Consider the following 64,719-nt stretch of genomic DNA (forward strand, 5'->3'; position numbering starts at 1 on the left):
ATAGTTCTAATGTGTAATCTAATAAATAAATGTGTCCTACAGCAAGGGCAGTGCAGATACAATCCATCCCACCATGCAGCAAACTGCACCAAGTACTATTTTGTCAGTCAGGGAGACGAGGAGGCCCTGAAGCAGGTTGTTGCTAACATCGGGCCCATTTCAGTGGCCATTGATGCCACCCGTCCTCAGTTTATCCTGTACCGCAGTGGTGAGTATTTTCTTCTCTTCACATTTCAACCAAACTGATTAACTCATTTTTACTGGATCTCGTTAGTTCTGTGATGTTATAATGTTCTCTTGGTTCGGTCCACAGGAGTTTACAATGACCCAACCTGTACACAAAAAGTAAACCATGCGGTGCTGGCTGTGGGATACGGTGCGATTGGTGGACAGGACTTTTGGCTGGTGAAAAACAGGTACAATCAAAATGAGTGTAAAGATTTGTGATCATAAATTGGCTGGGTCTGGGTTTTTTTTTTTTTTATCCACTCAAATGCTTATAAAAACAGAAAATCTGTGTCAAAACATTTAGATCAACAAATGCAGATGCTAATTTTGGTTTTTCTATTTTATTTTGCTTTAACAGTTGGGGTACCCATTTTGGAGATAGTGGCTACATCCGTATGGCCAGAAACCAAAACAACATGTGTGGCATTGCCTCATACGCCTGCTTTCCCGTTATGTAACTGAAATGTATGAACACTTAAAAAATAGAAATGTACGGTTTTATGATTCATATTTTTTTATGTAAATGTGTGATGTGTGTTTTTACATTTCCATTGTCTTTTATGAAGCTTACTGAAATAAATAAATATGGAATTTTAAATGGTTTTCTTTGGCTTATATTGAAACTTCAACTTAGAAAGAAAATATGCTATTGATATTTACAAATGACAACTGGTAAGTGCAGCATCACAGGCTATAGACGTATATCATCTATAGGACGTTTACTGCCAGACTTCAAGTAGAGGTTGAGAAAATCTCTTAAGATGTTTATGATTTAGAATGTAAGACTAACATTTTAAAGACAATCTCTCAGATGTTTGTACACAGATACTTACCAGATGAAGTGATCTCTAAAATGTATACGTGCTATCTTTTTTTTTTTTAAAGAGCTGCACACAATTATGGTTGAGTTATTATTTTTTGTTTTTAAAACAAACATATCTCATATCTCTCGATCAGCCACATTCATTAGGTAACACAAGGAGCAACTGCAGGGGTTTTCAAACCTGTTCTGGAGGACCCCCAGCCCAACACATTTTGTAGGTTTCCCTCATCTAACACTTGACCTGATTCAACTCATAAGATCATTAGTGGAATGCAAGACTTGAATTGGATGTACAAAATTTTTGGCTGTGGCATAATTTTATGTTTTGTAAAGTTTGCTGCTTAAGCTGTTGTAGTGTTCATTCACATTGTTTCTAGATTGTGTAGAGTGATCATTTGCATTTTAAATAATTGCTTAAAGCTTTTAAATTTTGCAGAGATCTTCATGGAGGGAGGTTCAACTACAGTGAAGAAGTCTTCAGTACTGAAAATTGTGAAATTGTATCACCAGCAGTGCAGAGCTTGCTCAGGAATGGCAGCAGGTTGGTTTGAGAACACCTGCATGCACAGTGAGGCCAAGACTATTGGACAATGGCCTGGTGTCAAGAAGGGCATAAAAGAAGCCACTTTTCTCTAATAAAAACATAAAGGACAGACTCAAATCCTGCAGGAAGTAAAAGGCTTGGAAAGCAGAAGACTGGTGCAAAGTTGTTTTCTCTGATGAAGCTCCCGTTAGACTATTTTGTAAAGCTGGAAAATCGATTGTTCGGAGAAGAAATGGTAAACGTTACCATGAGTACCATGCTTTTCAATGCAGGGAGTGGGCTCTCTTATAATTCTGCCCAAATATAATGCCATGAATAAAGAATGGTATCAAAATGTCCTGCAATAGCAACTTCTTCCAATGATCCATAAGTAGTCTGGTGATGACCTGTGCATTTTCCAGCATGATGGAGCACCATGCCACAAAGCAAGAGTGATGAAGTGGCTCGAAGATCACCCCTGTTTTTTTTTGCCAATAAAAACCATTTCTCTTTTTCCTCTTGACAATAATCCATAGATACTCTATGGGGTTCAGGTCTGGTGAGTTTGTGGTGGCCTAGTGGTTAGAGAGTTTGACTCCTAACCCTGGGGTTGTGGGTTTGAATCTTGGGCTGGCAATACCACGACTGAGGTGCCCTTAAGCAAGGCACCGAACCCCCAAACTGCTCCCTGGGTGCCGCAACATAAAAATGGCTGCCCACTGCTCCAGGTGTGTGTTCACTGCTGTGTGTGCACTTTGGAAGGGTTAAATGCAGAGCATGAATTCTGAGTATGGGTCACCATACTTGGCTGAATGTCACTTCACTTTTACTTTCAGATGACAATGTACTCCAAATCATCACAGACTGTGGAAACTTGTGGAAACACTGGATTTCAAGCAACTTGGGTTTAGAGCTTTTCCACCCTTCTTCCAGACTCTAGGACCTTTGTTACCAAATGAAGTACAAAACTTGCTCTCATCTGAAAACAGAACTTTGGAGCACTGGGCAACAGTCCAGTTCTTCTTCTCCTTAGCCCAGGTAAGATATTGTCTGTGGTTCAGGAGTGGCTTTACAAAAGGAACACAACTGTAGCCAAATTACTTGACACGTCTGTATGCCTTGACCCCAGCCTCAGTCCATTCTTTGTGAAGTTCACTCAAATTCTTGAATCGATTTTGCTTGACAATCCTCATAAGGCTGCGGTTCTCTTGGTTGGTTGTGCATCTTTTTCTTCCACACTTTTTCCTTCCACTCAACTTTCTGTTAACATGCTTGGAAACAGCACTCTGTAAACAGCCAGCTTCGTTGGCAATTAATGTTTTTGGCTTCACCTCCTTGTGAAGGGGGTCAATGTCTTTTGGAGAACTGTCAGATCAACAGTCTTCCCTTGTGTAGCCTAGTGATCCAAACTGAAAGACCATTTGGAAGGCTCAGGAAACCTTTGCAGGTTTTTGTGTTGATTAGCTGATTGGCATGTCTCCATATTCTGATTTGTTGAAATAGTGAATTGGTGGGTTTTTGTTAAATGTGAGCCAAAATCATCACAATTAAAATAATTAAACTACTTCAGTCTGTGTGCATTGGATTTATTTAATACATGAGTTGCCCAATTTGAGTTGAATTACTGAAATTTTATGATAAAAAAAATAGGTTACAGAAAAGACAAAAATGAAAATTGAAGTAATTTTTTTGATCCACAGCATTGTCACACATGGAAAGGCAAAATGTCATGAAACCTTTCAGATGTTCATTCTAGCACAAAGAGATTTTAGAACTGATTTAAAAACACTTTCTTAAATGTTTAGTCTGCTTATCTGAACTATTAATAAGTGGACCTCAAGATGCCAGAAATGTATGGGAGAGCGGGGTCGAAAGTAACGTGGGCCGAAAGTAACAAAGCGATTTTCTCCGAGCCTCTTTCTGTATTTGCATTCCCAGCTATGACAGCATATTCAGCATGCAATCCTTGAGGGAGCTGAGAAATATCATGTGATTTCCTCATCATTTCCCGAAGTTAGGTCCTTAAAACTGTTTTCTAGTAGTCATGTGTCACAGTAATGATCAATCTACAGGTTATTTAGTGCTTTAACACATCCTAAAGTTTGCATTTTCTGATTTTTTAGGTATAAAATTAAATCTAGTTTAAATGTCAGGAGTTCCTGTCGGGATCCTGTCGGTGGGGACCTATAATTGTTACTTTTGTCCCACTACAGTTAAAAAAGTATTTATTTTGTTCCAGTTCATGCTATATTGTGACTTTCTGTATCTTGCATCATTTCTTACAAATGTTTATGTCATATTATACCAAAAGAATATGTCTGAGTGTGGGTCAGAAAGACAGACACAGGTCTGGTTTTATCCAGATGTTTTTGAGAGGGCATTTCTGGACACAGAGGAATATCTCTCTCTGGGCAGCTGCTAAATCACATTTATATTTAGGTTTTAGCCATATCTTAGCCTTTACACATCCACCTATGATTTTCCGGGTTTCCAGATGTTTTAATGCACATTTTCAATTTATGCATTAAAAAAACTGGATGGAAACATAAATAGGCCTACTGTTACATTATTTAGAGTTTTTTTTTTTACTATGCTAATGTAATTACATTTTTATATCGTACATTCTGTTGACATTTAAAAAAATGAAAATACATTGAAATTGACAATAAAAAATATAGTCAGGTTTTGAGACTTCAATTTAAAATTAAAATATGAAGATGTAATATTTTTTTTTTTTTTTTTTTTTTTTGCAAAGATAAAGGACAAGATGCAGTTGCAGTTACATATTAACAAGGTCACAATAAGGTATCCTTAAGAAAAGAAAAGAGTAACAGAAAAAAAAATCTAGCTTATATTGTTGTTACTTTCGTCCCAACGGCATTTCTACAAAATACCACCTGGTATTGATAGACCACACTTCTGAGTTACTGGCCAAAGCAGAAATGTGAAAATCTTTTAAAATGATGTTTTTCTGAAAAATGGTACTTTCGCCCCTGCTCTTCCCTATGGTTTTCTGTGTGGTGGATAGTGAATTCTCATTGTCTGTTTTGATCCAACAATAGGCCTAATAATTTGCTATTAATTAATTATTTTACTCATAGCAGGGAAAAGAGGAAGATAGCTCTTTCACATGACAGTGGTCAGAGATTGGCACGTGATGAAACAAAATAAAAGCAAAGCAACCAGGAACTCGTCATAACCTTCTTTACCGTCATGAGCGCACAGGTGAGACGAGACATTTCGTTTTTTTGTTGTTGATTACTTTTATATGTATCTTTTTAATGAAAGTCTTCTTTGTTGGTGTTCTCTCTCTCTCTCTCTCTTAAAAAACGTTTTCTGTTTTAATGAAGACACTGAATGATTTATAACTGCTTTTCTCTTATTATATTTAATGTAGCCTATAGTAGCCTACAGTTTGTATTGTCTAAAGATCCTGATCTTTCTGGTGATTCACTCATGTTGTGACACATGATATAGATTTGAATTTAAATCCTTGCATGTTTTTCGCGCTGTAGCTAGTGATGAAAAAAGAGGAAAGGCTGGTTTCTATGTGAACATCATGTACAGTAACAGATGTCTTTGACTCTTGCCTTGGGCTTCGCCTCTCTGCGTTTTCAGCTTCTCGTGGCATGTTTTATAAATGCTGTGATTGTTTGTGTTTTTAAATCATAAATATGCTCGGTGGGAACGGCTCTTTCGCAGCTCCCTGCAGCTTCAAACTCCTCGCTGAACAGTACCTGTTTCGGCCAGTAGATGTGAGCGTGCGTTTGCGTGTGTATATATGTGTACTTGTTTTTCTATTCTGGTGGGGACTTAAACCTGAATACACACAGACTCATGGGGACTCGTGTCACGGGGGGGACCTAAATTGAGGTCCCCACGGGTAAACAAGGAAATAAATTACACAGAATGAAGTTTCTTGAAAATCTAAAAATGCAGAAAGTTTCCTGTGAGGGTTAGGTTTAGGGGTAGGGTTGGTGTAGGGCGATAGAAAAAACGGTCTGTACAGTATAAAAAACATTACACCTATGGAGAGTCCCCACAAGGATAGCTGACCAGACATGTGTGTGTGTGTGTGTGTGTGTGTGTGTGTGTTTTAGAATTCTGATTCACTTAAATAATTTCTTAATATTGTGGATGATATCTGACCTATCAGCCAGATATCAACATAAATCAATGAGAATATTTTTTAAAATAAAATATTCACGCTTGAATACGTTTTAATATTATGGGCCTTTTTGCTCTTGTCAGGTCATGGTGCTCGGGAGCTTGCTCTTTGCTGTGTGTTGTAGCACAGCACTGGCACATTTCAACACAAATCTAGACCAGCACTGGGAGTTGTGGAAGAAGACACATACTAAGTTTTACTCCAGTAAGGTGAGAATATAAATTTCACAAGCATCATTCAGGATCAAAAGCTGATATTTTACCTTCTTCTTTTTTTTAAATCACATGTTTAGTTGGGAATAAAGACTTCCTTGTTTCCTGTCAAACTGGTTAAACTTGTTTCATGGACTTATTTGCTAAATAAATAATTTGTATTCATTTGAATCTTAAAAAGTTTTACCAGTGACGTCAATAGTTTTATATATTGCTGTTTTATATATAGGCTATATTAAACTGTAGAACTATCTGTTGTTTATACTGGCAGGTTGAAGAACTGGGCAGGAGGGAGTTATGGGAGAGAAATATTGAACTTATCACCCTTCACAACCTGGAGGCCTCCATGGGCCTGCATTCATATGACCTGGGCATGAACCACATGGGTGATATGGTGAGAACATGAGTCCAGTGTCCCCTTTTTCCCTTTTCCACTGCATTTCTTTGTCCATAATGTTTGTATGAATTAATGTGTTGTATTTTGTGTTAATAAATGAATAACTCCTGACATGCAAAACTTAATTTCCTTGTTTCTATTTGTAGCATGAAGTTCCTGTGAAATTTAAAGAATTATTTTTGCATGAGGGAACAGCATGCATCATACCTTTTATTTTATTTGATTGTTTATTTATTTATTTACAAAAGTTTATAGATGTTTAAGTTAAAATAATATCTAGAAATTACACACCCAAAATTTTGTCAGACACAGGATATATCAGATGCCTGGCAAAGCAAGTGACAATTTCATCCTCTAAAACTCAGATTTTCCTATTTGTCATGTTGATTCACAGACAACAGAGGAGATCCTGCAAACGTTAGCCACGATTCGTGTGCCTCCTGGCTTTAAGAGGCAAGCAGCAGAATTTGTGGGCTCTTCTGGAGCTGCTGTCCCAGACTCTCTGGACTGGAGAGAGAAGGGATATGTCACCAGTGTGAAGAACCAGGTATGATTATACCTGGTATGATATATTTTGAAAGAAAAAATAATAATAATAATTCTCATCTATATTTGTGTCTGTATAGATTTGTATTTCTTTTGATAGACCTAAGACAAAATTTTAAGAATTTCAGGTTTACATTATATTTCTGTGTTATATGTACCCACAAGGCAAAAATGTGCAAATATTCCACAGTTCTTGTGTTTCTGGCTTTGGTAGTGTTATGATGTTTGTCTCTTTTCTGTCAGGGTGCATGCGGCTCATGTTGGGCGTTCAGCTCTGTTGGGGCTCTTGAAGGTCAGCTGATGAAGACCACAGGAAAGCTGGTCGACCTCAGCCCTCAGAATCTGGTGGACTGTTCTTCTAGTTATGGCAACTATGGCTGCGATGGTGGTTTGATGAGTGCTGCCTTCCAGTACATTATTGATAATGGTGGAATAGACTCCGAGTCATCTTACCCTTATGAAGCAGTGGTAAGTTGTTTGTGAGGGTCCATGTGAAGGAGAACATTTTTTACAAAAACATGGTAGAAACATTCCATGTTAGAAATGAGGGGAACTGTCACAGCAAGATTTTATCGATATGCATAGATCATTATGAATATAACCTAATAAATAAATGTGTCCTACAGCAAGGGCAGTGCAGATACAATCCATCCCAGCATGCAGCAAACTGCACCAAGTACTATTTTGTCAGTCAGGGAGATGAGGAGGCCCTGAAGCAGGCTGTTGCTAACATCGGGCCCATTTCAGTGGCCATTGATGCCACCCGCCCTCAGTTTATCCTGTACCGCAGTGGTGAGTATTTCTTGTTCATCAAATTTCAGTCAAAGCAATTACAAAGTTTTCTGGCTGAAAATAAAAGTTGAAATTATTTTCTATTGACAACTATTATAATGTTATTTCACATTTGTCAGGAGTTTACAATGATCCATCCTGCACCACAAACATAAACCACGCAGTGCTGGCTGTGGGATACGGTGCAATTGGTGGACAGGAATTTTGGCTGATCAAAAACAGGTACAATCAAAATGATTGTGAAGTTTTGTGATCCTGAACTGACTGATTCTCATTTTATTTTGTAGGAATGTACCAACTCAAAGTTTTCTAAAAATAACACCACTATTTCAAACAAAACACTAATTGCTAATTGTTATATTTTGCTTTAACAGTTGGGGTACCCATTTTGGAGATGGTGGCTACATCCGTATGGCCAGAAACCAGAACAACATGTGTGGCATCGCCTCATACGCCCTTTATCCGGTTATGTAACTGAAAACATGTTGACTTCTATGGATATAAATAAGAAATGTATTATTTCATAATCTAACTTCTTAGCTGTAAATGTGTGTTCTATATACTTTTTTATTTTTATTTCCAATTGTCTTTTAAAGAAATCCAAATGTATTTTATTAATGCCTTAAAATATAAAATAAATATTTTTTTTTTTATAATAGTGTTTCTTATAAAGCATTACAAGGAAAATAGCTTTCACTGTATTCAATATGTTTACAAATGACTTGGTTTTATTCAGTGCAACATCACAACAAACAGATTCACATGAGGTATTAAAGGATTCTTCAAGATCAGCACACAATGTCCAGTTATGATTGACATTTAGATTGCTGTGATTTTTACACCTTTGGTTGATTAGCCACATTCATAAGGTAACACAAGGGAGAGAATGGCATAAAATGACAGATGTTCACACCAGCAGAAAGAGGTTTTAGTTTAGAGTGATAGGTACAAGAAAAAAAGAAAACATTTGCTACCTTTTCAGTCTGCTTATCTGAACCGTTAAGAAAAGGATCTATAGATGCCAAAAATGCCTTGAGAGAATGATTTTTGTCAGCCTATGTTCTGACACAAGTTTGTTGATGAAATCATATTTTTATTCGGGTGATTCATGACACAGCTAGAACATAATTGCATCATATTTGTAGAGACAAACGTAGGCTATTTAACTTTTTTTTCTCTCTATGCTCACTTTTACACAGTAACACTTTTTTGGTTCATTTTTTTTTTTTTTTTTAACTTTTTGGAGGGATAAGCAATCATAAGATCAGCAAGACCCTTCTCTTGCTCCGATTGTCATTCCCATTTGGTCTTTATATTGATAAATGTTCTTCAATCGCTCTCTCTCTCACACACACACACACACACACGCACATTCAGACAAACAGGGTTCTCTCTGCCTGCAGGTATAGGGCTGTGATTTAGTTGTGTTCACGGATTGATTCCAGCACATTTGGCTATAAAAACTTAGTAACGCACAGACGCTCCCTGAATGGATGGGATCTTTGGTACAGTTATATCTCAGCTACACGACACATCACACACAGTTGAGGTAGATGAAATTAGAGCTGTCGGGTAGAACAAAAATGGCCAAATGGGTTCCTCTCAGTGGGACGGCGAAATGGAAGTATGACTTAAAGTATGATTTACACACTGTAGTAACTCTTTCAGATATATCTGAAGAGAATAAATACTCCGGGAATATGGCGCGATTTATGTTATTCTCAGTAAGCAGGAGGACAAAATGTCCACTAGGAGGCGCCAAATACTAAATTACGCTGGACGCGTCTGCCATGATCTGCTAAACGTGATCTTCGGGACGCTACATGTCGTCGAGTGATCTCTAACCATCTACCGCGGTAAGTTTGCAAATTAGTATAACCTTAATTATTACATCTCTACAAAAAGAGAGGCCCGGCTTACCCCCAGTGCTGCAACAGGGTGAGCTGGAGAGTTGAGACGCACACAGGCTGACACCCTTTGCCCCTCGCGCAGCACGCCTACAATTGTCGCTCATTAAACTTTAATTCACATCCCCAAACTCCCATTCACACTCCCCTCCCGTTCCTCACCGTGATTCGGTAATGCTGCTAGCCTCTGATCTGCCACCCCTCCCCGTGAACGCCCTAAGCCCATGGGTCCGACCGAGTGCCGAGCGCAGGCCCCAGCAGCTGAGAGGACACAGATAAAAAGGGCCTCTTTGAAGTCGGCAAAAGTCGATGGCCTCTTTCATGGGCCCTCTTTCAACTGTGTGCTGTGAAGGCGCCTTACTACATGCCCTGCAAAGGTTAAACACAGGGGAACGAGAAAGAGCATTGAAAAAGGCCCACCCCGAGAGACCATGGCACAGCATGTACAATCATCGTACAGTAAATAATGAGGACTGCAGTGAGGAGATCACAGTATACAGACTAAATTTAGAATCATCCCAACTTTATAGCCACTTGTGTGCTGTTTAACGATCACGCTGAGTCTCGATTTGTTCGGTCAGGCTGTGGCCTAAAGGTTCTAGTCATGCAGTACACATGTGAACGATGAACATGGATGGGTAAGCTAGCTTGGCTATGGAGATATCTAACACAGCGTTCAGGAGATGAGAAACATCGGACATTCAGAAGGACAAATATTCATCTTTGGTATTGGGACTCCTATCAGAGATAGGGTCAATTTTCACACACAAACAACACTGTGAAATAAATACTGATGGCAACAAGCAAATAAATAAAATAAATAGCAAGAAGATTGGAAATAAATACATAAATAATTATAAATACCCAAAGTGGTTGCTCATGTTCAATTCAAGCTTTTTGCAAGTATTTTTCATCATGGTCTTCCAGATTTTGAGCTTTTTCCAGTACGAACAGCCATTGGCCAAATTGTGTGCTTGAAATCTTTACAAAAAAAAAAAAAGATTTCTCCATCTTCTGTGTGACAAATCATTTTAAATCAGATGGAAATTATGCAAGAGCGTCCTGGATTCCTCTTTTCAGCCATTCTGTCAGCAGAATCTCACCAACAAGTAAATGTCTGTTGCAAAAAGAGACAGCTGTTTTTGTTTCAAATTCCTCTTCATAATGTCTGAGAAGATGCGACTCCAGTTCTGTGCTGAAACTGTAGTTGTCCCACTGACAGCAGATGCCTTTTTTGGACAATGAGGACTGGCATTTTGTAACAAAGGCGTATAAAAAGAAAACAAGCTCTCAAAAAATATTCATATTTTGGTTTTAGCTTCTTTATCCAGTTGTTATTTTCCCTTTAAAACAATCTCTGAAAGATTTGTTTGCACCCTTCTTTGTTTCTTTGGTCATTCATTTATCATTTGTTGCAAAATCATCTCTCTCTCTCGAGCACCCTAAAAATATAATTTTGTCTGTCATGATCAACAAAGAAAAACCGGAAACATTTGCGCTGATTTTAGATGCTGTAACGAATTACAAAATTAATAGATTCGATATCTATTCAGTACCTTTTCATAACCCTCAGTGTGTTGATTTGTGAATGATTTCACAAGCCCTGTTGTGTTGGGCTCATCCTTTGAGATTTAAGCTAATATAATCAGCGCTAAAACTACAATCAAATCCTGTCTCGTCTAAACATTGCGAACATCAGACTTAATCTTTGGTTTCATATGCTGTTGATTTGTATACACCCTTGATTCAAAATCTCAAACTCTAGGAGCTACAGGTAAACCTGTGCTGTGGAGAGCATAAATGGCTAATTTCCCCATCATGCCGTGGAGCAGGTCACAGTTGGAGACGCGTTGCTGGACCCTGTTGAGCCGGTGGAGGATGGGCGGCCCTCTTCAGTCCAGCGGTTGATGTTTCTGCGGCGAGCGTTCATGAAGAAGTTGCTTACGGTGGAAAGCTCAAGGCCAAGCTGCTGAGAGATGGTGATCTGCAGGTCTTTGGTCGGTCTGTGGTTCTCTCTGAAAATGGCCATGAGAGTACGACGCTGCAGGTCTGTGAAGACTAGTCGGGTGCGCTTAGGCCCCTGGTTGCGCTCTAGCTTGGATTGCTCCTGTTCTTTACGCTTACAAGCTTAAAAAGAGACAGAGACAGAGAGAGAGAAAACATTAGTCTACATTAGCTGTTTATCTTTGTTACATTTACATTTATCAGACACTTTTATCCAAAGCGACTTATAGTGCATTCAGGCTATACATGTGTTTTATCAGTATGTGAATTTACTGGGAGTCAACCCCACAACCTTTTTTGCTGCTAACGCAATGCTCCACCACTGAGCCACCGGAATGCTTGTTATCTAATAGACTCTACACTTTGTTAATTGCAGAAAACAGAAAAAGTGTTTCATAAAGGTCTATTCAGTATAGATTTTCATCAAAATGTAAACAGCTGAAAAACAAGAAAGATGCGCAGATTGCCGGTTATGGTCAAAGGCTAAAATAATCTCCAGTTTTTAAAATCTGTAACATTTTAAAATGTGAAGTACTGAATATGAATTGCAACTAGTTTAATGATTAGTTTAACTAAGTCCTTCACTGTTTTAGAAAAATATGCTAATGATCAGGAAATTACAGTCGAAAGCAAAAAAAAATATTTATCTTAAACTTTAGAGACCTCAACATTTTCAATTGTTAAACATTGCATCTTAAATGCATCTAGTTTGAGAGATGATGAATAAGTCCTTTGCTATTAGAAGATCTTTGCTGCTATAGAAAAATAGGCAACAGCTCAGGAAATTACAGTCGAAACCAAAACAATTTAAAGATCTAAAACTCTTTCAAATAGAAAACCGTACGTAAATTGAAACTGAGCCATCCTGTGCTGTAGAAAAAGGACAGTTAGAGCTTATGTTGTCAATAATCTGGATTTACTTTATTCCGCGATAATTATCATATACTGCTATTAATGTTAAATAATATACTGCTTAATTAAATCCCGTACTGGCTGTAGACCAGACTATTGCCTGAAAACCAGAGAGAGTCTCTATCAGACAACTGCCAACTTGATAGATAGATAAATGCACTTTATTGATTCCTGAGTGGAAATTCAGGATAAGGGAGATTAAGTGATAAAGAGAAAGACTGTAAATGTGCTGAACAATAATGATCTATATCGAATACAACAGAAGATGAACAAACCAGAAGAAACAAAATGTTCAAGACAGACTGTTGCCCTCAAAATGCACGTTTTGATGTTTCAGGTCAACTCCCGATTCTCTAGATCGGCCCCACTGGCTTTCACCAATACAACGGCAACCATTAACTAAATGCTTCCTGATGTTGTAATCATGTGTAAAAGGTAGGAATTACCATGCTATAAATCCTGCGCTCCACACCTCACTCACCTCACTCACAGACATAAACATCCCCCCATAGAGTTCTTATGATTGTGGGAGCAGGCCCTAATCATGATGTATACCACTTGTCTCATGTAGCTGAAACGTGATCGAAAGCCTTTTTCATCAACCACCCCACCCCCCAATTGCCTATCACCCCCTTCTCCCCCCGAAGCCTACTCCACCCCCCTGCTGATTTTTTTTCGGGCCAGGGGCTGATAGAAATTATTGATTAAATCTGTGCTGTTCAGACGCCCCGACCTATAGAGGAGCTTTAACCCCTTTAGTGCTGGATGAAAGGGGAGCTTCTGTGTGCCAAACCACATTTATTGTCAATCTCTGCAGGATGGCAGAGATCTAAACTTAACTATGCAATTTTTATAAAAACAATTTGGGGCTGAAAATGTAAAAGTAACAGCATCTGTGAAAAAGCCTCTGCTATTTAAGCCGATTATAGTTCTGTGATTCCTTAAGACAAGCGCTTTAGGCTTCAGTGCTTGTGTGTGAAATCCCAATGCTGTCCGAATGCTGAGCTTTAGAGTAATGATCTCTACCCTGCCCTGCGACCGAATTTCTCTCTGTTCATCTCTCTCCCAATCAAAGCTCACAGAGAAACACATCCACACAAAAGACCTGAGGAAAAACTGAGTGAGGGAAAAAGAGAGAAACAATTCAGGATATGTAGGAAAACCGGGATATGAATTTTAAGCCGGTAAATGTAGCTTATAAAATATAAAAATATGCATTTAGTGTATAATAAATGCAGTGTCATCTCAGGCCCTGTTTGCAGTATGCATGAAACTGGGTAAAAAAAAAAAGTGCTGATGATTTTTAAAACGATGGGTATTTGTTGCATAAATCCTTGGTAAAAATCACTGCGTTAAGCTGAATCATCATTAAATTTGTCGGTCATTTGAACTCCTGCTGTCTGCGTGAAAGGATGCGTGTAGCTGCATGCATTCTAATGTTTGCTTACACCGTCTTATTCACAGGAGGTGTGTGCTGGAGCCTTCTGCGTTGCTTTCCCAAGAAAATCAATACTAGCTAGTAATTAAACAAAGGGCATGGTGAGAAAAGTCAACACTCATGGAAAGTGGGTTATATAGGGAAATACAGTGGTGTCCACTTATGCTTTTGTGCACAGAAGCTGTGGAAAAAAGGCTTTAAGAAAAATCCATCATATGGTGAATGGCCAACAGAATATTTACAATCTATATCAATTAAAATGTATGCAAAATATTTCAACTAATAATCTAAGCCTAAATTATGCATTATGCATATCCAAAAAACAAAACAAAACAAAAAATAGCTTGGACATTTTTATGGTCACAAAATCATGTTATCACAGTACCACTCATCATCCAAAATAAACATTTACTGTCAATCAAAATTTCCACTACGGCATGTTTAGTGACCACCACGAAAAACAACAGCAGGACACGGTACCACACAGGCCAACGGGGCATTGATTGAGTCCATGTATTTCGTTGCATGGAACACCCCGACGACTGAGGGCACAGTGGTCACCAATCAATATCTGTAGTGGTAATGCAAGCAGAATAATTCATTCTGAAGCTTATTTCATGCTTAGGTATTGATCGCTTGGGATTCGGAAAGATTTTGGGAGAATCTGGGTGTTTGTGTTTGTCTCCCACCCCACAATCCTCAGTGGCTGCTGCAGCATGCCAGCCGACATTTTGAAAACCGCCCCAATCCCTGCATCGCCAATACACCCCCTCCCACCCGCCTTCGTCCTTTCTCATGTTACTGTTTTTCTCTGGATCTCTTTGTGTGCTTTAGACAACAGTTTAAGTTTCAGCCTCTTTAATGTCAAAACATTGTAACACGGCAAGATTTTCTGGATTTAAGTGAAATATTACTTATTTCTTAATGGTATACACAATATTCATTTAGCACTATTGAAACATTTAAAGTGCCAATATTTTACTGTAAATTCAGCAGTTGTTGGTCAAAGATAATGTTGTATCTGAGGTACTTTTCATGTATTGTAACTGAATAAATGTATTGAATTTTGTTTTTGTGGTTAATCATATATGTACTGTACCATTTGGCATTTTTCTTAACAATACTCACATTTACATATTAATTTTGTAATATAGTTTACTTATTAATTTGGGGCATTTGATCTGTTTCGCAACAACAATCCATTTCAAATTCAGTTAAACAAGCTCAAGCGTTTTACCTTCCAGGCGTAACGAGGCCATCCTCTGAAATTCTGGCTCCTGTAGCCAGCGGGACATCCTTTTGAAGGTTTCGCGGCCAGACTTGAGTTTCCCCCAAGGTTTGGGGTTCCTCAGCAGGTCTGAGAGAGTACCCTGTGACCTGCACAGAACCCGCTCTGCGAAAATGGCCTGTGGGATGCTGTATCTCTTCAGTTCAGTGATGATTCTCTGAGCCACATCTTTGGTGTTGATCTCCTCTCCTCCACCGCCGTTCTGTGAGCTGGCCAGCATGCCCTCCCTTCCCAAACTGGTGTTGGAGGAGGAAGGGGAAGAAGAGGGGAGATCCCCGAGCTTGGAGACCTGTTGGCTTGGGAGGTGGTGCTGATAACTCTGGTTGTATATATGGTGGTGGTAGGTGGAAGTGTGCTGATGGGCATCCATTTTGTTTAGCTGGTGGCTGACCCCATGCTCGCCCCCCAGAGACGGCGGTGACATCTCCCTCCCAAAGTCTGGTGCTGTTCGACAGATGTTACCCCCATTGCTGCCCATATGGACCTCATGGCCACCTGGAAGCATCTGGCTACTGTGTCCATTCTGACTTCCCAGGCTACCATAGCCATGCATGGTGGTCTCCAGGCCTGCACTGCTCAACGGTGGAGACAGACCCTGTCCCAAACCAAAGTCTTTTGCGTATGCCGTATAGTAATTTCCTCCCAGGCCTCGATCTTCTCGCATGAGTGTGAAGCTACCGATAACATTGCTCACGGGCAGGCAGGGATGATGATGATGGTGGTGGTGAAATTTGTCATCAAAAGGCTGGAGGGGTGTCAGTGTGGTGTAGGTGCTTCCACAGCTGGTTGGTGGGTCCCTACTGTACCCCAGAGTTGCCATGCTGTGGTCATACGCAGGGCTCTGGTGGTCAGACTCCAGGCCCATAGTGTGGCCTCCCAGAGTGGGACGAGGGAAAGCAGCCGTGAGATCCCGAGAGTGCAGCATGGCTCTGCTGTCCTGACTGTGTGCCAGCTCTACGTGGCTGTGCACAGACATCTCACCCATATTACCATCCATGTCTGCACCGTCCTTACTCCACTTCTTCCTTAAATTCCAGCTGATGGGTTTTTCTAACAGTCTAGAGTGTGGTTTCTGTAATTTGATCTAAAAACAGTTCCTGATGCTGTTTATATCTCAAAATCTGATTTCAGATTTTTCTTGGAGACATTTCATCACAGTGGCACCATCTTGGGTCATGCAAGCAAATGTGTTCCATAAATGTTTCTTAATGTATCCATGTGAGTCTTGCTTTTGCCTTGGTGACCAAACCTGAAAAAAAGAAAGGAGGACCAAGATTACTTTTTAATTATTGATGACTTATTCAGCTTTATTGATTAATCACCAATATTATAATACTTGAACCACTACGATGATTAGGTCCGTTAATAATAACTTTTTTCTATTGATAGCACTTATTTTGTTTATTTAATGAAATTCATTCAGTTTTAAACAATCATTGAGGTTTAAAGACAGGTTGAGAAGAATTAAGTAAGAATCGCTTACCTCAGAGAGTAGCTTATCCGACTGGATGGAGAGAAGCGAAACAGCCTCTCCAAAACACAATCAAAAGCCGATCATAGGATTGGTTATTCTATACACCCTTAGAAATCCCGAGTTTGCGATAACACAACAGCCGGTTTTATGTAACAACGACTTATGTGTGTAATCAGCAAATATCAGTGTTCAAAAAAAGCAATGGCTCGCTCCGGTCCTTCACTCCCGTTATCCGCTAGATTCTCGCTGGACCACAACTGCCGAGGATGCAACACATATGACGCGTAAAGCCGTACGATTTAGACTTCGCTATTCTGAAACCGTGTCAGAAATGAGCGCCGATGTACGTCTAAGCATTGCGCTTCGTCGCTGTCATTATCTCTGTGGTTTTGCCCTTCTGTATCCTCATCGATCTCGGCCCCAACTCTTTCTCTCCTCTCTCTCTCTTCCCCCAGCCCCCCTCTCTGTACGTCACACTCTTAAAATCTGACAGATGTGGGGTGAATTTTCAGCCCTGGTTAACTCCTTCCCTCCTGCGCTCCTCAAGAAGCTATTGTCTTAGGTGGGGCTCGGGACGGTTTTTTGAATTATACAGTTTCAGAAGAGTTGACTTCAAAAAAAAAAAAAAAGAATTCATTACTAACATTTTCAGGGCGCAATCTGTGGAGGTTCTCGCATAACCCGAAATGTCTTAGTGTCCCAGTCACAGTTTTCCAAACGTCAAATGGTAGGCTATCTTAAAGCTATCTCAAACAAAACAAGTTATTTCATCATATTTATTGTAATATGTACATTTTTACTAATGTGATGAATAATGACACACACACACACACATATATATAACCTATATATATCTCGCCTTGTGGTACTGTTGCTATATGGTTATCTCCTCACGCCAACTCGATTTTGCATTTCTGTTAGGTAAAATTTATCTTAGTATAGGTAGAAGGTAGAATCTTAGTATAACATTTGATGTAATAGTGTATCTATATTTAGTTCTACTTTTTATAGCCCTTCGAGAATTATGTTAAGGTTTATTTTTGGTGATAACAAATAAGCTAGTACATTTGGAATTTAAAAAATAAAAGAAAAACATGGTGTAATTAGAAGGCCAAAGCCTTTATGTACTATTAACTATAGTTTTATTTTCCCAAGCTATGGGTAATTAACTGAAGCAACAAAGCGTATAGTGACAAGGAGTGGTTCTTATCAGCTGTCAGCCTATAGCCTACAGTGTAGTGGTGGACAATTAACATAAGAGTTTTCCCCTCAATCACAGAAGTGCTAAACAAGATCATTGCACTTGATCTATCAAGTGATCAACCTATGACCCTCTTTCTAAGAGTAGCCTACACGCGACCTTTCCTAAACCGCGCGATCTAATAAGAAACAAAATTACACTTCTGTCATGTTTCCATTTAAAATAAAAATAAAGACATGTACGCTCCAGGTTTTTGTGTGTCGGAGAGAGAGGTGGAAGTTTATGCGGGTAGGTGTTTGAAACTTGGAATATTAATCATATCAGTATGTCAGTTTAATTTTTAGAGATGAGCATAAACATTTTTTTCCAGTGCGATGTGGGACCGCTGTCTTCCCGCAGCAGATGCTGCACTATCGATCCGCGCTGAGCAGGGCCGAGTGAGGGAGGGGAGGAGGGGTGTGTGTATGTGTGCGTGCAGAGTGTGTGGCTGGAGGTAAAATGGTCAGCTCTTACCGCAAAAAAAGGTCTGTTTGAGGGTCGAGGTGAAAGTTCAATCGCTGCGGCTGGAGAGTTCGATAGAAGATATGAAAACAATCCGTTTCGGAGTACATTGATAAGCCTGTACACCCTTTCTTATCTGTCATTCTTATGAATAAAACACAATAATTTTATTTTAACCTTTTAATAATTGTCTTGTGAATTTTAAAGCCATCTAAAAATCTAGCATATGGATTGAATGGGAAAATTTTAATCCACATAAATTCAAGTGAATCGCGATAAAAAAAATAAAAAAAATAATATATTATATATATATATATATATATATATATATATATGTGTGTGTGTGTGTGTGTGTGTGTGTGTGTGTGTGTGTGTGTGTGTAATTTTTTTTTTTACAAGTATAGCCTAATATAGATAAATAACAATGATCATCATGAATTGTTTTCTAATCACGTCTCCTTTCGGATATCGGATATATACTATTGTTAATATTATTTCAAAATAATTTCACACCTCTCTTAAGATTTCTGCACGAATTAGGGAGAGCTTATATGAGAGCTACAAGTTCGGCACCATGTAAGGCATTGCGGAATATTCTTGACCAATTCTCTTTTTTTGTCTGGGACACGTATCAATGATCAAACATTGTTCAAAACAAACCGTGGAAATCAAAACAGCGGCCAGCGAGTTAGTAAATTATTTATAGCTGTCTGTTGAGTTCTTTGAGCCTTTGGCCGAGCCACGTCCTCCTCCCGAGCGGCCTGCAGGTTAACACGTACATGAGGCTAAACGAGCAGAGCAGACAGATACGAACAGTGTGTTTTCTTAGAAGGTTATTGAAGAGTTTAACTCCTTCACATCATAATGTCACTATCTTGTCTTTGTTAAATAGCTCATATCACTCAGCACATAAAACCAATTAAATGTAGGCTATTTTAAGTAGTGGCCTAAATGTGTAAAACTGATTGAATATGGACATTCGACATTTCTACTTCTACAACGAAAACATTCTGACTGTGCAAATTTTTGTATATATTGTAGGCCTATGGAGATCAAAGTTAGCAGACCACATCTCTAAAAGTAGAAACATATTTATTTATGTTCTCATCACAGATGACGTTTCGAGCCTAAAAGCTCTTCATCAGAATAATATATATTTATATACAGAATATGTTATATACTGTAGGCCTACATAAAAACATTTTCATGGAATGTAAGGAGTAACTTTAAAATTCAATGCAATACACAGTAATATGTATTATGAGGTATAGCCAGATTTGTTTTCCTATGCTTGGTATTTTTTGGCCTCCTGATAAATCTCAAAGACATAAATATTATTGATCACATTTGTTTGTGTGGTTCTTGAAACCTTTGTGCCAGAAAATTTATTTCGTGCATTTATTTTGTGACGAGACATAAAAAGCGTAAAACATTTCTGTTTAAACACAGGCTTCATTCAGCATAAGTAATATAGAAACATTTAATAGAAAATTACTGTAATAATAATCCGTTTTTACTCGTAGCCTTATAACAGTTACGATTTTTTTTTATTACATAATATTGTTTTAAAAATGACTTTTGTATAGTCTCTAATTTCCCTTAATCTATCTGTTCTTGTTCATCCAGGTTTATCTGTTTGTTTTTGATCGCAGCGCGTTATCATATAGAGCCTGACAGAAATATTACAATTAAATACTTTATTCAAGACAATAAGCAATATAACAAAATAAAAAGAACTAACGGAAATCTACCAATGCAATGAAAAAAAAAGCAAACATGAAAAGCTTAAATTGTGATAGAAATATTTTACTGTTAACCTACAATTATGTCACTTTTTTCCCATTTAACCCATTTGACAAGTGCAAGGATGTTACTAAATCTGTGAGCTACATTATTTACATTCAGCAATATTTGTTTTCATGCGTTTTTGTCTCTTGTGTTAGTGTTAATATTGTATATAAGTCTTAATATTTTGGCTTCGGAAACGAAAGCACACATTTAAATCAATTAAAAATGATAGGCTACCTCCTACAAACTTAACCGTTCATTTAAATGCAAAATATAAAAGGGCTAGAACAAATTAATTTCATCCAAATATAATAGGACGCATGGTGAATAACAAAAAGAAGTAGATCGATAAAAAAAAGTCAATAACACAATTAACATGACCGAACCTCACTGAGAGCAGGCATACGACACATGAAAATAAAACAATACAACTTTTTTCGCCTGACTGTAATGGTACACTGTAACTTTACAATTATAAAAAATTAAAACGGAGGATTATGTAATAACAATTCTAAAAGTTTTGAATTACATATCTATAAAGTGTGTGTGTGTGTGTGTGTGTGTGTGTGTGTGTGTGTGTGTGTATATATATATATATATATATATATATATATATATATATATATATATATATATATATTTAAAATTACATTATAAAGATATTTAATTTTCTGGGATAGCTAGCTGCATCAGAAAAGCTACAGAAATTACTTAAATAGTCTAACTTCAGTGTGTTCATGAACGTCAAGATCCGTTTTTCTTTTGTCAGATTTTGCGTTGTAAAGTTCAAACTTAAGTTAAGTGTAAAGCCTTTTTTTTTTTTTTTACTGTAAATGTTTTTAATTAAAATACATCTTACATTACACACGATCCTATAGCCTAAGACAATCTTCATACCGTACCGCTGTCAATGTCCACTGGATGTATTATTTTGTTTAAAATTATATCTGATTCTGTTTATACACATCTCAATTCTTTTGTCCCGCACGTTTCAATACAATTCAATCGGGAGATTGAATTATTCACTAGAATGTACAATTGTAGGCTACATTTACAAATATAAAAGGCCTACTACAGGCCTACATAGTTAGGTAGCCTATTTTAATTATGTAAAGGTATTTAAGGTTTTATATATGTATATATAAAAAATAGAAATGGTTTTCAGACAAATCCTGAGAGAGATTTATAATTCTCACAAATATGAAGACAATAGGGTAGTCTGGCGAATTACTATTAAGGTCATGCTCATATTCATCTTTTTGTAACGTTTCACCAGTCACATTCGCAAACTCAGCCACAATGTTAAAGGATAATCTTTTCTATGATTTTACGATTTAACCTCTGAGCCACAGCAAGTGTTCAACCGCATTGAAATGGGCGCGCGCCCGTGTATTTGGTTCTGTTTATCGATTGGGAAACGTGGGCGTGCTGCCAACATGCAGGATGGCAATCTATTATTACCATTGTGAATTATTAGCAATCGGAGTCGAACAACAGGCCATATATATAATACAGCATGTTTATTATGAATTGCTAAAAGATTTCTAATGTTTTACATGCTAATGCATAGCGTTTAGATTTGACTGAACCTAATTAAATCACGCAGTAAAACAAGTGTAGCATTTTAGCCTTTAGTTTAGCCAAATTTTAACGACATATCTTCAAAGCAACAAGATGTTTCGATCCAGATGATTCCTTTTAAAACTGGTTGAATCATATTTAAATAACTTCACAACATTTACATTTAATTTTACAATTCTTATAACAAATCTAGGGTTATATTTTTGTTACTAAAATTATTTTAAATGCAAGGCCTTCCCCAAATCAAAAGCAGCAGCTCTCACTTCTAACGCTAAAAAATCGTCTGCATCACAACACTGAACATACAAAGGCCTTGACATGATTCTGCCTACATTTCCATTGCACGGTCTTTCCACAAAATAACAACAGCAACAGCAGAGCACTTCAAAAACCCACATGAATTGCACAATATAAATACACATCTATGCAAACACAATGATCTGCTTTTTGTCCATGCAGAACAGTCACACCTCCTCAGCTTGTGAGTGCGTGTGAAGTGAACCTTCACATTCTTTATGTGTTATTAAGAGTGTGTGTTCTGTATATCCAGTCTAAAAGATGCTGGGTGGGTGGAGGGTCTGAGATTGCCTTGCAGTCGGTTAACATCCTTTTCCTTGCCCCTCTCTCTTTCATTTCTTTCCTTCTTCCCATCTCTCTTCTTCGTTCCTCTCTGTCGTGGCTAACATCCACGTCCTTCTATCCCATCTTCAATTTTATCATAAGACAATGTCCTCCTGTCTCTAGAAATCCCCAATTTTGCAGGTTCCCTCTGTATCCTGCATCGGTCTATTTCCACACAATTTGTCCTGTATTCATTTTGCTTTCCTGCCCGGTGATGTGCCGTCTTCCCTGTCTCAGTGTGCGTGTGGCTAGATGCGGTTTCTGTTCCTGCTCTTTTTAATCAGCATGTTAATAAGAAAGGTAACTAATCAATACGTTCAATGGCCTGGCGATTGATACCATCTCAGCCTCCCTCCCCTCTCCCTTTGATGCACGCACACACACACACACACACACACACACACACACACACTAGGAGCAGGAAGGCTAAATAGTAATCAGAAATAAACACTGAGGGAATAATTACTTTAGTTTAAGTTCAGTCATTTAACAGTGATCTGTCCGATACTGGTATCTTGTGGAGAAGATTTTATTTTTAAATACAAGAAGAAATGGATATTTCAGAGGGAATTCAAGCATATGCTCTATTAAGTGTTCAGGATCCGCAAAACATAGGGATGCTTTTTTCACTTGTATCAAAGCACTTGGTGATACACTCATATTCCAACTTCAACACCAAGAGTAAAAATATCTCTTAGTGAGCATGTGTGTTCTTCACCCCAGGGTAAGGTCTTCTACTACAAATGGCCAAATCCAACAGGGTGGAAAGTGAAAAATGGCAGAGGATAAAGAGAATTCCCTTAGAGAAGAAAGTGTTTCGGGGGGAAAACATTAAACACACATGCAAACACAGAATGGCCTTTAAAGCTGACATTCTGCCGACCTGCAGTCATGCTTTTACTTTATGGTAGTTTCTTTGCAGTGTGTACATAGCAAAGTCCTCTTTATGTTTGCCTTTGGTTGACTTTAACTGTTTGCACATTGAGCTGCCAGATTAGTGATACTAGATTGTACATTCTTCTAAAGTGTTTTTACCCCTTGCATTTTAAAATGTAACTTGCAAGCCTTTTTTTAGATAAAGGGTAAAATGCAAGGGCTCTGTAAAGTGAATTTTCTGTGTCAAATGCAAGTTAGCTAAATCAATAGCACTTGCAGCATTAACTTATAAATAAGATGCATCTGTAGTTTTCTTAAAAAAACTACGGATATTGTAAAGCACTTACAACAGATGTGAATGGGGCAGTTTTGGAGGATTTGAAGTGAGAATTTTAAAGCTTATATTTTATAAAAGCACTCAAATTGATTCTACTATATAAATGTATTTTTAATGTATTATTATCTTTTTACAGTCATCATAAGAAAAGTAAAAAAAAGGGGGGGTGGGGGGGTTTAAACGCTTCTGTATAACAAAAAAGAAGATAAAAAGGTGAAGTAAAAGACATAATTTTCATTTTTTTTGTGTGACACCTATCCATTTTTAGATGTACTAGGCAAACGTTCTTATATTAAAATATACAGTATCATTTACAGTATCAATAAGCTTTACCCATCAAATGTGGCTTATTTACATGCTTGGAATTATTAATGACTAATTGAAAAAGCCTAAGTGCCATGTTCCAGAAATCTCTGATATGACAGAAGCCCTATCATATTTCTGGCACTGATGCGAGGTTGTGTTTCAGCTCACGGCTCTCTCCGAATGTGGCGTGTGTGTGAGCGTCCCTAGGGGGGTTTAGAGTGACCACTGCCCCCTGACCCCCCCTTCACACTGTCACCCCACAAACCTCCATCAGAATACACCAGTCACCTAGCAACAGAGGCCTGGTAGTCAGAGGTCAAAGACCAGGGGCTATCGCAGATATTACACACACTCCAAGAAACGTTAATATAGATTCCCAGAATTACAGTCATCCATTTTAAGAATAATGTCATGGTATCATTTTATACTGTATACTATACATTAAGCATTGTAAGGTAAAGCATTGTAAATGGACTGTCATGCTTGCACATGCACAGGAAACACTGAAGTATAATAAGCCTCAGCATTAAAAAAAAATGCTCTGGATAAAAGAAAGTGTGCCCAAAGTGTGCCTTTTGACAGTGAAGACTCTTTGTTTTCCAGTGAATGACAACAAAGGGCAAAGATGACCATTCCATTTCATCCAATCAAGAAAAGGTCACTGACCTCTGGCCCCAGCTGACCACAAGGGGAGGATGGGCACAATCCAATCACCTTAAACAGTCTGAGGCAGCACGTCCAGAGTGGAAGGAGGTAATGAAAAGAGGGGGGTGGAGAAAGGGACCAAAGAATGGATGAGTGCAGATGCAGCATTAATCTGAGCCTTGATCAGGGACGACTGCAGCACCGTGAATGAAAGGATGAAGAAGACCAGAAGGATGAAAGGCACATCCACCTCGACTCCATCTGTGCTGAAATTCACTTACTGCACCTTCAGCCTAACATCACCCGAGAGGAGTTTAATCATCATTTCCGACACAGGAGGCACAACAATATGAAACTTATGGCCTTGATGACCTAATCTACTTGTTAAGTCGTGACATAAGGAACAGTGTTACCATGTCCAAGCCTCAATGTTTCTCAGTTGAGAATACTAGCTCAACAACCATGTATCATATATTTAAGCTACGCTTTAAAAAACTCACAGTGTACACTGCAGTCCACAGGCTCACGGCGTCCTGGACAATATTTTAATGAGTATTACAGTACACCTTGGGTGTATTAGCACCATTTTTTGGTTGTTTTTGCCAGTAATAAAGCGCTTGGATGCCATAACTACTAAAGTCCTGTTCACGCCAAGAATGATAACTGTAGACCTTAGTCAGGGCATCATATTTATTTTTTGACAGGATTGAAAACAAGGCTGTGAGGGATAGAAGAACAGTGCATTCAATGGATTCTGAAGCCGTTTAACAAATAAATCTGATGTGACGAATTTCATCAATCCAATCTGATGACACATCGTTCTAAAAAAAACATTCAGTAGATTAAAAAAAATCCATATAACAGTTCTGAAAGCTGTGAAATTTAGATGATCTAGAACCTTTATATAATGCATGCCATTGTAAATACTGTAAGTCTAGCTTCATTTTCATCCATGTTAAATTATGCTAAATAATGATAACTTTTAATAATCATTCAAAATCTATTAGTACAGGGAAGTCTACACCACAGTAAAAATGACAAAGAGGAACATTATTGAAGTAACTTTCAAGAGCAGTTTTTTTACACCTAATAAATTATAAAAAAAAACATTGACAGCCAATGAGAATTTGTAAGAGAATTCAAAGTGGCAATGACCTGTAGTGTGCAATATGTATATAAACAGATTGTCCAGTGGTGTGTGGACAATAATAAAGTTATCATTCTTGGTGTAAACAGACCTTAATGTTTCCTTCTAAAAGATGACGCTAATAAATGCTTCACAGACAGCTGCTCACAAACATGCTTGAGATTAGGCAACTGTCACTCCATTAAAAAAGAAAAGGCTGTTCTGTACACACACACACACACACATACACACAGATGGCTGGTCAGCACGTGCCTGAAGGAGAGCAGAGCAGTGACCCTCAGCTGGACACTATGGCCAGGTCAGTGACACTCAATCCATCCTTTAAGGCCAGCTGCTACTAGTTCTGTGCTAATGGCACCTCCCCAAACACACACACACACAAACACCCTTAGGCCCCCTCAATCTGCCTACACTGACCAGTGAAAAGGCACGGATGGGATGGGGTGGGGTGGGGTGGAGGACAGCTGGACACTCGCCACTCTCCTGCCTCCTCAGGGGGTGTCCTAGTGTGTGTGGGTACATGTGAGCGAGAGAAAAGCTTAATAGCCTGGTGTGGATGAGAGCAATTGGAACCAAGAAGAAAAAAAGAAGCGAGTCTGGCACACATATAGACCCCACAGAGAGACAATTAGCAAGTTAGCAATGACCCATTTTAGTTGGCCACCTGATTTCTCCCTTAGATTTCATTTTCTCGCAAGCACTGTGACAGAATCTATCACCTGACGGCAAACCTGTGTGATTTAGCACTGTGGCTACTTTGGCTAAAGTACCCCAGCAACCGTAGGTCCAATGATCCACAGCTCCAGGCTTTCCAGTACCATGGGCCAGGCTGAGCTAGACGGTCAATAAATCAATAGGTCACTCTCACACACACAAACACACACGCACATGCACACACACGTCACTGCAGGGCTGAGAGGCCACATGAAACTACCATTGATTGAAGGGGGTAGGGAGAGTTTTGACGGTCAGAGCTGTGCATGTGTGTTAGGTTATGGGGCTCACCTCAATTCCTAACACTGCAATAGGGAGTTCAAAACAGCCTCAGTAATGCTTACACACTTAAACACACACACACACACACACACACACACAGCAGAGGCGAAAGATCTTGGTGTGCCTATACTCTTTTGTCAGCTTTTGTCAGAACACACATTCTAAGTGAATGAAAGCCTTTGAGCTCTATCTCAGACTGTTCTTATATAACTAGGAATAGACAATATATTGATAACTGGTTAATTTCAGCTTTTTTTATCTGTATTGTTGATATTGGATATTTAATTATTAATGCAAATTTCTCCTATTTTTACATTTAGATCTTTAAAAGCGATAATAATTTATTAACATTGTTAAAAGTAATCTTTAGTTAATCTGGAAATGAACATACATTTTTCATACTGTACATTATAATATTTTGATGCATAAATGTAGCATTAAAAGTGAATAATTTTAGTCTTTACTGTTTTATTTTTCATTTATTTTAACAAAATATTGTATAATTTAAATTTTGGCTGTTTATTAGTAACATAAAATTTTAAAGATTATCAGAATTGGTCAGGAATAACAATGCATCCCCAATTTAGCAATTTTTAGAGATGTAGATTTCTTCCAAAGCTCCACTGTGCCTTTTAAAAATAAACATTCTTTATTGGCATCAACGGTTCTAAAAAGAACATTGAATATCCATGGAACCTTCCTAAATGCACAATTTATATATTTATATATATATATATATATATATATATATATATATATATAAATATATAAATTGTGCACTATATATATATAGTGGAAAACATGTTCTTTAAATTATTAAAACGTTCTTTACACTAAGGAAAAAAAAAATGAACCCAAAAAATGTCTTCTGTGACATTGCTGTGGAGTGTATAATTACTTTTTTTTTTTTACTCCTTGAAAGCAATCCATATTCGAATAGATTGTGTCTAAAACGATTCCTGTGTTAAGTTGGCTGGCTTCTAGTGTTAAGTTGTCTGCTGATCCGCTCTTTGTTGCAGTGTTTTGCTCACTCATGCACTCATTGAAAAAAGCCTTAGACTGTTCTTCTCCAGCTCTCTTTTATGACCTCATCAAGTCAGCGGCTGCAGCATTGAGCATGTTTACTTGACCTGCAAATTGGGGTCAACATAAAGTAAAGACCTGTACACTTGTGCAAAGAACACAAGCAAATAGTGGCCATTAAGACATTGGATATTGTGTACACCAGCAAAATCTTACGCTGTACTCTTTTTGGGGAGAAAAATCCAAATTGCACTGTAAACATTTTTTTTAAATACAACAAAATACATTACAAAATTATATAACATTTAACCTTTTTGAGTGACACTTAAACCAGCACAAGCTGGCAGGGACTAGCACAAGGTGGCAGGGAGTAGAAGACAGGTGTAAATAAACGCCGGGGGTCTGTCCTTGCTCGGGGAGTTGCCATGGCAACGGCTGACAGAGCATCCTATCGATCGCACTGTCCAGTCTGAATTGTGCAGCCCCTGAACCCACGTTTTTTTCTCTGTGTGGTGATGGGTGTGGATCAATACCTGATATTGTGTGCCTCTTTTGCCTTGCATCTCTCATGGCCTCCATAATAGTGGTAATGATAGTGAGAGGGAAGGAAAAAGAAAAGGAAGAAGCCTGAATAAATGGTAAAAAGACAGCTGGATCTATTTCGTCACAAATGCAAAGAAAAAAAAAAAATGTCCTTCTTGGACCGAGAGGCACGCTCTTAAAAAACAATAGACAGCCATCATGACACTTTGTCTGTATTATTCACAAGTACTGTGCAGCACTCCAGAATTGCTAAACACTGTACTGTGACACACACAGAATTCGGTTTCGCCATAATGGAAAATGTCAAATCTGATTTTTCCACACATCTCCCTGTCTGCATATGCGAACAGCCACACAGCATTTACCTAATGTGAGGCCATTTAGTCCAGCCTTTGCTTTGACTGTTATACAAATCAGAATGGCCAGGAAGACCAGGCTGCACCGGTTCAGCAAGAGCTTGTGAAGGAGAGCGAGGCACGGAGAAGGACCTGCGGGAGCTCGTTTAAATCTGGCCTGAGGGATCCCTCCAGCTAGGGGTCATGGTTGGAGTCGCAGAACACTGGATTTAAAGGTGGGGCTCCTTAAGGTGCCTCTGTTGCCCCGAGGCTCAGCCATCACAATTCCTGCAGTGCTGGAAATGAAAGCCAGACTAGGACAAAGGCCCTTTCCTTGCTTATAGCTACTGCTCAGAAAAATTACTTAAATGATTGAGATGTCGGTTACATCTTTCTTTTTGCCTCCGTCCTCCCCAGCAACACCCTAGTGTGAGTTTAAGAAGAATTACTGAATGGTTTAACTTCTTGAGTAAACATATATATAAAAAAATTATTGTATTAATTATATATAGACTAAAATAGCATACAAATGCTACCACTAAAAGCTTTAAAATTTGATTTGAAAAATTGCATTGCATTGCATTGCATTGCCTACATCGAAGACATTACTCCAGTTCTATTTGTGTTAAAGGAAATATTTTAGAGTATACTGACTCACTCCATATGTTTGCTAGAATGTTGTCCACTGATATCATTTTTTTTAACATGCATAAACTTCGGTCATCCCGGGCTGAGGAGTCCTTGATCTCTAGAGACTCGACTGAAGTCGCTCAAGCTGTTTTTGTGTTTCAATCAGTGCTGCATGGATTTGGCTGTTCGCCTGCAGTACTGAGCTCTTTGCAGCGGTACAAATGTAAATCTTTGCTCCGCGGGGATGGAGTGTGAGGGCGAGCGGAGTGGCTGCCCTCGCATCCCTGCGAGATGAAAACCCATCCACTCGGAGAGGCACAGCGGCTACCAGGGCAGAAGTCAGGCGCGGTGGGGCCAGGCATGTGGGAGAGAGAAGTGATGGAGGGAAAGTTTTCTCTGCCTCCAGCACTCTGCATACGTTGTGAGAGTGAGAGCCTGCAGTGAACTTGGCAGCACACTTCAAAACTTTATGGAGCAGACATGCACACTGCATTCTAATACAAACTGTGTCTTGATTCGGAATTCTTGAGATTCGTCAGACGCTATGCCTTTTTTAATTCTTGGCTCGCCGATATAAGATTTTGCTCGCCTACATTTGTTTAAAGAGTGATTTCTCATTGGGTCTGCTTTTCTCTCAAAGCGCTCAGATGTATTGCTGAATTAATCATAGTTGATGTCGATCACATTTGGGTAAACGTTAGGTGCCAACGTTTTACATAACCACTTAGTGGGTTATGTTTAACATTTAAAAGGCATTTCATCCACAAATGAAAATTCTATTATTTACTCATTCTCATGTAGTTCCAAACTTCGATGACTTTTTTCTACTGTGGACAAAAGGATATATATATATATATATATATATATATATATATATATATATATCTGTCCATACAGTGAAAGTCAGTTGGATCTAATAATGTTTGAAAGTCAACATGAGGTGGAATATATGCCAGAATTTTGTTTTAATAGCCTATATATATATATATATATATATATATATATATATAATATATATATATTTATATATATATATATATATTTGTGTGTGTGTGTGTGTTGATCTACTTGAACATCTAGCCTGCAGATTAAATCCTGCTGTTTCTAGTCAAATATAAGACAGATAGCACTGGTCATGGATCCATTGGTGGGCAGTTTCAGTATTCAATTCGAGGTCCATGTTAGCGAGCCACTCTGTCCTGTCCAGGAGCTCCATTCACTTCACACTCAATAGTTATTTATCATCCAACATATTAGCCATTGCAGTGTCGATATGAAGTCCAGTGCTGAAATTAGTCAGTGCCAAGTCTGTAACTACAGCCCAAGGTCAGACACACACTCCGCTGACAGGAGTGATGGTCCGCAGCTCACAGGCACATACATCCAGCCCAAGGGCAAGTGTACGGTACTGATATTTCAGAGGGAACACACGTGTAAAACACTCTGTCATGTTGAGGGATGCCAAGTATGAATTCAGCTTGGTTGTGACGCGTTTTATCTCATGGATACCAATCGATAGGGTAAAAGTGGTAAAAAAATCCTATACATTTTTGTTTTTGCTTTGCTAGTTTGGTCATAGATAAAGGTGCAATTTTAGTTCACATTTGATTTCTCTCAGCTTTCACAAAATGGTACAAGTATGAACACTTTGGTTACTAATATGAACTTTTCATGTACAAATATGTACCATTTTTGGGTAAATAAATAATTAAATCTTATCAAAACTATCACTATCTGGAAGGTTGTGTGTATTCATTTGAATTTAAAATGAATATTTGATATTCAAACTGAAATTATCCTCTGTGTTTTATTGCATTATGAATGTTTTGTTTTCCTTCTTTAAAAAATAAATATATTAAATTGCACTAAAAGTTTAGCTAAGCTGCTAAGCTGAAGATTTGCTAATCAGCAGCAAAACATTTTCTACCCTTCTGGCAAGGTCAGGGGAACACAGTCCCCTGCTAAATGTCCTAAGTCGCCCTCTCAGAAGTCCTGAGGGGTGATATTAAACACACACACACCCACACACACACACACAGACAGACAGATACACAGTCTGACAGCAGCTAACTTGGTTCGATTGCTTAGTCCAAACTCCACTCCACTACCCTCCCCCTGTAGGTCTCATTTTATATTGTACTTTTAGGTCCAAACTGAGATGTCTGCTTCATCCATGCGAGTACAAACATGACTACTAACAGCTGCTGTTTTCCAGGACGCTAAATGGACCAAACTCTGATGTCAAAAACAAAAGCTCTTGTGTGAATGGGCAAAGAGGAATCTGTGGTTTCTGATCAGTGACAACTCTAGTCCCAAAGACAGCCAAGTATGAAAGCCTGATATTTGGAATATGCAATTTGGGAGATTTTTAACAAAAATAACATTAAAAATTGTGTTTCAAAAAGCTGATTTATCTTCAAGAAGCTTGTTGCAGGTGCAAAATACAGGAAGATTCAGGCCACTATTCACAACTTTACATCAGACAAATATTACTAATACTTTAATAGATTAATTTTTTATATATTTAGACAATTCAACAAATTCTCCGTTTCACTGGGAAGATGTTATGTTGCTTAGCTGTAAAGAACAGCATCAGGACACAAAGCCAAATCTAGTTTTCTGTTCAAATTAATCTAATATCTGTACTTCTCTAGACATACATTCTAAAATTAATTATTTATTATATCACTCAGGTTCAAGTACATACATATAACTGTCTGCTTTACTAAATCAGGGCTGCATGTTATTTCATTGGAATCAGGGTTTTAATATACTCTGGCACAGTACATGCTGCCATCTAGTGGACTGGTTACATTTGTACATGGTACTGCAGCTGCAGTGACTACGGTTTTGTCATGCTACTTAACATTTCTAGGCATAAATTGATCTAATAGAAAACTAACATAAATAACAAAATACAAAATTAATTTGTGCACTCCTCAAGTTATCACACGCCAATGAACCATAAAACTTGTTAACAATGCATTTCTTCAACTGAATGAATCAAAAAAATAAATAAACAGCACGTGTTAGTATGTTGCTGTGTGACTGTACAAGTCAATGTTATTTAGGTACACTGACTTTGCGTTTCTTCGGGGCAGATGGCTGGGGATCTTGGCTCAGAGGGAACTCTAACTGAGAGATCTGCAGACAGAGGAAGTGTATTTAAGTAAATTAATTATTCAGAACAAAAAACCTGTTTTTATTTGTTAACTTCACATTTTTTCCTGGCTCTGATTGCATGATAGAGTCATCAGAATGTTACATGTAACTAATCAGTTTTTTTTTTTTTTTTTTTTACTGTTCACAAAATTCCAGTGATCAGACTGGTAAAATATGTGATAAAAGTCCAGCCAGATACAGATATGGGCCATGGGCTGTGTATTTCCCACCTGAGGTTCAAAGATGCGTCCGCTCCTGGTCTTCCTTGCGTTCACCTTAAGATCAGCAGTTTTCTTTACCAGACTGTCCATCTAAAATACACATAACATAACTAAATACAACTTTATCTCATACACAGGCCACTAGAGCAGACTGATAACTTACCTGTGTGTGTGGTAAATTGTATAATGCTACCTTTTCATTTGTTATGTCAAGATCCTCCTTGCTGCTTCTGTGAGCCCGTTGGGAGTGTTCCTGAGTTTCTGTAAATGTGGCAGACAATGAGCAAAAGTTGCTGGGAGTTGGTTGCATTTTTCTTGATTGATTTATGCTGATCTCATTAAACTGGCAAAGTCTAATATTCACCTGAGTATTCAATGCCAGCATCAGTGATGACTTTCTCCTTTGTCATACACTCCTGCGAACAAAAAAGTCCATAATTTGAGATGAATTCTCACATTTTGCAATGGTAAGGTAGAAAAGGAAATGAGGACATATCAGCTAATTATTAAGAAGACCCCACCTGCTGAACAGAGGTCTCAGACATCATTCCATCTTCAAACATTTTCAAAGACCATTTTGTACTCACACATACTTCCTCCTCCTCATCAAACTTTTCATGCACATAAAAAAAAGCATTTGATCACTGCTTAACATCATTGATTTTATTTTTATTTTTTTCTACCAGATGGATCACTAGACGTCTAACTTCTTTATCTCACCGGCTCAAGTCTCTTGCGCTCAGTGGTGACGTTCATTCGGAGACTATGAAAAGGTGTGACCACCTCTCCCATGGTCAGATTTACTGGTTCCTTCTCAAATATCAAAGTCTCATTGTCATCGTCCTTGAAGCCAGGTGGCTGATACTCCTGAGGGGTCACTGAAACACAAATACACAGTGACACTGAATAACACAATATTGATACCAGAGGTGACCAAACGATTTATGCTAAAACACAGAAACCAAACTAGATTAAGAGATGTTGGCCAAAGGTAAATGTTGCATTATATTCGACTATATTATATAGAATTTAAATTTTCAATCAAATTAACTTATATTCTCTACGTCGCAATCTAAAAATGAAACAAAAATGTTATAAAGATAAATTAGAAGTGAAGATATGTGTCAAGGGCATTTTCTCCCATTTTTCCTTCCTCTTGTGATATGATATGCCAGGCCAAATTAAAGGTCATCACTGGCCAAATTTGGGCCAAAGGCTCTAGTTTGTGCATCTCTGATGAACTTTATGTTGTGTGAAGATCAGCAAAGTATCCAGTGCTTTTAATAATCCAAAAAAATATTGAGTTCCACAATTACTTATCACATACTAAAAAGAAATAAATGACAAACAATGTACATGGACAACTTCGTGTACATGGTAGTGTCTGTAGCAGATAGCAAGGTAGATTTACCTTCATCATAGTAGAAGAGTTTCATGTTGAGGCAGACGTTGTCAGGCAGCGGGCCAAGATTTTGCATCAGCATGTAAAGCTTGCGCACTAGCAGCATACTGGATTTCTGGGTGTTGTCACAGGCCATTTTAGTCAGACTCTGTCCATTTTTGCTAGAAACACAGGCAATTATTTTCAAAAGCACAACATTAATATGGTCAGTATGCAGTCACGTGGTAGCATATAATTTTATGGAAGCTATATATGTTGGGGTAAATACAGTAAGTTAGTGTTTTGTAAACCATCAACTAGTTTTGATAACAGCTCAGACAAAAATGTCACCTCTCAAAGTCCATCTGAGGTCCATTCTCTGTGTAATTGATTTTAAACTGGTAGCATTCAGTCACTTTCTGCAGCACAAGAGAAGATAGAAAGGTGAAAATGGAAATTCAAGTCTTTCATAAACAAGGTTGTCATGCACTGATTTCATTTGTAATGTATTATATTAAAAGAGAGATTAAGTAACATTAAAGGATGACATTCAGCCAAAGAGACAACATCTGATCACCTGTGGATTGTCTGGATCACAGTAAACCTACAAGTAAAACAGTAACATTTATATATATATATATATATATATATATATATATATATATATATATATATAAAGACATATATAATATATAGCATATAAACTGTCATAATACATCATACAATGTACAATTTTAAACTGATTACTGTTTGTTTTCAAATCCATTAGTTAATACTCACTGATAGAAGAACCATTCGTAGCTGATAAAGCAAAGCAGATGCAAAAGGTCAAAAGGTTACTATGAGTGATGATCAGTATATGTCTTGTTACTAAACATAAATGAAAACTACAAAAATACAGAAGAGTACAAAATCACAAACTTACATATCTTCTTTGAAGTGCATCAAAACAGCCCTGCAACCTGAAACAGTGGAGGTGAGATACTCTCCATGCAGCTCAAACCAGATGTTCTCCAAACAGATTATACTCCCAAATGATGTATTAATATGTAGCTACTTTAAATTTTTATATACATTTGTCATGGAGGGAATGTGAAAACATGACTGTGTGTCAACTGTCCACTTACCACTGCACAATCTGCTGAGCACCAGGGCAGCTATGCTCTCGCAGTATAAGGACTTTCAGCTCTTAGAAAAGAAAAAATAAATAAATAATAAAATACACAAATAATAAAGATAGTAAAGATTTCTGTAACCTGTTTCACTTAATGTATCATTTTTACCTCCAACATATTTGCGACCATAGGCCTTTTCTGGGAAAAGACCCCTGAGGTAAGTGATGCTTGAGACAGCAATGGCTAAAAGTTTCTTCACAAGCACCAGTGACTGCTGTTCGGTGGACACTACATCAGGCAGCATCTGACAGCTCTACACACACACACACACACACACAATTGGTAAACATGATATTATTAGGTTAACAACGAATTAAAAGACTAGCAAAAGCCTAACGTTAGACAAGCCCAAGTTAATTAAGCGTCACACAGTAATGTTAGTATTTGCGCTAACGTTACATGTGAGAAAACAAACGTTTATCTTTAACTGTTGAGGTTACCTGAAAAGGGCGAAGTTTCTGTTCACATGCCATGATGATTGTAACAGATCACCAGTAAAAAGCCCAAAAAAATAGCATCTAAAAAGATAATGTGCAATTGTCAATTTTTGCCTTTGGAATCAGAACAAAAGTTCTGTTGCTCAACAGCACATAACAGTGTAAAAAAAAAAACGTCTTACCAGATAAAGTTGACAATAAAGAACTTAAAAAATGTGTTAAAGAACAACAAATATCTACTAGTATTTAATGATATAAAACTGATGATAACAAGTAACGTTATACTGGCCGATTTTATCGCAACCGACTTTTTTAAACTGTAATTCCACCGACCGTGCGCGAGACTCCCGCCATAAACTCCCCAGTCCGTGACGTCATGCCAAAAAGAAGAGCCGCAGAAACAAAATGCGACTTCTATTATTATTTTGTGACTAATTACGTGTAAGTACTACATAAAGCAAGCATAGGCCATTGCAAAGATATTCAATACAGGAATAAAAACTATATATATATGCTATTTTTAGAAAAGCGCTTACTACGTTTTTTAGCGTTTTTAGTGATCAATTCGTTTTACATATACCGTTTATTTGTTTATTTTTTCCTTATACATTTTGTAAATTGTTAATGATTGTCAACTGATAATTGTTAATTAAAAACCGTAAAACAAAATGGAGTCCGACACTTGTCATCAACGCACTGGTAAAAGTATTAAATGTCATTCTTTCCTGAAGCAAGAGAAACCTGAAAAATATAATACATTTGGGGTAGGAGATTACAAATTAAACGCCAGTGCATGACTGATGCATTTTAAATTAAGTCTACTAAGACCCAGGCCTTATAATTACTATTTTAGTTAACAGCAATTACAAGGTCTTTCCTTGTATGATACATATTAAAAACCTTTCATTTATTGAGAACTTTTATACATTTTATTATATTTTATTATCTACTGTAGATTTTAATATTACATAAAAGTTTAAATTGTCCCATATCATGTGTGTTTATTGTTGTGTGAGCTCGCAAAATCATTGTAGCATACCATTGGATACTTGTTTATTTTGATACGACTATTTGAAATCTACCGGCTGATTCTCCTGTCTCTCAAACATCAAACCAGATTCCTATTGGCTCTTCCGCTGCGTGACCGTCCTCCAAAATGACGTCACTGCAGCGAACGCCATTTTGATACTGAACACAGTGGGTGGAACAGTTCGGACACGAATAGACGGCAAAATTTACACTTAAACACGCTGATTACTTGGTCAGCAAACGCCGAACAGCCATGTCATCGGATAACCAGGACACGGAGACGCAGTCGGAGCAGATGGACGAGACTCAGGTGGGCATTAGAATAGGGCTGCGCCTCGTTCGTTTCAGTCTCTAGCGGTGTCTGTCAGTTTCGTCCACTATCATGTCATTACAAATAAATGCCGTAATATTAAAATTACTGATTGCTTATTGCTCATCGACAGCTTTAACACAGCAATCTTTCAGAATTTTGCAATTTTGATTTCTGAGCTGTCACCTGCATGAGTTGAACGAGGTGATAGACATGCATTTCACAAGCACGAGCCTCCTTTTGATTGGTTAGTAAGCTCAGACGTCATGAAATAACAGTGTTTGATTGGTTTATTCTGTTACTCGTTTTGTAACACTTACTTAAACCTGATGTTCATGTTTACATCATGTTTCCGCATAATGTAGTCAAGTGGCCTTTTATTGTGGCCAGCCTAAGGCACACCTGTGCAATAAGAGAGAAATAGGCCTTTTGTGTACATAGAAAAAGTCTTAGATCTTTGAGTTCAGCTCATGAAAAATGGTGGCAAAAACAAGTGTTGTTTATAATTTTGTTCAGTGTAAATATAATTGGCAATGTATTGCGTCCCCAAAAATTATCGAGGTCACGTACATATATTGTGTAATAAGTCGATTTATATTGATTATTGCCACAGGCCTATTGATTAGTTCATCTCCCGAGTCTTTGGGTCTGAGTCGTTTGCTGTTTTCTCATCTCACCAGTCAGATCAATATCTTGTAATGTTATACTTAGGAATTATTAAAGTGATTTTTCCCATCATACGGATAAAGTTTAAAGTAGTGCTGCACGATTATGACTAAAATCATGTCAATTATTCCTTTGAAATTGTGATTTTTAATAACTATTAAATTCATTATGTTTATACCTTTGTTTGAAGCAACTACATGCCATATTTTTATATGAAAGTGAACAAGATGAAAAGACTAACTGAATATATATTTATTGCTATAGTATTAAGCTTCAAATGTCAAGTAAACATTAGTGATCGACCGATATTGGTTTTTTATAACCGATACCGATACCGATTATTTGTATGTTTATGTACCCGATAACCGATATGCAGAACCGATATTTATTTACTGTTATACTTCTGTTTCTGACAATTATTACAACACAAATGAGCTGAAAAAAACATTTTATTTATAACAATCACTCCCCCCTTGCATACAAAAAAAAAAAAACATTATATTTATACACAAATAAATAGAGGGGTCTGAGTCCAAAAAATTTAAGCGCACTGTTACTAAGTGTCTTTGTTTTAAAATAAAAGCTTTGATGAGGTAAAAAAATAAAGCACAAAAATGATTCTAACATATTGGTGGGGGCGGGAGGGCTATTTAGGAGTGCATAGCTATTTACTCCCAGTTAAGCAGAACTAGGTTTTAGTGTAGAAAACAGAGTCTTTCAGCATTCTGCCCTGTAAGCCTGCTTCCTTCAAAAATGTCATGCAGTGGCCGTGCTTGAGGCTTCCTGATCATCAACCCAGTCAGGTGCTGAGCAATATGAACAAACTTTTTTTCCCGAGACTATATAAAGTTAAACAGCACTTGTCAGTTGGCATTTTATGATCTAGATTCAATCTAACGTTAGATCATGAAATGCCAACTGACAAAGTGCTGTTTGACTATAATTTAATCAACCGCGATCGCGCATGGAGATAATAAATAATTAATTTCCACAAAGCGGTATATGTAGCCTATATGTGTATTAGCGAAATAATTGTTATGTAGTAAATGATAATATAATCTAGGGTGTTTAAACAAGATAATCTTGTCAAAAGTTTCATTCAGTGGCATTGCTTGAGGCTTCCTGATCATCAACCCAGTCAGGTGCTGAGCAATATGAACGAACTTTTTTTCCCGAGACTATATAAAGATAAACAGCACTTGTCAGTTGGCATTTTATGATCTAAATTTAATCTAACGTTAAATCATGAAATGCCAACTGACAAAGTGCTGTTTGACTATAACTTAATCAACCGCGATCGCGCATGGAGATAATAAATAATTAATTTCCACAAAGCGGTAGGCTATATTTATATGTGTATTAGCGAAATAATTGTTATGTAGTAAATGATAATATAATCTAGGGTGTTTAAACAAGATAATCTTGTCAAAAGTTTCATTCAGTCGCCGTGCTTAAGCCTCCAGATCATCCGTCAGTTGCTAAGCGATATGAACAAACTTTCTCTTCTAGACTAATGGTGAGCAAATACAACAGATAGAGAATTAAATTCAACGCTTTTATTTTCAACATGCACTCATTCATGTCTGTTTTATTTAATTCATGTAAAGATACGTCTTTATTGGGGCAGGACATGATGAATTACACTACGTGACTCAATGAGTTCGTCTCAATTGTTTAGAAACAAGCTGCATAAATTAACTATATCAGGAATTTATGTCTCAGATCTCATTTGTGCATGTCTGTTATGTTAAATAAAGTTGATTAATTAAAGCAAACCAAGTAGAACATATATTTACCTGTGCACTGAGTTGTTGACTGATCTCCTCAGACACCCGGGCTGCAATGGCGGAAATCTCAAAACGGCCACAAGATGGCGCCGCAAATCGGCGAATCCGATATTACAAAACCGATACCCGATTATGGAAAAATGCTTAAATATCGGGAAAAATATCGGTAAACAGATACATCGGTCGATCACTAGTAAACATTGGATTAGTTTCTTCTTTAAATAAAAAGGTAAAAATATGCATGGTATTATAATGTTATACTAAAACTAAAATTAAGACAATGGAAAAGCCCTTAAGATAATATGTAGAAAGAAAAAAAGGATCTTGAACATGCAAAATAACATAAGTGGACTTTGAACAAATAATTGCTTCTTTGAACGATTATGTAATTGTGGCATCCAAAATTGTGATCGCAATTAGAAATTCGAATAATTGTGCAGCCCTAGTTTAAAGCTTTAACCAAATCTTTATGACCACATTCGTTATGGATGACCACAAAAGTTGTAAGAATTTTTTAAAAAAAAAGCTCAAATAAAATTTAAAGTAAAAATAAAAGACCAAAAAAAATATGTTACTGTAAAAGTAAAGGAACAAACTAAATGGTTGTTTGTAAGGAAGGTTGGGAATTAACAACTAATTTCTGTAATTTCCATTGCTTCTCTCACATCACATCACAAAAGAACGAACAACAGAGACCTGAAGACTCGGGAAATTAACTAATAATTTCTCTTTCCAGTACAGACTTCAGAGCCTGTAGTATATGGGGCTGGCACATTATAAACAAACGACTCGAGGGATGAACTAATCATTTCTGTTTCCTGTACAGAACCTACTAGATGTTGCGCGTGTGCAGGCAACCCAAAAGAATGAATCCCTTGCTGAGACAACTCGCCTTTCACAACATCGGTATCGGCCGATAAAAGCTTAAAATGACCATCATCGGTATCGGCTGATATGAATATTTCTGCCGATGAGCCAAACCGATATTCTCCAAGTGAAATAATTGACCTGTTTTTCAGATGTGAATGTCTGTCTACATTTGTAAAATAATACATTTATGGTAGAATCAGTACAGAAGAGATACATGGATTTCTCTTCAGTAAAATTAAAGTTTAAATATATCAGGCGAAAAATGTGTATATATATATATCGGTATCGGCATCGGCCAAAATTATTTTGAAAATATCAGCATATCGAATATCGGCCAAAATCCAATATCGTGCATCTCTATTAGCCATTGGTTAATATTAGACATAATTTAGTCACCCAGAGTGAAGATTTAGTCTTTGATTTACTCGGAATGTAGAGGGTTCATAAAAAGAGCGCTGCACGTTTCAAAGTCAAAACGTGGCATGGGTGTTTTATATGAGTGGATCTCTGAAAGGAATAAGAAAAGTTTTTTTTCTATGCCTGATAATGTAGCATTTATGAGTGCAGCACTGCTTTGTTTACCTATTCAAGAAGCCCATCTGCTGTTTTTGTTCAGACCAATGCGAAAATCTACACATTGTTGTAATGTAGCACTCATGTATAGTTGTAAATGTGAACAAGTGGTTCGGTAAGAAGCTAATGTGCCTTCTAAAAATCTAAACAATTAAGACGGTAAGATATTTATATTTACATTTGTCTTTTCCTAAAATTGGAATAAAGGATTAAATGTGATGTGTATATAATTTTTGTTTTGTGTAAACCTGTATCTGAACTGCAAATCTTTACGGTTTAATATGTTACCAAACAGTACTCTACCCCACTTTTACGGCATTCATTTTATTTGTGCATTTCTTAAAAAGAGTTTAAAAATCCTGCAGATATCCTTTAAATTGTGAAATAAAACTCCTCCCTTGATATTTGTATTTTGAAAATGTTTTGTTTTAGGTTTTGTCTCCTATCCAATGCTCTCCATTAAAAATGTATTTATTTATTTTATTTGGGTTAGATAAATTCATTTCAGGCTACCAAAACCTGAAGAGTGCCTGCTCGAAGGGCTACCAGAGATTCTGAAATTTTGAAAGCCCCGATTTGTCTTTCTGTAACCTTCTGTAATTTTATGTTTTGCTGTCCTATGTTATAGCTAGACCTGAAGACTAGTTTGGCTGTTTTACTGTTCAAAACAATCAAAACAAATTTTTCACCACAACAAAACAGAAATCTGAAGATGTTTACAAATTGTCTAAACTTGAATGTTGAATAGTTTAAGTTGTGAGAGGATTTCCAGACATGCTGTTTGTTTATTTTAGATTGCATTCAGATTGATACACATTAGTTTCAATATTTGGTTTCAATATGAATATGAAGTCAGAGACAATGGTGAAGTCAGAAAAAAACACCTGGGAATTTAATCCCAAGTTAAACTGGCTGTACCTTGCACAGAAATGTACCACACATTTTCTGGTAATTGCAGGAAGAACAATCACACGATGAAAGGGGTTTTGTTTTATTGTTGTCTTATTACATTTTGGGTGTTTTTCATTTTGGGAGATTTATCATTCCGAGCTTTGAGTGTTGATTTTTAGTTTGTTCCTTTTTCCTCTTTATAGTCTTAGTAGTAAGACTAAATGAAAGCAGACCACTTTTCAATAACAAAAACTAATACAAAAATGTCTCTCATACCCCTTTTAAAAAATAGTTTTAATCTGCATGGATGTAGTAATTGATATTAACGTGACGGTAAACACTTTTATATTGTTACAAAAAATCAACAAATAAATGCTGTTCTTTTGAACTTTCTATTAATCAAAAAATCCTGAAATGCAGGTTTATAAGTATCAGCTGTTTCGAACATTGATAATGAATGCTTCTTGAGCACAAAATCAACATGTCGTCCATGGAAGACTGGAGTAATTGGCTGCTGAAAATTCAGCTTTAACATCACAAGTATAGATTACATTTTAAAATATATTTCTATAGAAAACAATTATTTACATTGTAATAATATTTCAGAATAATAATGTTAACTGTATTTTTTACCAATTTTATTTTTACCTTGATAAGCATAAGAGACTTATTTCGAAATCATATATATATTAAAAAAAAACTTAATAACCCCAACCTTTTGTATGTCAATGTACATATAAGAATTAATATATAACTAATATATAATAACATTGCAATAAATGTTTTTCAGGAATCCCAGGACACAAACTCAAACCCAGTGCGGACAGAGGAGGCCAAATTGAAAGCGAAGTATCCCAGCTTGGGCCAAAAGCCAGGTGGCTCCGACTTCCTGATGAAGAGACTGCAGAAAGGGGTAAGTTAAAAAAAAATTAACCACTGAAGAAAAGCACGTTTTAAAGCCATTCATTAATATAGATTTTTAAAGTTCCAGGTGCTTACACATTTTTTTATTTTTTTATTTTTTGTCTCCAGCAAAAGTATTTTGACTCAGGAGATTACAACATGGCCAAGGCAAAGATGAAGAACAAACAGTTGCCTGCCGCAGCTGGTCCAGACAAGAACATCGTCACCGGGGATCACATTCCAACCCCACAAGACCTTCCGCAGAGAAAGTCCTCATTGGTTACAAGTAAACTGGCTGGCTAACGTCAGCCATAGGTTTTGAATAAACCCTCTTACCAAACTTCCAAAACCTCCCCAGCCCCACCAGACCAGCTTCATCAGGACTGGTTATCAGTTTATTTTGTTTTGTTTCTTTTAATTTGGGTGTAGAGTCTTGCCGTCATTTTCATTTCACTTCAGTAGGTCTAAGCATCCCAGCTCTGTTAACCTCTTCAGAGTAGGGATAAACTAAACCCTTGCTACTCCAGGCCCTGGTGGAGCATGATGCACTTTACTCCGTGTACCCCGTATATTAGTGATATTATGAACAAACCCCTGAAGACTTCATAAAATGCTTTTCAAAAGATGCTTTTAAAATGTGAACAATTATTTAAGATTGTTTTAAAAGGTTTTGTTTTCTATATAGACAATACTTGACAAGCCATTGGACCCAGATTACATTGGCAGCCCTCTTTTCCTTCATAATGACAAATTAATGAATGTTTTATATATAAAAAAAATCGTAATCAGTGAACAGAATAGTCAGATCAATTTTGGTAAAGAGTGGCTGGTAGCTGTGTAGCCTTCATTCACACTTCTACCTCTCGCTCTCTAAATATGGCTCAGTTGAACCAACGGCTGCTTACGACTGGATTGCTTTACTATTCTCAGCCTTCACCTTCCGTGGTAGGCTCTGAGCAAGCGGTTCCAATCTTTCTGATTAGATTATTGTAATCGCAGCTTTTGGGTGTAAACAGACAATGTTGTAATTCACAGATAATAGCCAAGAGCTGAAATGGTCTTTGAATGTGAAATGAGAATGAAAGGGGCTTTAGAAAATGAAATTTTCATTGCACAAAGAATACTTTAAAAGATAAAGTATGTTCATAGAAAGTGGTGGCTATGTGTGTTATATCTTAAGGGCATCTGGATATATTCAGCTTGTGATTACACTAACAGCAGTGTATGCATTAATGGCATTAGTGTGCAATTTATTTTGTGATATACAACACATATGTAATGTGATGCACATGATCCCTTTGACCATCTGAGATAATGATGACATAATCACCTTGTCTTGTCTTATGAGGTGCGGAAGGAAATTTGCAGAATTGAGCAGCACCTTTGGTTCTATATTTGTAAAATATTTTAGACCTAAATAGTAAAATTCTCTACTTAAACTTGGACAAAGTTAAATGTTTAAATGTATAAAAAGTATTTGAAAATATTACCCATAGATTGCTTTGACATGCAGCTTATTTTTCGGGTGTTTTATACCAATATCAGGGGGGGAATATTATATCCTTTGACCCATTTATCCTCTGTGGTCTTCAAAAAGATACTCTTTTCTCATCATTTAGAAAAGTGTCCTTCAGAGGTCATGCATCTAGCTGCAGCATCTTTGTACACTCCCTACAAAGTCCAAGTATGAGGGTAGATACCTTTACAGAGCAAATGTAGACTGAAAGGCAGTCAATCCAAGTGTCTAAATCAGGATGTGCATAGTCTAATCAAGTTGTCCTTTCTAAAACCACATAGACTCGCTAACATGTGGCCTGAAGTTTTAAAAGAAACCATTTAGCCATGTGAAGTTAACAAAAACATGTATATTGATGCATGTTATTCTTAGTAACAAAAATAGATAAATTATTGTACTGTCACTCTGTAAGTCTCACTAAAAGGTGAATTACATCAAAGGGATTGAATGTGTTTTTTCATGTATGGTTGAGGTGCTGTTGGCAGTTGGCAATACATCAGGGAAAAATGATGGTCTTGCACTTCGTATTTGTCACTTGATGGTATGTGTGGATGTACAATGTTTCCTTTGAGGAATGCGTTATTGCACAATGCTAGAAGATAATCTTATTTTGTGCTGCAGCCAAATTGTAAATAGTCAAATTGTTAATCTGGTGTCATATTTCGTCTCGCATTATCGGTCTCAGTTGTCTTTCCAATATTTACTACGTTTGTGGTTTACCTTTTATTTGTTAATTTTGTTTGTCTGAATCTCTCTCTGCTTTTTGATGCAACATATTGACAAGAATATCATCAGTTCTATTGTGAGAAATGTAAATATGGAGGTTAAGGATGCTTGTATCGTAATTAAAGAAAGATTTTTTAATCGATTGGATTAAATTCAGACAGTACTGGACTGAAATCCTTCCACTACTGACTTTGTGATATTCAACTACATATTAACTCTAAATCTACAACTTAAGGCGCTCTCTGTTAGACACACAAAGATGTATTATTTGCTTGCTTCATGAGGCTTTTATTGTTTAATTATCTTATATTTTTTGCCCCATTTAAATATTCTTTATTGTTTAAGATGTTCCACTTGAATTAATTTGTGTTTGAAAGTGGATTTCCAGAAGTTTCCAGAATCCTCTAGTCTCTCACAGTTATATTTAGGGAAGGATGTCGAATCGAGAAGTAAAGACAGATGTTTAAAAAGAAAACTGAATCTATGTCTGAAATTCAAATAAAGTTTTACATTAATAGCAAAAACTCTTGAGTGGTACTTTTTTCTAACTAAATGTAAATAACGTCCATGTGTTCTTTTGTGGTATTAAAACATTTATATCATAATTTGAGTAAATCGATTGAACAGTCGCATAAAAATATATTTGTGTGGCATATTTATGGCATAATGGCATCATAAAAAAAGTAAATATTAAAAAAAAAGTAATGCATTCATTATATCACTCATAATAAACAGTATATTTCTTTTAAGCTAGTATTGTCTGAATATAGCCTATTTCTTGTCAAATATCTAGCGTGCCGCGGAACCGGTGTTTACTAGTTTCCAAAGTGCCAATTAATCTTGTTTGCTAAATTAAATGGGTCTCTTTGAAAAATAAAAACTGAATCGTAATAGATCTGAAGCTGTGGCTGCTCGTGATTTGCCTGTGTGGCTAAATTATTTACTGCAAATTCTGTTCTTCAACAAGTTCTCACTAGGGGGAGCGCCACTATTTGGAAAAAAGGCGGACCAACCAAGGAAAGAAAGCATAAGCACAAGAATAGGCCATTGATCTCTGGTCGCTTTAAACAGAATTGGAGGTTAATGCTTTGAAACATTTTGACATTGCTTCTGCTGATGCACCCAGTTTCGTTTTACGAAGAGAATGTAAATTTTCGCATTGTCACAGATTTGGGCTTTACACGAATGTGGAGCGCACTTTACGTGCGGAAACCGATGTACCTAACATTTCGAAAGCGAAGTACATGTTTTCGTCAATGATTGGTCAACAGACGGAAAACACGCCCACCCACCCCACCCCCCCTTTCGACTGTGTGTATATATATGACATCGAAACTTCCCACCAAGGAGCTTCGCCTTGTTAAAGTAAAATGTGGTTAATTTGCGTTAAGTTTCAATTTTAACTTTGAAGGACGTCGTTTCCTACCATACATATTTGATCATTTGGATTAAAGGCATTAAAGTGAATTAGCAACAATGTTTCCTGGGAGTAAAGTTTCACACGACAGCGGTTTGTGGCAATGCATCGGAATAAGAGCTCTTAACGGCGACAGCAGATCGGGCGGATTGCTTCACAAGACACTGGTATTGCAAGAACTGAAGCACCAGAACCGGTTCACAGGGAACACACTCCAGGGCTCGGTACCATCCTCGCCTGAGCCGGATTGCGAGAAAATACCACATGATTACAACACGTCTACCTACGACGCCCTGGAAATGGACACACGAGAGATTATTGACATTTTCTTAAAAAACTTTACTGGATTCCCTCATTCTAAAAGTGGGAATAAACAGGTTCTGGCAACAATGAATCGGGTTGTGGAAAGTCTTGCAGTGAAGCACGAACTGGTTTACAAAGGTAATTTCACAAGTTCTTGCTGGATCTACGGCTTCCATTTCGCTTTGTTTCATAATGTTTATGGGTTGATAAGTGCAGGGTAACGTTGTTAAAGAGTCTAATGGCAGCCTCGCCTACAGCACGCACCTGGCCTGGTAGCTCGCGCCACGTATTGCTGCCTTTATGATTCAGCAGTGACCTTTAACATCTCACTCTTTCAGGTATGATTGCACGTCTGAATCTGGAGCAGAGAGGAGAAGATGTGAGTTTCGTCAAGACTGTGGCAACAGAACTCTTCAGCGATGGCGTCACAAACTGGGGGCGCATTGCCAGCCTGCTCACTTTTGGGGCAATCGTATGCAAGCATCAGAGTGATAAAGGACATAGCAAGTGTGTGAGTCTGGTGGGGGAAGAGATATCTTCATATCTTCTCACAGCCCAGCGGGACTGGCTGCATAAAAACAAAGCATGGGTGAGGATTTTTTTCGATCACAAAACTGCATATGCATTTATTTATTTATTTTTAAGTTTTGCTTTGTTTGTCACCTGTTCTCACCTAGTGTATGTATATTTTTCTCCTTTAGGATGGCTTTGTGGAATTTTTTCATGTCCCAGATACAGAAGCGGCTGTGAGAAATGCATTGATGGCCATTGGTAGTGTGGCTACATTCGGAGCTGCACTTGCTTATTTGATACGGTGAATCCAAATGGACTTTGTGACAGATATTGGAAGACAAAAAGGAATCTATGTGAACAATTTGTATAAGAGAACTCCGTTTTCCTTTTACTTCAATATTTTCTTTTTTGGATGCCAAGTGTGTTTAAAAACTGGTTCAAAGTGATCTTTTGAGAAATTGAAAACTTTTTTTATTAAAAGGTGAAATCGAAAAATTTCAGATGTTTAGATCTGAATTGTTGATATGCATGTGCAAGTAACAATTTCAGTGTCAGTTTTTGTGTGCAGTTTACACAAGCATCCTGTTATATTGTCAGTACACTTCCAGCAGTGTTCTGTATGCTATATATATATATATACAAATTGGGAATTTTGAAAAAGATGGCATACATTTAAAATTCACATACTTGTTGCATCGGCTATAAAAAGATGTGTAATTACCCATTTTAGTACAACACCTTCACATTGTCATAATGTCACTTTTTATTTCAGAAATATAGTGCATATATGTCCCACACATGACTTCATGTGCTGATAAGTAAGCTTTAAAGCTTTTATCTAAAAGCTTATGGTGGTTTTGTTTTGAGTCCTTGCTTAGGACAATGATAGCTTACCACAAGGCTGCTAAATGTTTTCATTACCTGCAAATAGAACCTTTGTATACACTGAGAAGTTTAAGTACTTATGGTCTTTTACCTTTTTCTGTGAATATACTGTTTTCTAGACTTCCAATTAAACTATTTTTTGTAATATATTGTTCATTGATTAATCCCTCACCACAGTTAACCATGGGGCTAGGTAATAAGTCCAAGGTTCATGTGTTTTATTTAGTCAATTATTTGTAGCTTCAAATGTTTTCTAGATTTTCATCTGTATGTTGTAGCAGACTTATGTATAAAATTGTCATTGCAGCCTTTGGAAAAAGTTGCATTGTGCTGTGGAAATGTTTTAGTAAGTTTTACAGTATATAAACACTTTTATTTTTATTTTGTCACCCATAATCTGTCTAAAATTATTTTATTCTGTGAAACAAATATTACACAAAATATGAATTTCCGTTTTCTTTCAAGCTGCACAATGTCTAGCAGGAAGTATGACGTCGTAAAAATATCGTGTTCTGATCTTCATACAGAGGAAGTTTCTCCGTTGATTTCTTTCTGTTTGCTGTACTTTTTGGCTTAAGGTGCTGGATATAGCCAGTTTGGCTTGATTTCTTATATGGAAGTAATGGTTGTTAACAACAATTGTTAACATCACGACTGTCACACGGTTTGCGTGATTTACTTTCCTGACGTTACACTTCCTTACAGTGAGCCATTTTTTAATGCTGATTGGCCGGAGTTATAGAAAATCACATGAGGCTTGAAGAAACCTCAACAGTTTATATTATTAAATAAAATAAAATAAATAATATTATAATATTAAAAAAAGTTCTGACTGATATTGCTGTGAATGAAATCAGATGTTAGCGGCTTACATGATAATGTCCACTTCCTTAGTGAATTAAATCTATAGCCTATCACACGAAATATTTCCATAATGGAATGGCAATTCATAATGGATTGACATTCTGGAAATACTTTGCATGTGTCTGTGTCTCATTCCCTTGATAAGCAAAGGCCAGTTAAAGAAGGAAATGTCATGGACCATGAGCAAGGCATTAGAGCTCCAGTGATGTTCATACATCAAAACTATATATATATATATATATATATATATATAAAAGCGAACGAAACCAAACAACCACTGTCAATTTAAATTTGTCAAAATATCTGGTTTTGTGAAAGACTCGAATATGACAGAAACAATGAGGACTAAATGGAAATTTTGGGTGGACGTTAATTCTTGAAGCCAGGAATTTACTTATCAAAACATACAGGAATTTTCTTCCTTCCAGGATATCCTGCCGGGAAATCAGATGTAGAATTATTTAGCCTGCTTAAAATATTTCAAGCTCATCCGAAAAAGAATTCGCTGACGAAACACAGTGTAGTCCCTGGTTTCTCTGGCTAAACCTGACAATATTTGTGTGAGTGTGCTTGTTTGCTCAGATTGGCTTTGTGTCTGGTTACAGGCCATCCGTGGGGTCTAATGAGGACTATGGTAATGACACACACAGAGCCTCACCTGATCCTCCAGCTCACTGCGGCAGCACCTGCTGTGGTTACCTGAGCTGGGCAGCACATGGCTGGTATACTCAGTGGAATACAAATAAAGCCATGCAACAATACATGTAATAATCTGTACAATATTGTTCTATGGTAGTCCTGGATTGTTTAATATTTTTTAAGTATCGCACAACAGATATCTTTTGTGAGAGGTAAAAAAAAAAAACTAATTTGCTTGGCCAGTTTATATATATATATATATTGCTGTTGTTGGTTCTTAGCCTTTTTTAAATAACTGAAATAAATTGGCGAAGTGATATGGAAGTGTAACGTGGTCAGGACTGAAATTGTTTTATAGCCATGTGGTAAAAACGCCCTTCAGTCAATCAGAATCAGGCTCGATTGCTGGTTTATATGGACTATAGAAAGTAATAATGTTTAGAAACTTATTTGGCCAAACAATCTCATCACATGTTCAGCAAGGAAGTCGGCCTGGTTGATCATTTAGCTTCATTTAGCTCTTTAGCTTTGTAACAGTTTTCCTCATTCCCCCTTTTTGTGTTTGTGTGTAGTTCCTAGTGTTTAGCTTTCATTTTCGGGTAATCTTGAACTGAATTCTTCACATTGAAGACCACTGCTGGCTCATCACTGATGAGTCATCAGGTTTGTGACCTTTCGTCTACAGCATCATTCCACAAGGAAAACACATCACTTCCACATTCTGTCATAAAGATAACCACTCAACAAAAAGTGTGAACCCCCAGGTTATTGGTTTTATGTGACAACTGTGTATTTCATACATATTTCAAATATTTAATCATCCGATTAAATGGTTATAAACGGTTCCTAGTGCTTTATATTAGTCGGCTCAGGAGAAAAATATTATCCTGACTTATTGTTACCTTTGAGTCACATGACTTGTGTCTTGGATCGAGTATTCCTTGGTTTGCGTGCTATGTACACAAATGCATGAGGTAAAACTCACAAGTGGCATACATGATATAAATAAATGTATCTCATCAGATTTCCCTTTTTCTAGTCCTCGCTCACTTTTTTTTTTTTTTCCATCATGGGTAATTTATTCCGAGCTCATGTAAATGTAATACAAATCCTGTCCTTCTATTGTAAGAGCTTACACAATAGGGACGGCACAACCAACATTGCTCAAATTTGTGATGATGTTTGGTAGTCCGACATATTGAACTATGTGACATTGGTGAAGCAATACAACTTTTCTATAAGTGAAAGAACTTTGAAACTATGCTTTCTTCGTATTGCATTTAACAGTGTTTTGATTGTTATGCACTTTGAGAACTCCAAGCAAGTGGTTAAAACAACTGTTTACATAGAACATTATTGAGTAAGTGTCAGGTACAGCAATTATGGAAGGCTAATTCTTAGATTTAGACACCAGCATGTTTGTGGAAAGATTTGACTCTAAGTCCTCATCATTACTGTAAAGCTGGTCACCTTATTCTCTGATGTGTGGTTGACAGGCAGCAAGTCAATACTAGTCTTAAGTGGTAATGTGGTCTGGTCTTGTTTGGACAGGTCTTAATCTATTTAGACTGTAAAATGTTTGAGGTGAACAAGGCCAAATGGTTATTTGCCTGTGTCACGCATTCACTGTCCAAATAACTTCTGTCTTGAACTCAGAGCATATGAGACTGACTGATGTTGTGGTCGAAAAATATTGTATTTGTTAGTATTTGTTATATACCACTACTAGCAGCTCCAGATGTATGACATTTGCAGATTTGAGTCGATTAGCAATATGACATAACAAATAAAACACTTACAGTAATTACTTTAATATAGTCTTTATATCATATGTCTGCTGTCATTGTCTATTTCATGGTCCTGTGTTTTCTGAGAAATGAAAACCTAATAGTGTCTCAACCTCTTTTCTTTTGTAATTATTTAACCCAAGCAGAAATCTTTTGAGTTACTTTCACTTTTGCTTTTGTAAGATGAGGGGTGACTAGATTCTTGGTACTTTTACAACCGTTCAAACCTGCAAACGTCGAAAGAAAGGACATTATTTGTAGTATATGGCATGCACAATATGTTAAAGGAGTGTATAATATTTGTACAGTTTTAGTTTTTACTTTGCAAAGATAAGGTCTGCAACCAGCCAAATGAAGAAGAAGAAGAACATATTAAATGTCCCCAAAACACAGATAATTGCCAGCTGTTGTCAGTTCCTGGAGGGCCACTGTCCTGCAGAGTTTAGCTCCAGCCCTAATTAAACAAACCTGAACAGCTGATCAAGGTCTTCAGGATAAAAAAAAATGCAGACAGGTGTTTTTGAGCTTTTTGGAGCTACACTCAAGGTTTAAAACAGTCCATAGACTGAACACACCTGTATATGGCTTGTACTTTGATAAGTTTTAAAAGACTGATCTTTCTACCCTGTCTACTAGAATGGTGTTTAAAAGTGAAACTGTAAAAGTGATGATCATGATGTAATGGGATTTCATTTTTTGTTTTTGTTTTTAGATCATGTTACAATGGGAAATGCAAATATAGGCCTATGGAATTTCTTCTTTCAGCTGAGTTCTCCTTTCTGCTGTTTTAAAGGCTGATAATCATGGGGATATCTGGAGTTTCTGTCACATGCTGTCATATTAAAATCGAGAAAAAAATGGTATACATTGTATAAATGTTGTGATTATTATTATTATTATTTTATTATAATTTCTTTCTTTCTTGAATGCATGTATCCGACTATTAAATCTAGTGTATGCAAAAAAGAGAGATGGCTGAGCTCTTAACATATCTCTAGTTAAAAGGAATGTGTACAAAGAAACTGCCAAAACCACACCTATTTACATCAAGGAAGTTATCATAAAACCCGGATTCCCCTTAACTTATTATTTGTGAGTATTTTGCATGATGCAAAGTTTTGTTGTGTTTATACTTTACATGTTATTATTTTCCCAACGTGGATATCAAAATACTCATGCACGTCTATAAAAGCAGCCTAAAGGCAAAGTGTCATGTTTGGAAAAGGTGTTGACAAGGAATGTTTTGCTGCAACATGTTGTTCTAGGGTGTATAAGATAACTCTGCCTAAGAAGAAATGGAAATGAGGAAACATTTCACTCAGGCTGACTAATAAATCCTCAGAAGTTTTATGTTACAGGTGATAAAATGTAAATATATGCAAGGCATGATAAATATAAAGGGATTGTTTTACACCTGTCAGCTGTTTTGCATGTGCTGCATAATGTTGTAAATAAGCAAAAGGTTCTGAGCAACTTACAGGTGTCTTTGTTATTTTACTCATCCATATGAGCATCTAATATTTTTTTTTATTATTATTATTATTTTTTTTTTTACAGTTTTAGAATATTTAATATTTGAACCCTGTTGCAAAAGCAATGCCATCATATGTGTGGGTGTTTGTACTTTCAGAAAACTTGCTGTTACAGGTTCGGCTACCGATGCAAATTCCTTTCTGTTTCATAAGAGAAGTAGTGAATAGTGTTCCAGAGGACTCTTGTCAGACACTATATATATATATATATATATATATATATATATATATATATATATATATATATAACACATTCCACATGGTCCAGTCAAGTCACCTTTATTTACATAGCGCTACAATATTGATTTGTCTCAAAGCAGCTTTACAGTGCCAAACAGGAAAACAGTTTGTCAATAATGCAAGAGGACAATAGCAAAGAGTCATTTTTTCATAAAGTCAGTTCATAGATGAAAGTCATCATCCAGCTGTCTTCCAATAGTGTCTGTGCAATCAGTCAAGCATCCATAACTAGCAGAGTCTCAGATGCTAAGACTAAGGTATCCTGTCCCACAGACAGACACTTCCTAATATTTGTTGTCATTCATTGAAGAAATGCATGTCTCATTTAGATACCTGAAAGAGGTGCTACTTTAATAATAGGAATAGTTCAACCTAAAAATAACAATTTGCTGAAAATTTACTACTGTTCAGACTCTCAGATAAGTTTCTTCAGTGCAGCAGGTTTAAAAAAATGCAGCATTACACTACTTGCTCATCAATATATCTGCTGCAGGAAATGGGTACCACAAAAACATCACAAAAAGCCACAAGTAATCCACATGATCAGATTTGGCAAAAAAGCCACATTCCTCCAAATTATTCAGATGAAGAAACAAATGCCATCTTGTGTTTCAGTTATCGACTGCAATGAAGAATGACCTTAGATGGCTTCTATAGCATTATTGCAATGTTTGTCTTGCACAGACAGTTATTTTGTGCATTTTAATGATTTTTTTTTCTTGAATCAGAAGTAGTGACCAACTTCATTATTGTGATTTCCAAGTGAAACAGACAGAAGTGAGGAGTGGATGTTCTGTTCAAGCCATCAAACTGACATTAGAAAAGAAATGTCATAGAATTGAACAAATATTCGGATTGTGGTTATGAAAATAAACTTTTTATGTGTGTGTGTGTGTGTGTGTGTGTTTGTATTAACATTAATTGCACAAGATGTACACTAACAAAGTTAATTGGGTCTATTTTGATTCAGTCAGACTTTTCATGGATGTCTAATGTTTTACAGTCTGCAAAATAGTCATGCTTAAATACTTCACTATGTTGCAAGAAATCCCAAATAACACTGAGCTCATGTTATTTATACACTAACAGCACATTGACCTTGCTGGGAACTATAAACACATGAGAGCTTGTCACTGCTCGGTTCCCACGGCTTACTCTTATTTCAGTTGATCTCTTTTCTGTTTCCCATGCAGGGTTTAGTTTCTTAAAAACACGTTTCCTGCAGAACTTTTCATTTTCACCCTAAACATCTCAATATCTCAGTACATTCAATGGTAGTAGGTCTGCAGTTTCAAATTCTACTCTAACCCCATAGAACAATATACAATGTACACACAATGTTGTCACTGTGAAGTGCCTGTGATGTCACCAGCAGCGTGACACAACTTGTCCTGTTAGTCTGAAGATAGCAGCTTGGCATAGTCTGATCTGTTGGCAATGACAGCCTGATGTTTTGATATCATTGTACTCTGGCATCCATTGATCTTCTTCCCACAACTTTCTGAGAAATAAAAAAATGGCTGCTTCAATCTGGATAAACTACTGGATATATCTAAAGCCAAACCTTTGATTTCATATAAGAGTCCAGTTGCTTAATATTTCTTTAGTATCATAGTATCAAATTGTCTTTATTTTGTCAAAAAAAGAAAAGAAAAGAAAAATAGTGTGAAATCAGAATGTTGTGGATTTTAATATTCAATATTTTAGATTTTGAAATTAAATGTACACAAAATCATTAAAGAATATTAATATATATTTCATATTTCATATATAATGATAAATATCAACCTACTGAAGTACTAAAATCTGTTTATAATTTACTGACAACACAGGCTGTAATAAGAAAGCCACATGTATAATCAAAGTTAATCTCAAGTAGCTTTCCCACAAGTTGAGGTAAATAATACAAAGAATGTACACAGCGTCATGTAAACAAATATAAAACACTGTCATCGTAACACATATAATACTACAATAATACAATAACTATTCATTTAACAACATAAGATGTAACACAAATCCCAAATATACACAACTAAACCCAAATAAGAAGGAACTAAGAAGAAACAGTTTCTTCATTGAAGAATTAATTAAAGGGTTACCAATTTGAAAAAATCTCCTTTTTACAGTCTCTGTATGTACTTCCTGTGTGACTTGCAACATTCACATCATACCTATGTCTTGTTTTTCGTCATATCATTGTCAGACACATTTTTTTAATACTTCGGTCAGTTTCTGTTGGGTAAAGTTTTTGTTCTATGATACATTCAATTGGTATAGTTAATTAATTACACATTTTGACATTATTCCTATGAGGAAAAGAAAAGCCTTGGTTTTCTTACAGAACCAGTGTGTCCATTATGATTCACATTCACTTTACATTGTTATCTAAAGACACCGTTGCAACACTTATGCTTCCTCAAATGCATGACAAGTTGTGTATTTAAAAACATAATGTGCATGACACATGCAGCAGCTGTATTGTCATTAAGGGGTGTGTATCAGGTGTGTGTATGTGTCATTTTAACTGGCCACCTTTCAGCCACATCTGCCGGAATTTTCTACTGTGGTGTTTACTTCTGTATGCACTCTGATACTCGACACGTTTAAAGTGATTTATGGCACATTTTCACACTTTGGAGTATCATTAAATTAAGATTTATACAACTAAAGGGGTGTTGTGTCAGTTTACTGCCTGCTTGACAGTCTCAAATGTTTGCATTGATAAACACTTTTCAGAGATATTTTATACAAGTGTGTAAATCTTTCCAGTTTAGAGTGGCCTAGCATGTTACTGCCATTTAGTTTTAGTTTTTGGTTTGTGTCCCACAGCATGGATCAAATGATCAAAAGTGACAGAAGACTTTTTTTTCACATGATCACCTGATAAAGCCTATAACGCCTCACATACACGCAACATCCTAAGAAGAATGGCATCTACGCTAATATTAGTCTCTTTCATTCTTATTCCGAGATCACTGTGGGCATACAGATCCAGTCTGTATCCAGATCTGATGGTCACTTTAGCCACTCGGATCCAGTCCATATTTAGATCAGATGGTTGATCAGCACCTAGAGACGACCTCTACAGCCCTGAATGTCAGCGGAGACCATGTCAAGATGCGTTCCAGAGGCAGATCTCCTGCAAATACCTTGTGACCTTGATGACCATTGGCACAAGAACACAGGAACCAAAAGTCCTCTGCAGAATCTGACTTATGTTACAGCCTGGAATGAAACCACACCATGCTGGTTTCGTCTGCCAGAGGAGAACTGGTCCCAATGAGTCAGGTTTCTCCTAAGGTTTTTTCTCCATTTCTGTCACCGGTGGAGTTTTGGTTTCTTTGCCCCTGTTGCCTTGGGCTTGCTTAGTTGGGGACGCTTGACTGATTTCACAGACAGATGATGATATCACTGAATCATCTATGAACTGACTTTAGCTGGAAAATGACTCTTTGTTATTGTCCTCTTGAATTATTGTCAAAAAACTATTTTCTGTCTGACACTGTAAAGCTGCTTTGACACATAAATCTGAATAGACTTGACTTGAAATGCTGATTTTTCTATTCATCAACTATTCCTGAAATAAATGTATCACAGTTTCCGCAAAGATTTTAAGCAGCACAATTGTTTTAAACACTAATAATGATAAGTGGTGTTTCTTGATTACCAAATCAGAATTAGAGTGACACTGAAGACTGGAGCAATGGCTGCTGAAAAATCAGCCTTGCCATCACAGTAATACAGTAAATTATGTATTAAAATATATTAAAATGGAAAGGAGTTATTTAGAAGTGTAACAATATTTCACAATATTACTCAACTTACTGTATTTATGAGCAAACAAACAGCCTTGGTGAGTAAAAACATGAAAAAATTTCAGGTAATGTAAGTTTATCAATAACTATAAACTAACCAGTGAATTAATTAACTCCAGTTGAGTGACAGCTTAATGTTGCACCTTGCTACTTGCTTCATTTGTCTATTTGATGTTTATTTCATATTTATAGAAATATCTATTACATAACAATTAATACATACATTCATTCTGTATGGGTTTTAAGCTGTTTTTAAATGTCTTAAGGTTTACAAAATGGCAAATATTATATTATATTTTAGTCACTGTAACCTTCAGAGGGTTGAATACGTTTGCTTTTACAGACCAATGAAAACTTTTTGAGAGTTTCAGCCCTGTTTTGTTCCCTATTTGTGAAAAATGCCAGATAAATTCTGTTTCACAAGTATTCTCATGGTCTGTCATGTCAGGATGCTTTAGACTTGATCTGAATCTCAAAAGAATGTTTTAAGCAGTGGCATATGCTCTCTGCTTCAGGAGAAAAGAGGCCAAAGAGTGAGCAGTGGGCTGGACGTCTGAGAAATTACGTCACCATGGATTCAGACAAGAACATTCTGTTCTGAGGTCAAAACATGAGTCCGGTCTCCAAACATGCCCAAACACAAACAGTGACCTTATGTAATGTCACGATGTAATGCATTTGACGTGGACGATGATGCAGAAGGTAATGACAACCCTAACAAAAACAAACTATTTTATAAACTGAACAACTTTAGAAAACATAAATACGTTATAACATAAGTGTCTCTTTGAGATTTGCTGTACTAATTACTGCTAATTGGGTTGCATTGTGTTTCTCTACACTGGCCAACAAACCTTTATATGGAAACATTTTATCCACTAATTCTGTTTGATGTCTTACGTTCTTATGATTCCTCTATATAATGTCTCTGGTCTGATCTAACCTCTCATTTCAGTGGCGTGTGGTCCAGATTGGCCCAGAAGGGGGATATGTTACACCCCGAAAAAGCTTTTTTTCCCTACAGCAGTGTGTTTTCACATTCCAGAGTTGTGAGATCATCCTCCACTTCAGCTCTCAGAACGTGTTCAGAGGCCCAAACAACGACATCTTTCACATGTTAGCAATCATACCGCCATGATAGAGCCTTTGAGCCCTGTACCGCACAACAACAACAACAGACTCCAGTCTGTAAACACTACTAATGTCATAATTCAAGTTTGTCAGGGGGGAGCTTCAATTCCCTCTGTGAATGAACATGCCCCTTCTCAGATTCTCCAATGTTTTTGTGTTCTAAAAAGCTAGAAGGAGGGAGAGAGAGAAAGATAAAAAAGGATCCGAAAGCCAGACATCAAAGTAAAAAGAAACCGAATACCATGCTGAATACAAAGCGCTCATTGATGGCATCAGCATTCTTTTCAAAAGCCGAAACTCACTCATTCTCCACAGAAATTCTAGAATCAGCTGGTTCACATGATTCTGGACCGTTCTAGAACTTCAAGTTCTGAATGAAGAATTGTTGTAATCTGGCAGAACATCTGCATTACATTTCCATGTCTTGGAAGGAACACCTTCCTTATTCCCTATTCCCGAAACAATGCTAGCACACCTCTGCTGTACATACCCTTTGGCGTGGGAGGAAGTAAATGCATGAGAACACATGTTAACCATTGCAAACATTTTAACATTCTTCGAAACAAATCTACTTGCTTTTTGGGTTATAACCTAGCAAGTGTTTGAAATTTGAAGCATTTCAAGTATGTAAACTTTGTAGTTAGTAGGTTTGAGGTTTGTGGGTGTGTTTTACCTTTGGTTTTCAAATGAATGTAAATCAGTTGAGAAGGAATGACATTGAATGTTTGCGCAAAACATACACTGCAGCTTTGTTCCAAGGACAACTGGGTTCTGTCAGTGCTGCATTCACTACTTTCCCAGGAAAGACTAGCAAAAGTGTATTGTCTATGGTAAATTCAGAGATGAGAAATTCTCTGAAATTCTCTAAATTCTTTATATATTGTTTAAAACCCCCTACATATTGGTCATTAAGGGAAATTTGGTTATAGGGATTCTTGTGTGTGTGTGTGTGTGTATGTGTGTGTGTGTGTGTGTGTGTGTTTGTGTGTGTGTGGCTGGGTGGATGAAAGATCTGCGTGGGTGGCAATAGATGCGTACTTTAACCTTTCCCATACTAGGAAAGGGAATGCAAATACGGAACCATGGAATTCACATGATCTTGACCTCTTGGGGAATTCTTCTCACAACCCTAGAATGGTTTATTTTAATCATTGCCATAGATGCAATTCATTAGGGTAAATTGTAACTTTCTAGTCATGTAATCAGTACCTGCTATCTCGTTTAAAGGATTACAGTTTGACAGTGTTGTTGTTTTGAATTAAATTCAGTCTTCCTGTAAAATGAGTAGTTGTTCTCTCAAGGATTCCCCCATGGACTTTTGCAAATTTTTAAAACCACTGAACCTGGCCTTGGCATTTTCCCTTCAAGTCCACAAAGGTACCAGTCAATGGCCAATGGCCAATTTTCACATTCAATTTACATAAAATGTTGGTCTTTAAAATGCCTCATGTCTTTAATTATTTAAATAATAATCTGAGATACTTGGTTAATCTGAAGCATGAAGCATGAAGCATGAGTGAGTGGCCATCTCCAAAAGAATCAGTCTCTTACAATCTAACTTTTGCTGTAAGGCATTTTTAGACATCATGAGTATCGAGATTCAAAACGATGAGAGTGGAAAGCTGTTTCGGAATGTTGCTCTCATTTCTGATTAATACAGTACATATTAGAAATATGTGAAGACCTTTATGTTGGTTCCACTGATATATTTTTTTAGATTAAAGGCTATATACAAATCAATAAAATTATCAAATTAATAATCATTTTCAAAATATTTGTATGAGTTATTCCATAACAGGACTTCACCTAAGTTTTCAGAAGAGCCAAGTTCAAATGTTGCCACATTCCACTCTCATTTAACATTCATAATTTGTTGGGGGGGTTTTTTTTTACTAACAAGATTCATCAAGCATAACATAAACAGATAAAATAGGGTTTATTTATTTTTCTACTATTTATAGAAACCTCATATTGATGACATTTGGATGCGATCAATGACCACTTCTTTAATAACAAGGAGAACAGCAGCCGCATCATTCTGTCAAAAGTTACTTAAGAATAAACCAAAATAGTATTTTTAAATCACTTTTAGAGGATATATGTTTCAATTTTTGTCCACCATTAAATAATTTATTTTGATAAATGTTGCTTTTTTATTTGATAAAATCAGTTTTAAACTCTTTATCCAGTGGGCTGCTAGTCAAAAAGATTGGAGAAGTCATGCTGAAATTATCATAGCAAATCATCTGATGAAAATGAGAAAACCTGCTTCATAGAATGACCCGAATATAATTTCGGGAAGTCATTTTAATTAGCGAAATTTCAGAAGATAAACTTGAACCATCGTTTTCCAACACGAGGGTACTTCAGTGCATTCATTCTTGCACTGTAGCTCTGACTCCTCCTGGCGGCTGTGTGATGATTCTCCGGGCTCTGTTAGGTTGGTCTGGAACAAGATCTCTACATCGATTATTATCATGATTCCCTCCTGATGATACAGTAATATTTGGCTCGAGTCTTGTATATCCTGAAATCTGGTCCCCTGCTCTATTTTAACTTATCATTTTAATTCTAAATTCGTTTTTTTTTTTTGTTAAATCATCTTTATGTATCTGTGAAATACATTTAGGTGCATGATGATGTGTTTTAGATTTCAGCAGGGCCCCTGGAAAGACTGCTGGATGCAGAGGAGGATGAGATCTATAAGACCATATGGAGGATTTCACGACGTGAGTGATTAAATATCACCTGTGCAAGTTTGTCGTCATGGGCTTGTGTTGACACATTTCTGCAGCTGTAAGACATTTCTACTTCAGCATGGATGTTTGGACTTGTACCCCTAACCCGGATTATTATTGTCTTGAGACTGACAGCAGATCACTATCACATGTCTTTATGGAGTCATTGTGCTTTTATTTAGTAAAAATAAAAAAGTTTTTTTTTCTACTGTATACAGTAAATTATATGTATATGTATTTTGTATTTAATTTAACATTTGGATTATTTTACATTTAGTTATTCGGTTTGCTTGGTTATTTGCGATACTTTAAAATAATTTAAATAAGCTCAACTTAATGTATTGTGTAGAGATTTTCACAATTCATTTTGTAAAGCAGCTTTAAAAGTATACTAGTCTAATAAATTAGATATTGTGTATAAATTATATATTCTAACTAAATGTACATTACTATATATATATATATATATATATATGTAAATATATACGTGTAAATTTATATATAAAATGTACATATATATATATATATATATATACAGACCAAAAGTTTGGAAACATTGCTATTTTTAATGTTTTTGAAAGAAGTTTTTTTTATGTTTTTGAAAGAAGTTTCTTCTGCTCATCTGCTCATCCTTGCTGAATAAAAGTATTGAAAAAAAAGAAAGAAAAAAAATACTGACCCCAAATTACTGACCAGTAGTGTATATTGTTATTACAAAATATTTATATTTTAAAAACATAGCTTCTTCTTTTTTTTCTTTCTTTTTTTCTTTACTTTTTATTCATCAAAGTATCCAAAAAAAGTATCACATGTTCTGAAAAAAAATTAAGCAGCAGAACTGTTTCCAACTTTGATAATGAATCATCATATTAGAATGATTTCTAAAGGATCATGTGATAATGATCCTAAAAGTTCAGCTTTGCATCACATAAATAAATGATAATTTAAGGTATAATACATTTAAAAACAATTATTTTAAATTGTAATAATATATCACAATATACATTTTTTTTCTGTATTTTTGATCAAATAAATGCAGGCTTGATGAGCAGAAGAAACTTCTTTCAAAAACATAAAAAATAGTAATGTTTCCATATTTGGCAACTTTTGGTCTGCACTGTATATATATATATATATATATATATATATATATATGTGTGTGTGTGTGTGTGTGTGTGTGTGTGTATATATATATATATATATATATATATATATATATATATATATATATATATATATATATATATAATCTAAATCACTGTATATATATATATGTCACACACCTGGACTCATTTAGTGTTTTTGCCCCTGTGACCCAGTTTCTGTCTTCGGTGTTTGGTTTGATTAGTTCCCAGGTGTGTCTATTCTATTCCTCATGTGTTCCATGTCCCTGTTAATTTAGTGATTCCATCCACCTGTGTTTCCCCATTATCCTTTGTACATAAGCCCTGTCCTTTCAGTTCTGTGTGGTCGGGTCTACTTGCTACTAACTCACTCACATGCTACTTACGTGTGTCTTCCTCTGTGATCCATGTTTGGATAACGCCTATGTTGGAAAATAAAACCTTATTTCGTTTATCCTCGGCTCCGTGTTCCTTCCGGCAGCGTAAACTGTGACTATATATATATATATATATATATATATATATATATATATATATTTTTTATTACATATTTACCTTTCCTTTTTCCAAGATATGACTGCCATAAAAATAGTTTCTCTGAAGAAAGCAAACAGTATATATCAACAACATTATCCAACAGGAAGTGAATGGATGGTAATGATAACAGAGGTTTCCAAAAATAATAAAACATTTAAATAAACCTTTTACAATATACTCATAAAGCACAAACAAAATATCATCAGGTTCTGAAGTCATTGTTTCTTCTTCATGTGAATTAGATTCCAGTGCAATAAAACGTGTTTGTTGGCTAAGCTGTCAGTGAGTCAGGTTTACATCCCTTCCATGAACACCAAGATCTTAAGCAAGTGGCGACAACATCATAAAGTGCCGAGAGTGTGCCAGAGTACATTTTTGTAAACTTTGAAATTGTTTTGGTCTTAGACAGGAAGTCGGTACGTCAGTCAACAACAGAACACACACGTGTGTGTTTCAGTGGGTGTGTACACTAAATCTATAACCTTTATATCGCCTGGCGCTTAAAAATATGTAGATAAGTGTTCTCATGTTTACAAATACTCTTCCCTTCATTTATTTGACCTAAAATAGAGGTTTGCTTTTGCTTTTTATGTGTGCATGCATTATTTTAAACATTTTTTTTTAGACGTAACTGCTTCATTTTCCATGTGTAATATATATATATATATATATATATATATATATATATATATATATATATATAATTTAGAAACATGTTAAACATATTTTAAGTATAATATAAATAAAGTAAACAATTAAGAAACATTAATTTAAAATATATATATAATTTGATAAAAATTTCTTCACTGTTTACCTGTCGTCTTAGGGTACAGATGCAGTTCTGTCAAAAATGTTTACTTTATTATTGAAAATGTATTCAATAAGATTCATTTATAATAATTAAAAACTTAAAGGGATACTCACCCCAAAATGAATACACACACACACACACACACACACAGTTATTTTGCCTATACACATATACACAGATTGTTTAAAAATTTTAATGAGAAAAAAAAAATTGTCTACCCCTTGTCTATTATTGTCTCTCTCTCTCTCTCTCTCTCTCTCTCTCTCTCTCTCTCTATATATATATATATATATATATATATTATCATTATGTCTCATTCACAGTTTGGACCAAGATGTAGCAGAATCCAGGCCATCATCCTCCCAGTCGGAAACAACTCTTACTGCGCCACCTAGTGTCCTCTTCACTAATGCAGCTGCTGTAAACCCTTCCCTGTCATCAGAGCCTGCCAAACGCTCCTGCATTTGATTTCCCTGCAAATGATCCTTCCAGTGTTTCTTTCCCCAGTCCCCACCTCCTCGAATTCCTGTCCAGGAGATCTGCCCTGTTACACATAAGCCTGCACTCTACCGGGCCCCATCACAGACATTCCCTACGCTAATGTATAAGCCTTTAGGGTCATCCGGGAAGCCTGTAAAAGTATGTGGCTGCCCATGACCTGGCCTGTACTGGCACAGTGCAAAGAATCTGTGCCAGAAGGTAATTTTTAAACAAAGCATGCAGAACAATACACAAGAAAGATGGAAAAGTAGTGAAATAGAACAGGGAAATCAATCACTCAGTCAGTGGTGGTTTCTTAATTAGGGCAAATAGGGGCGATGCACCACCAAATTGTGAAAAGGGATATACAGTGTTACTAGCTGTCACTGTTCTAGAATGTTTGTTCTACCTTTGGACATCCCTCTGTTAATTATATTTAAGCTGTCAGGACTAGTCGGTATGGCCTGAATAAAGCACACCAGTATCTTACCAGTAAAATTTTGATGGATAGTGATCGTTATGGAACTTAAGAAGATTACAGTGAATTACGGTAGTTGAACATTATTAGACACATGAGTCTGTTATTATAAGTGTGCAAATAAATGTGACATATTTTTTCCCTCAGTTTTTGCTGTTGCACAGTATACATAAATTGTGATTTTTTTTTTTTTTAATGATCATGAAACAGTCTTCCAGAAAATGTAGATTTGTGAGAATAATCCTCCAATTTAATCTTAATCTTGGTAAAACAACTATCTTTATTTAAAATGTTTTTAATATTAGTCTTATTATTTTCCCTTTTGTTATACTGGAATAAATCATACTGGGATATATGCAAGAATTGGATCAATCAATCTATTTATTTATCTATCTGTCTGTCTGTCCGTCCATCCAAAAATAATGTTCTTTGGTGACATACAACTGCATAGAACTGTTTGCTGTCAAATCTATGTCCAAGTGTATTTGTAAGTGATGCATTGTTTAATTTATTTATTTTTTTGCTTCATTTCA

The 64,719-nt window shown here is 36.6% G+C and overlaps 6 protein-coding genes across 7 annotated transcripts in view; 4 read left to right on the plus strand and 2 right to left on the minus strand.

The window, feature by feature from the left end:
* LOC113059154 (cathepsin S-like) overlaps positions 1–705 on the plus strand; it is a 3,554-nt gene extending 2,849 nt beyond the window's left edge. Inside the window, exons 6-8 of the mRNA XM_026227439.1 lie at positions 43–208; positions 314–416; positions 587–705. Coding sequence (XP_026083224.1) covers positions 43–208; positions 314–416; positions 587–686 — 369 coding nt within the window. The 3' untranslated portion in view covers positions 687–705. The remainder of the gene's footprint in view (positions 1–42; positions 209–313; positions 417–586) is intronic.
* A 4,012-nt stretch (positions 706–4,717) lies between these two features.
* Positions 4,718–8,648, plus strand: LOC113059153 (cathepsin S-like). The gene is made up of 8 exons (XM_026227438.1): positions 4,718–4,799; positions 5,826–5,951; positions 6,226–6,348; positions 6,746–6,898; positions 7,141–7,365; positions 7,524–7,689; positions 7,809–7,911; positions 8,064–8,648. Exons 1-8 carry the CDS (start codon positions 4,788–4,790, stop codon positions 8,161–8,163), a joined length of 1,008 nt encoding a protein of 335 aa, XP_026083223.1. The 5' UTR covers positions 4,718–4,787; the 3' UTR covers positions 8,164–8,648.
* Positions 8,649–8,924: 276 nt separating this feature from the next.
* LOC113059152 (hepatocyte nuclear factor 6-like) lies at positions 8,925–17,424 on the minus strand. The gene is made up of 3 exons (XM_026227437.1): positions 16,722–17,424; positions 15,188–16,487; positions 8,925–11,723 (listed from the first exon to the last, which is right to left on the minus strand). Exons 2-3 carry the CDS (start codon positions 16,233–16,235, stop codon positions 11,413–11,415), a joined length of 1,359 nt encoding a protein of 452 aa, XP_026083222.1. The 5' UTR covers positions 16,236–16,487; positions 16,722–17,424; the 3' UTR covers positions 8,925–11,412.
* A 14,213-nt stretch (positions 17,425–31,637) lies between these two features.
* Positions 31,638–35,964, minus strand: LOC113059653 (HORMA domain-containing protein 1-like). Of its 2 annotated transcripts, XM_026228197.1 has the most exons (15): positions 35,801–35,964; positions 35,622–35,699; positions 35,290–35,434; positions 35,134–35,194; positions 34,932–34,968; positions 34,787–34,807; positions 34,584–34,610; positions 34,358–34,425; positions 34,037–34,188; positions 33,346–33,503; positions 33,147–33,236; positions 32,990–33,041; positions 32,819–32,886; positions 32,635–32,715; positions 31,638–32,386 (listed from the first exon to the last, which is right to left on the minus strand). In XM_026228197.1, the coding sequence occupies exons 2-15, from the start codon at positions 35,652–35,654 to the stop codon at positions 32,306–32,308; spliced, it is 1,074 nt and encodes a 357-aa protein (XP_026083982.1). In that variant the 5' UTR covers positions 35,655–35,699; positions 35,801–35,964; the 3' UTR covers positions 31,638–32,305. The 2 variants fall into 2 exon arrangements, with proteins under 2 accessions (XP_026083982.1, XP_026083983.1); XM_026228198.1 differs by lacking the exon at positions 34,584–34,610.
* An 816-nt stretch (positions 35,965–36,780) lies between these two features.
* On the plus strand, positions 36,781–45,413 carry LOC113059155 (alpha-endosulfine-like). The gene is made up of 3 exons (XM_026227440.1): positions 36,781–36,957; positions 42,535–42,657; positions 42,777–45,413. The coding sequence occupies exons 1-3, from the start codon at positions 36,901–36,903 to the stop codon at positions 42,948–42,950; spliced, it is 354 nt and encodes a 117-aa protein (XP_026083225.1). The 5' UTR covers positions 36,781–36,900; the 3' UTR covers positions 42,951–45,413.
* Positions 45,414–46,213: 800 nt separating this feature from the next.
* LOC113059157 (induced myeloid leukemia cell differentiation protein Mcl-1 homolog) lies at positions 46,214–48,396 on the plus strand. The gene is made up of 3 exons (XM_026227441.1): positions 46,214–46,747; positions 46,948–47,198; positions 47,311–48,396. The coding sequence occupies exons 1-3, from the start codon at positions 46,366–46,368 to the stop codon at positions 47,425–47,427; spliced, it is 750 nt and encodes a 249-aa protein (XP_026083226.1). The 5' UTR covers positions 46,214–46,365; the 3' UTR covers positions 47,428–48,396.
* Positions 48,397–64,719: the final 16,323 nt, after the last annotated feature.

This window comes from Carassius auratus, chromosome 41, assembly GCF_003368295.1.
Source record: "Carassius auratus strain Wakin chromosome 41, ASM336829v1, whole genome shotgun sequence".
In the NCBI taxonomy this organism is placed as follows: domain Eukaryota; kingdom Metazoa; phylum Chordata; class Actinopteri; order Cypriniformes; family Cyprinidae; genus Carassius; species Carassius auratus.

Excerpts from the sequence above, each read along its gene's own strand:
- LOC113059153 (XM_026227438.1), top strand. Across the intron at positions 6,899-7,140 it reads TCACCAGTGTGAAGAACCAG|GGTGCATGCGGCTCATGTTG; the intron begins GTATGATTATAC and ends CTTTTCTGTCAG. Across the intron at positions 7,912-8,063 it reads TTTTGGCTGATCAAAAACAG|TTGGGGTACCCATTTTGGAG; the intron begins GTACAATCAAAA and ends TTGCTTTAACAG.
- LOC113059152 (XM_026227437.1), bottom strand. The coding sequence starts at position 16,235 with ATGGATGGTAATATGGGTGAGATGTCTGTGCACAGCCACGTAGAGCTG. Across the intron at positions 11,724-15,187 it reads GGCCTCGTTACGCCTGGAAG|CTTGTAAGCGTAAAGAACAG; the intron begins GTAAAACGCTTG and ends TCTCTTTTTAAG.
- LOC113059653 (XM_026228197.1), bottom strand. The coding sequence starts at position 35,654 with ATGGCATGTGAACAGAAACTTCGCCCTTTTCAG. Across the intron at positions 34,808-34,931 it reads ATGCACTTCAAAGAAGATAT|CTACGAATGGTTCTTCTATC; the intron begins GTAAGTTTGTGA and ends TTGCTTTATCAG. Across the intron at positions 33,504-34,036 it reads ACTCTTCTACTATGATGAAG|TGACCCCTCAGGAGTATCAG; the intron begins GTAAATCTACCT and ends TTTGTGTTTCAG.
- LOC113059155 (XM_026227440.1), top strand. The coding sequence starts at position 36,901 with ATGTCATCGGATAACCAGGACACGGAGACGCAGTCGGAGCAGATGGAC. Across the intron at positions 36,958-42,534 it reads AGCAGATGGACGAGACTCAG|GAATCCCAGGACACAAACTC; the intron begins GTGGGCATTAGA and ends AATGTTTTTCAG. Across the intron at positions 42,658-42,776 it reads TGAAGAGACTGCAGAAAGGG|CAAAAGTATTTTGACTCAGG; the intron begins GTAAGTTAAAAA and ends TTTTGTCTCCAG.
- LOC113059157 (XM_026227441.1), top strand. The coding sequence starts at position 46,366 with ATGTTTCCTGGGAGTAAAGTTTCACACGACAGCGGTTTGTGGCAATGC. Across the intron at positions 46,748-46,947 it reads GCACGAACTGGTTTACAAAG|GTATGATTGCACGTCTGAAT; the intron begins GTAATTTCACAA and ends TCACTCTTTCAG. Across the intron at positions 47,199-47,310 it reads TGCATAAAAACAAAGCATGG|GATGGCTTTGTGGAATTTTT; the intron begins GTGAGGATTTTT and ends TTTCTCCTTTAG.